Raw genomic sequence first — 58,690 nt, 5'->3', positions numbered from 1 at the left:
CCAAATTTTGAAGCCCAATGTGTCACGAGAAAACAATCTCAGAATCGCTTGGATAGGTTTAAGCATTCCGACGTTATTACCACATAAAGTGAAATATGTCAGATTTGAAAAATGGGCTGAGCCTTAAGGCCAAAACTAGACTGCGTCCTTAAGGGGTTAAGCATGTAAACCATGGTCTCTTGACCAGAAGGGGGCTATTAGAATTATTGAAGCCTTGTCTTCCCTAATTTTTCTGATCACCCTTGGGAGAAGACATGGGGGGGCATAACCCCTCTCTTGACTCAAACACTGGGAAAATGCATCTACTGCTGTCGGGTAGTCTGAGGGATCCAGAGAGAATCTCCTGACTTTCCTGTTTTCTCTGGATGCAAACAGGTCTATTGAGGGAACCCCCCATTTGTAAACAATCTTCTGAAATGTTTCTGCATTCAGAGACCATTCTGACTGGTGTAACCTTTTCCGGCTCAGGAAGTTTGCTACCTGGTTGCCCCTTCCCTTCAGGTGGACAGCTGAGAGGAGGGTCATCAGATGGCGCACTGCCAGAAAGAATACCTGGAAGATAAATCCATTAGTGGAAAGGATCTCGGTCCCCACCTCCCCCCCCCCCGGATTATTTATATAAGCCACGGTCGTTGTGTTGTCTGAATATATTTTTAAATTGCTGGTATAGAGTTTTTCATAGTCTGAAATACTGCTGCCAGTTCCCTGAAGTTGAAGGACCTTTGTGCGGTCTGGTGGTCCCACTGATCCTGGAGAAAAAAGGAGTCGTAATGAGGTCCCCAACCCCAGGGGCTTGTGTTATATTGAGAGTAGGTGTTGTTATCCATGGAATGCCCCTCTTGAGTTTCTCCCTGTTTAGTCACCATCTGAGGGATAGCCTGGCTGCGGATGAAATGTGGAGGAATTGATCTAAGGAGAGATTGCTCTTGTCCCACTGATCTAGAATGTCCCATTGTAGAGCCCTGGATCTGAAATGAGCCCACAATACTGCTGGAATGCATGACGTCATGAGGCCCAGAACAGACATAATTTTCCTGAAAGATGTTGTATGCGTTAAATTGATTTCTGAGACTCTGTCTATCAGGGGATTAATCTCCCCTTCTGGAAGGAAGGACATCTGCCTGGAGGAGTCTAGAAGAATTCCTAGAAAGACAAACCTGTTTGAGGGAATCAACTTTGATTTCTTCAGATTTATGTTCCACCCTAAGTTCGTTAGGATAGAACAATTTAGTTCTGTTGAATCAGGGTCTTAGTTGTTTCTGCCGCTATTAGGAAATCGTTCAAGTAGGGAATCAGGAGGATGTCCCTTGTCCTGATATATGCAATTTCCACTATTCATTTTGAAAACACCCTTGGGGCTTGTAAAATGCCAAACTGTACTGGAGGTGAAAAAAAAAAACTGTTGAGGATCACTGTTACTCTTAGATATTTCTGGTGAGGACTGCATATTGGTACATAATCATATGCATCCTCCAGATCTAGTGATGTCATCACACAGTCTTTGGAGAGGAGATTTATGGTTGATGAGATGCTCTCCATGGAAAAAATGTTGTAGGTGAAATAAGAATTCTGTTCTTTTAGATTTATTATGACCCTGTATTTCCCTTCTGAATTCTTCACCAGGAAGAGTGGGGAATAAAAGCCTTTGCCTGTTTCTGCACTTGGGACTTGAATTAGAAGTAACAGCATTTCTGACTCTAATGCCCTTTGTTTATCTGGGTCTTTGTAGGAAAGAATCTGTTTGGAGGAAGAGTTCTGAATTCTGCAACATACCCGGTTTTTATAATTCCTCGGATCCATTCATTTGTTGAAATTTTTTCCCAATTTTTAAAAAAAGGGACAGACGACCCCCCCACCATCTTCTGGCATCAATGTTGCTGGTCTCTGTTTTTCGGGTCGTTTTGAGGCTTGAAAAGGAAGCCCTTGTTCTTCCTAGGAAACTTTGAGGTCTTAAACTCCTGTCCCCTGGGGTTAGGTCTTTTTTTAACCCCTTCAGGACTGAGCGTGTTTTGGCCTTCATGACGAAGCCGATTTTTCAAATCTGACATGTGTCACTTTATGTGGTAATAACTTCGGAATGCTTTTACCTATCCAAGGGATTCTGAGAATGTTTTCTCATGACATATTGTATTTTAAGATAGTGAAAAAATTTGGTCGATAAATTCAATATTTATTTGTAAAAAAAACACTAAGATTTGGAGAAAATTAGCAAAAATTAGCATTTTTCGAAGTTTAAATGTATCTGCTTGTAAAACAGATAATACCATACAAAATAGTTACTAGTTTACATTTCCCATATATCTACTTTATGTTTGCATCGTTTTTTGAACATTCTTTTATTTTTCTAGGACGTTACAAGGCTTAGAACTTTAGCAGCAATTTCTCATATTTTTTTTCAGGGACCAGTTCAGAAGTGGCTTTGAGGGCCTTATATATTAGTAAGTCCACATAAATCACCCCATTTTGAAAACTGCATCCCTCAAAGTATTCAAAACAGCATTCAGAAAGTGTTTTAATCCTTTAGGGTATGTGCACACGTAGTGACCAAAAACGTCTGAAAATCCAGAGCTGTTTTCAAGAGAAAACAGACCCTGCTTTCCAGACGTTTTTTGACCAACTCGCATTTTTCGCGCCGTTTTCGCGGCGTTTTTTACATCCGTTTTTGGAGCTGTTTTCATTGGAGTCTATGAGAAAACAGCTCCAAAAACGTCCAAAGAAGTCCTGTACTTCTTTTGACGAGGCTGTATTTTTACGCGTCGTCGTTTGACAGCTGTCAAACGACGATGCGTAAATAACAGGTCGTCTGCACAGTACGTCGGCAAACCCATTCAAATGAATGGGCAGATGTTTGCCGACGTATTGTAGCCCTATTTTCAGACGTAAAACGAGGCATAATACGCCTCGTTTACGTCTGAAAATAGGTCGTGTGAACCCAGCCTTAGGTGTTTCACAGTTATTAAAGCAAAGTAGAGGTGAAATTTACAAATTTAATTTTTTTTGCCAAAATTCATTTGTAATAAAAAAAATTCTGTACCACAGAAGGTTTTACCAGAGAAATGCAACTCAATATTTATTGCCCAGATTCTGTAGTTTTTAGAAATATTCCACATGTGGCCCTAGTGCGGTAATGGACTGAAACACAGGCCTCAGAAGCAAAGGAGCACCTAGTGGATTTTGGGGCCTCCTTTTTTTAGAATATATTTTAGGCACCATGTCAGGTTTGAAGAGGTCTTGTGGTGCCAAATCAGTAAAGACCCCCCAAAAGTGACCCCATTTTGGAAACTACACCCCTCAAGGAATTTTTCTAGGGGTAAAGTTAGCATTTTGATCCCACAGTTGTTTTGCGGAATTCATTGGAATTAGTCTGTAAAGGAATAAATGAGAAAAAGCACCCCAACATTTGTAAAACAATTTCTCCCGATTACGTAAATACGCCATATATGGTAATAAACTGCTGTTTGGACCTACAACGGGGCTTAGAAGGGAAGGAGCACTACTTAGCTTTTGGAGCTCAAATTTAGCTGAAATAGTTTACGGGTGCCATGTAGAATTTGCAAAGCCCCTGAGAGACCAAAACAGTGGAATCCACACAAAAGTGACCATATTTGGCAAACTACACCACTTAAGGAATCGATCTAGGAGTATAGTGAGCATTTAGACCCCACAGGTCTTTTGCAGAATTTATTAGAATTAGGCTGTAAAAATGAATATCAACATTATTTCCACTAAAATGTTGAATTTTTTCAATTTCACAAAGGATAAAGGAGGAAAGAGCACCCCAAAATTTGTAAAGCAATTTCTCCCGAGTACGGCTATACCCCACATGTGGTCATAAATGATTTATCATTAGAAAGTAATTAACCCTTTCCTGACCGATCCATATTTGCTTTTTCTTTTTTCCCTCTCCGCTTACCAAGAGCCATAACTTTTTTATTTTTCCATCAATAGCGGTGTGAGGGCTCAGTTTTTATTGGTACCATTTTCTGGTACATACAACTTTTTGAGCACTATTTATTACATTTTTTGGTAGAGCCAAGGTGACCAAAAAAAAAGCGATTTTGCAGTTTTAAATTCTTTATTTTTCACGGCGTTCACCGAGCGAGTTAAATAATGCTATATTGTAATAGTTTGGACTTTTACGGACGCAGCGATACCAATTTTGTGTCTTTTTTTACATTACTTTAGAGAAAAAATGGGAAAAGATTTATTTTTTTACTTTAAATATTTATTTAATTTTTTTCACTAATAATAATCTACTTTTGTTTTTACACATTTTATTAGTCCCCCTAGTATGGCATAAAAAACACTCCATAAATCATATTTTTTGTACGATATGGTGATTTTTCGATGCATATTGCATTTTTTTACTGCACCAGAATCACACCATATCGCAATAAAAACACTAGTGGCTTTCGGATGCCTTTTTATGCCTCCATCGCAACGTCTGAATATACCCTAAGGCAAGTTTTACCGCAAATTGCTGTGGTTTTGCAATGTGGTTTTCACCCATGCAGTTTCTACAGGGTGAAACTGTAAAATAATTGTTTTACCTGTAAAAACCGAATGGGTGAAAACCGCATCGCAAATCACCGGCAACTCACGGTAAAACCGTATGCTGTCGTGCCTGCAATTCTTGATGAGGTTTTAACTGCTCGGCCAAAAACAACTTATGCAGTGCACCATTAGGCCCCATGCACACGACCGTTGAATTTGACCATAATTGTGGACCGTAATTACGGTCCGCAATTACATACCCATGAACTTGTATTGCCCACGGACACCTTCCTGTATATTTACGGGAAGGTGTCCGTGCCGGAGAAAGGCTCCGTAAAAGATAGGACTTGTCCTATCTTTTGCTTTTTACGGACAGTGCTCCCATACTTTATATGGAAGCTCGGCCCGCAAATGCGGGTGGCTGTCCGCGGCTGTAATCACAGACAGTGATTACGGGCACGGCCATGTGCATGAGGCCTTAACGTCCGTGTGGTTTTTGCTGATAAAACTGCCTTGTAAGGCCTCATTTAGACAGCCATAATTCCGAGACATTTTAAGCTTCGACTATCTGGACTTGTCCACACGTAACACAATTGCTGGGTATTGCAGACGGAAAATACGCAGCGGAACACAGTAGCAGCATAATGGGTGTAATTTAACAATTTCATCCATTTCCGTCCTGAAATTCACCTGCGGTGCGTTTTTTCTGGTTTGCAGCATGTGAATTTATTTTCCTGCTGTGGAAAGTGGAATGAATTCAGAGATGTCACCATCTCCCAGCATTGAAAAAACGCAGCAAAATCCGCACCATTTTCTGCAGTTAAAAACGCAGGAAACGGTGTGGTTTTTCCATAGCGGAACATCTGCTAGTTTAAGGCTGGGTTCACACGACTTATTTTCAGACGTAAACGAGGCGTATTATGCCTCGTTTTACGTCTGAAAATAGGGCTACAATACGTCGGCAAACATCTGCCCATTCATTTGAATGGGTTTGCCGACGTACTGTGCAGACGACCTGTTATTTACGCGTCGTCGTTTAACAGCTGTCAAACGACGACGCGTAAAAATACAGCCACGTCAAAAGAAGTGCAGGACACTTCTTTGGCCGTTTTTGGAGCTGTTTTCTCATAGACTCCAATGAAAACAGCTCCAAAAACGGACGTAAAAAACAGCGCGAAAACGGCGTGAAAACGCCGCGAAAAATGCGAGTTGGTAAAAAAACGTCTGAAAAGCAGGGTCTGTTTTCCCTTGAAAACAGCTCTGGATTTTCAGACGTTTTTGTTGACTACGTGTGAACATACCCTTAGCGGAAATGCTGCAGAAATTTTCTGAAGCAATTCTGTTATGTGTGGACAAGCCCTTAGGCCTCGTGCACACTTCAGACACCGTTTTCACGGCCGTTTTTGACGGATTCGTGTGCCCGTTTTAGCGGCCGTGTGCACTCCCGTGTTTCAGTTTCCGAGCGCCGAGTATGGTACTGTCCAGGGTGCTGAAAGAGTTAATGGGCTGCACTGATCGGAGGTAAGGGTATGTTCACACGCTAGCTGTCATTTACGGCTGAAATGACAGCCTATTTTCAGAAGAAAACAGCTGCGTCGTTTCAGCCGTAAATGCTCCTCCTCGTAATATACGAGGCGTCTGTGACGCTCGTATATCTTTAGCTGCTCTTCATTGAGTTCAATGAAGAACGGCTCAAATTACGTGGCAAAGAAGTGCCCTGCACTTCTTTGCCGAGGCAGTCAATTTACGCGTCGTCGTTTGACAGCTGTCAAACGACGACGCGTAAATTACAGGTCGTCTGCACAATACGTCGGCAAACCCCTTCAAATGAATGGGCAGATGTTTGCCGACGTATTGTAGCCCTATTTTCAGACGTAAAACGAGGCATAATACGCCTCATTTCAGTCTGAAAATAGGTCGTGTGAACCCAGCCTAACTCTTTCAGCACCCTGGAGGGTACCATGCTCGGCGCTCGGAAAATACAATTATAATGAAATAAAAAATATATATATATAAGTTTCCTCCTGTCCGGCCTCCAGCGATGACGTTTCATCCATGTCACCGCTGCAGCCAATCACAGGCTGTAGTGGCGGTCACGCACGTCAGGATGACGTCAGGAGGCCGGCCTTCAGGGATGACGCTTCATCCCACGTGCCACCTCTGCAGCCAATCACAGGCTGTAGCGGCCTCTACAGCCAATTACAGGCTGCCGCGTCAGAAAGGAAGGTCGGACTGAAGGAAGAAGAGGGACTCATCACCAAGACAACGACCGGGTACGTATGAACTGCTTTTTATTTTATTTTTAATCAGCAGCCTCTTTTCTCGATCAGTGATTGATAGAGACAAGTGGCTGCCAATTAGTGTAATATTTCTGTAATGTATTTCTGCCTGCCCGGCCGTTGCTAGGCAACGGCTCCGTCACTAGGCAACGGCTCCGTCACACACGGGCGGCACACGGATGCCTTCCGTGTGCCTTCAGTTTTTTTTGACGGCCCCATTGACTTGCATGGGCCTCACGGTCACGGAATCTCTGACCAAAGTAGGACATGCTCTACTTTGGATCAGAATGGAGCAACGGGACCGTCAAAAAAACTGAAGTGTGCATGGCCCCATTGAAATGAATGGGTCAGGGTGCTAGCCGTCAGAAAAACGGATAGCACCCTGAAGGAAAAAACTGAAGTGGACATGGGGCCTTAGGCCTCATGCACACTTCAGTTTTTTCCTTCAGGGTGCTATCCGTTTTTGTCACTGATAGCACCCTGAACCCATGATTGGCCGTGATTGGCTGCAGCGGCAGCCTGTGATTGGCTGCAGCGGCGACTTGGATTGAATGTCATCGCTGGAGGCCGGACAGGAGGAATGTAAGTATGAACTTATTTATTTTTAATTTTTTTTATTACATTAAGGCCTCAGGCACACGACCGTAGTTTTTCCCACCCGTAAATACTGGCGTAAATACGGGTCCGGTGTCACACGTATTCCACCCGTTTTGCACCAGTATTTACGAACCCGTGCCCGTAAATATGGGTCCGGTGTCACCCGTATTCCACCCGTATTTACAGGCACGTTTTTGGCGGCAAAATAGCGCTGCACTAATCGGCAGCCCCTTCTCTCTATCAGTGCAGGATAGAGAGAAGGGACAGCCCTTTCTGTAATAAAAGTTAAAGAAATTCTTACTTACCGGCCGTTGTCTTGGTGACGCGTCCCTCTCTTCACATCCAGCCCGACATCCCTGGATGACGCGGCAGTCCATGTGACCGCTGCAGCCTGTGATTGACCTGTGATTGGCTGCAGCGGTCACATGGCCTGAAACGTCATCCAGGACGTCGGGCCGGATGTCGAGAGGGACGCGTCACCAAGGCAACGGGCGGGAGACCGGACTGGAGGAAGCAGGAAGTTGTCGGTAAGTATGAAAGTCTTTTATTTTTTACAGGTTTATACTGATCGGTAGTCACTGTCCAGGGTGCTGAAAGAGTTACTGCCGATCAGTTAACTCTTTCAGCTCCCTGGACAGTGACTATTTACTGACGTCGCTTAGCAACGCTGCCGTAATGACGGGTGCACACATGTAGCCACCCGTCATTACGAGAGCTCCATAGACTTCTATGGACTGTCCGTGCCGTTATTACGGCCTGAAATAGGACATGTTCTATCTTTTTCAACGGCACGGGCACCTTCCCGTGAGAAAACGGGAAGGCACCCGTCGCCAATAGAAGTCTATGAGCCCGTTATTAGGGGTCGTAATCACGACCCGTAATAACGGGAGTTTTTACGGTCGTGTGCATGAGGCCTAAAATTGTATTTTCCGCACGCCGAGCATGGTACTGTCACCCTGGACAGTACCATGCTCGGCACACGGAAACACGGAGTGCACACGGAAACCACACGGCCGCTAAAACGGGTCAAAAGCGGCCGTGAAAACGGTGACGTAAGTGTGCACGAGGCCTTAGGGCCCCAAGTCCCAGCCAGACCACAGGTTCAATGGCTTGAAGTAACCGCATCATAGATCCCGATAATGCAGTTAATTCGGGTCCCGTCATAACCAGGGTTGACAACATGATTATATCCTTTTTCAACATATTTTACAGAAAAATTGAAAAACCGCATGGGTGAAAAATGAATGATAATGATAAGTAATAAATGTAACTATTAGAATAGTGATATGAACACAAGCAGCATGTACTGTGACCTCTAAAATTATGATTATTACAATCCCAAAAATGTGTACAAGATACTTTAAAAAAAAAAAAAATTCTGGACACTGGAAAAAAAATACCTGTTTTTACGGACGGTGCAGGAATTTACAGACGGTTGACAACCCGTAACACGGTCGTTAAAATGTTGCTGAATTACAGCAGTTTGAGACATTTTACAACTGCAACGATTTGCGGCAACACCACGTCTGCCGACGTGTTCCGCTAGGTGTAGTTCTGAGAAAATTCTGCTATCCATCTCCTTACTATACTGCTTGAATTAAAAGATATGTGAAAAAGAAAAAAAAAAAAAAAGAAAAAAAACTTTACATGGGGCATCCTTACTTTTTTAACATGACTGTGTAAAAGCGTATACACACACATAATATATACATTTACACACACTTTTTTTTGTCAAACGTAAGCCATACGTTTCGCACTGTCCGAAGTGTCCGTTGCTATGCGTGGTGTGACAGAAACATGGCGCTTTCTGAGGCAAAATAAGCAGTGTCCAATAACGATATAATATAAAATACGTCAGGGATAGACTACACAGACCAACCGTACATCAGCAGCAGAGAACTGAACTCGCTGGTAATGACGCTGCTGCGCACGCAGAGTACGCACAATAGTTTCCGCCCTCCCACTATACCCTACAGCCTATTCTGCCTTTAACAATCATGGCCGCCGACTTTCCCACACCACGTGACATTTGGTAAGCCTCCTTAGGGGTGGTCGCCGTCCAGTCGCTGTCACTCTGTACCCGCCTCTTGTCACGTGACGCGGTCGCCAGCGCTCCAACCCCTGTTCATCGGTTCGAGCCCGTCCCCTGCCTGGCAGTGTCGGTCTCAGCCATGATGGTGAGTAGCGGGGGAATGGCGGGGTATAGGTACCGCTAGTTGAGCTGTAGTTGTCGGTGGTGCTATAATGGAGTCGCGGTGGTCGGTAACTATGTCTTGTTGTTTCTCTACAGCAGGAAGGCCTGGATGACGGACCCGACTTCCTGTCAGAGGAGGACAGAGCGGTAAGTGCGCTTATACCCCAAATCTCACCCAAAGATTGTCCCCTCATTGGGAATTGACAAATGTCATTGGTCTTGGTTGGGCTCTGGTGCTCATCTCCACGCTGACTGTCCTGTTATTTTAGTGACTGCTGCAGGATGAGGATGTCCAGCGCACGTATTTTTCCACATTTTTGGTGACTTTTTCGCCAGAGTCCATTGACGCTAATGCAAGGACTGTGGGTAAAAATATTCAGAAACCAGCAAGAAAAGACCTGCTGCTTTTCTTTAATTTCCCGTGAGCGTCCAAAAGCTCTGCTGGAGAAGAAATACGCCTCTGTCTTCCACTGAAATCAATGGGGGGCGGGCGGTGATTTCGTCTGTTTTTTGCGTTGATTCTGTGGTGTCTGTGTCTAAATCTCTGCCAAAAAAATGACCCTTACAAAAGAACTCTTCTTGAAAACATCAAAATACACTTACAACCCCCAAAAACTATCTGAAAATCTGCTCCAAAAATACCTGGATTTAGAGTGGGTTATTTCTTGAAATCGGCCCTGTGTTTTTTTGACTCCAACGTATTCTGTGTGAACATGGCCTTAGTGGTGTGGTCGCTGCTATTATTTTACAAAGAACTGCTGAAAAACTAACAGAATCCGACTGGTTGTTATGGGGGACTAGTCCACTTTTCCTCGCACTGGTTTTGATGATCAGCTCGGCATCAGCCATGGGTTTTCCCCAGCTCAGATTGCGATGTTAAAGAGGCTCTGTCACCAGATTTTGCAGCCCCTATCTGCTAATGCAGCAGATCGGCGCTGCAATGTAGATTACAGTAACGTTTTTATTTTTAAAAAACGAGCATTTTTCGCCAAGTTATGACCATTTTCGTATTTATGCAAATGAGGCTTGCAAAAGTACAACTGGGCGTGTTGAAAAGTAAAAGTACAACTGGGCGTGTATTATGTGCGTACATCGGGGCGTGTTTACTACTTTTACTAGCTGGGCGTTGTGTATAGAAGTGTCATCCACTTCTCTTCACAACGCCCAGCTTCTGGCAGTGCAGCACTGTGACGTCACTCACAGGTCCTGCATCGTGTCGGCACCAGAGGCTACACTTGATTCTGCAGCAGCATCAGCATTTGCAGGTAAGTAGCTACATCGACTTACCTGCAAACGCCGATGCTGCTGCAGAATCATCTGTAGCCTCTGGTGCCGACACGATGCAGGACCTGTGAGTGACGTCACAGTGCTGCACTGCCAGAAGCTGGGCGTTGTGAAGAGAAGTGGATGATACTTCTCATCAGAACGCCCAGCTAGTAAAAGTAGTAAACACACCCCGATGTACGCACATAATACACGCCCAGTTGTACTTTTACTTTTCAACACGCCCAGTTGTACTTTTGCAAGCCTCATTTGCATAAATACGAAAATGGTCATAACTTGGCCAAAAATGCTCGTTTTTAAAAAATAAAAACGTTACTGTAATCTACATTGCAGCGCCTATCTGCTGCAATAGCAGATAGGGGTTGCAAAATCTGGTGACAGAGCCTCTTTAAGCACATATTTATTTTGACTGGTTCGTAGACTTTACAGGGGACTTCAGGCTTTTTGTATGTATATTTTTTTTTTTTTAGGCTGCATGCATGCATGCAACGGCTTGTATTTTGCGGTCTGTAAACTGATCCGCAAAACACAGACCACACACGGATGACCGGAATAGGGCATGCTCTGAATTTTGTTGCTCTGTCCCATGTCACACATGGATCTAAAAACCGCGGTCATGTGCATGAGGCCATATAAATGAAAAGTGCTATCAACGTGCTATGCGTAAAAAAAAAACAAAACACCAATAGCACATTGATAAGTGGTCGTGTGCGTGAGACTTTACTTACAGCATCAGGAAGTGGTCTTGACCTACGCTTTCACTTCGCTTCTTTACGTGCTTGGAATGCTTTTCTTGGTAGATTTTAGTGTTTGCAGTTAATTGGTTATCCTTTTAGGACATGTTTTGCTGCTTCCATTAAAAAGCAGAACAGTTGGAGAATGCGTTTTTTTTTCAGTAATTATCACGCTGAGCGGATACCAAATGCTAAATAAATTCAATAGGAAACCGTATCAAGTGTTCTTTGTGTAATTTAAAGGGGGTTTTTCTCATAAATGTGTAATTTGTTCTAAACTGTTTAAAAATGGATTGCTTTGTGCATATAGTGAAATGTTTACCAGCAGATGTAATATTTTGAACATCTTGGGATCCTTTTACACTGGCCAATTTTCGACGTAACAATGAGCACCGATCAACGAGACAGCTAGCTGATCGTGCTCGTTTTCTCCTTTCACAAGGAGCTATGTATGGGGGCGAGCGCTTGTTACTACGACCACACATCTCTATCATGTCGGCAGCCTGTCTCCCTGTTTACACAGACGTGCTGCTGACCAAGACAATAATTTCTGCTGCAGAAACTATACAATCAGCCGATCGAGCGTTTGCTTGTTAATCGGCTGATCGTTGCCCTGTTTACACAGGACAATTATTGGGAACAAGCAGTGAACGCTTGTTTGCGCGATAATTGGCCCTGTGTAAAACATTCTTTACTTATTGATTTCAATGGTAATGCTTCCGTTCCGTAAGGTTTAAATTTTTAGCGGAAACTATACAGTAGTCGACTGCGCTATTATTTCTGCTAAAGAAACTTAAACCATTTGCAATGGCAGCATTACCATCTAAATCGAAGCTAATGCAAACTGAAGCTATGGTTTGTTTGGCTTTCTCTTCCTCTGACGGAATGGATAAACGGAACCAGACGCTGATGTGAATGAGGTTAACGTCCAACCTTTGATGCCCCTGCCCATCTGAAGTACAAAGGGACTGTGTCCCTTTAACTTTTGTCCTGCACAGTGGTGCACTTGGTCATCTGCTGTGCAGGGAATTGCATCACGGCTTGATTAGAGTAGCTGTCCTGCAGTCCCTGCATGACACGTGGCCGGAGCATTACTGTGGAAGCAAGCTTCGTGAATGAGCTGCATTTAGTTAGCCCTGCAGCCCCTTCACTCTAAGTGTGTGGGGGGGGGGGGGGGGGAGTTCCTGGCAATCTGTCCCCATGAGTCAGTAAGTGATGGCTTATCCTTTAAAAAAAAAAAAAAAAAAAAATTAATTTTTTACTCCGTTTCATCAAAAATAAGGTAGCTTTGCGACTCATTTTGCATTTACAGCAAACCTGTGTCTCCATGGTAAGCAGCATCAAGCCCTGTTTAGTCAGATCTTGTAGTTATACTCTCCCATTATGGTCCAAAATTCTTACTAACCTACATTTAGTAGGTAAGCAAGAATTAGGGACGGATGGGTGGCAATATGTTAGCAGGACCAGACTAACCTGACTAGGTAACCACCAACTCCTAAGTGGAGTCTTCATAAGAGCAAGCTTCCATAGGAAAAAAATAGTGGAGGCAAGGAGCGGAGGAATGTAAGGAGACAATCAAACACATTCGGACTTATGAAATGGAAAATGACATAGAAAACTGGTCTGTTCACATCTCCGTTTGGGGCCTCTGTCGCAGATCTAGCCGAAAACGCCAGAAACCATAGTTCACAAAAGCCATGAACACTCAGACAGAAACCCCATAGGTCCCATTAAAATCAATGGGTTCTGTTGGCGGCCGGCTGGTGTCTGTCATACAATTGAACCTGTGCTTCTGTTTTCGTTGGTCTTCTTGAACAGTGAAAATCCCAACGCAGATGTGAACAAATGATCAAAAGATTAAAAAATTGATAAATAATATTGGGGATCATGAAGGAGATCGGTTGTTTGATAAATGTCATGAATGATCAATACAACTTATGTAAATGGGTATATAAGGTGGAAACTCATTGGGGTGGATAATTCTCACACAATTGGTAAATGGGGGAGACAACAACAAGAAAAATAAGAAATTACATCTATATGTTGGGATGTAGTGAGACTAGATGTAGATCCGTTCTATAGGATTATTGCCACAAATGTTAATTGGTGTTCAGGCCTTGAGACACTTTACATCTGGTATTCCACTTTTCCTGTTCTAGCGGTGGTTATTGATTCAAGCCTAATCAGGTCTGTGCTGTCTCTTCTCATATGGAAAGACTCCTCTTAAGGTCCTTTTACACGGGCCAATTATCGGGCAAACTATCGTTTTATAGAATGTTCATTCCTGATTGCCCTGTCTAAACAGGGCACCAATCAGCAGATCAACGAGCAAACACTTGTTCATCTTCTGATCGTATCGTTTTAAAAAAACAAAATATCTTAGTCTGCAGCACATTTCCCTGTGTAAACAGGGAGACTCTCTGCCGACATGATGATGATTATGTATGAGGACGAGTGGTCGGCGTAACAAGCACTCGTCCCCATGCATAGCGCCTTGTGACTGTAGCAAACTATCGCTGATCACTAGCTGTCTCGTTGATCGGAGCTCGTTACACTGGCCAAAATTGACCGGTGTAAGAGTACCTTTAGGAAGGAAGGAGGCCAAGGAGTTTGGGACTGCCAGATAAGTCTCCAGGCTGTAGCGGACTTGGTGCCAGGATGTTTTGGAGGGTATTTGATCTCTGAAAGGCGATGCTCTGTTTGTTTGGAACAGATTTTCTCAAAGGCTTTATAGAAAGTGTTGGATTCATCTTATGAAACCGAGCAAAAAAACAGACCAATTCTTTTGCAGTAGTGTTTAATGTTGGCTTAAGTTGGTGTCAAAATACCCCGTGAACAAATTTGCATATTGGGTCCCCATAGCAGAGCCCCTGTTTATCCACTTTCTTCTTTTAGAAAGTTCATTAAACTTTGGATGGAAAAACTAGTGTAGAGTTTAACCCCTTAATGACCGGGCCTGAAAAGACCTTAATGACCAGCTCAATTTTTCTGGTTTTGCCTCTGCTTTTCAGCAGCCATAACTTTTTTTAATTTTTTCATTGCCGTGGCTGTATGAGGCCTTGTTTTATGCGAGAGAAATAGTATTATTTTTTTTTCCCACAGTTTGGGGGTAAAAAAAAAATGTTTTTTGCGGCGTGAAAATAGGAAAAAGCGATTCTCGTAATAGTTTTTTTTTTTTCGTTTTATTTTTTATCCTGTTCACGTTTCACACTAAATAACCCATTAGACTAATTCTTCAGTTTATTACGGTCGTGTAGATACCTAATATGTGTCTGTTTTTTTGTTTTTATTTAGTGTAGGGGCAATAAAATGTATTTAATGCATTTTTGGGACTTTTTTTTTTATTTATTTGTTTTGTTACGTTTTTTGTTTTTTTTTAATCCCATCTAGGGATGTCACGATACCAGAATTTGGACTTCGATACCGATACTTCGTTTAGTATTGCGATTTCGATACCAATTTCGATACTTTTGGCAACAGTAATAATAAAAAAAAAATCTTCCGTTTTCTGATGTGAGGCGCGACGTGTGATGAATTTTGAACGCGCCTCGCATTAATAGTAATTAATCCCATACTGTTTCTCAGTCATAATGGGTTAATGTGTGAGGTACATGATGGGGTTAATTACTATTAATGTGAGGAACATGGAGGTTAAATTCATCGCACCTCGTGCCTCACATTAATAAGTGAATGAAAGCCGTGATTATTTAATTTTTTTACAGCGTACACATCATAAATGATGCAAAAAAATTGTTGTGCGCGCCATTACTGAATGTGTGTGTATTTTATGTATTGAGACTTATTTTAATGTTTATTGTAAAAAAGGTGAATGTGTATTTTTTTTTTTTTAATTTAACAATACTTTGTTTTTACTTTATTTTTAAACTTTAATGTACTGACATATATCAGATATGTGCCAGTACATTAGCCTGTGGACAGATAGCCCAGACATATATCAGATATGTGCCAGTACATCAGCCTGTGGACAGATGGCACACAGGCAGTTGTTAGGACATACCTGGGTATGTCCTAACAACATGAAATATGGTAAGATAGCCCTGGGGTCCGTCAATAGACCCTGAGCTGTCTGCCCATATATGGTATGGTCCTCGATCGCGTCACAGGAATTCCCTGTGACGCGATCCAGGGGCATCCCCCCTGCTCATTTTCTCCTGAATGCTGCAGTCAGCTGTGATCGCAGCATTCAGGGGAATAGCGGCAGAGATGAGAGGTTTCTCTGATCTCCGCCAGCGGGGCTGTGGCTGTGTAATACAGCCATTGCCCCGCTCCTGACAGGAAGTGCGTGTGCGGTCAGCATGAGGAGATGCGGCCGGCGCTGCACTAATGAGCGGCAGTTCAGGCACTGAGGACAGAACATGGGGGTGTTTTGCAGCGCGCCCGCCATGTTCTGTCTCCAGTGCCGCCGCTCATTAGTGCAGCGCCGGCCGCATCGCATCATCCTGACCCCGCAAACTTCTCATGACTCAGGAGCGGGGCTGTGGCTGAATTACACAGCCGCAGCCGCGCTCCCATACATTCATGTATTACTATACTGAGCTGTGCGGCTGCGCAGCTAAGTATCGAAATACAGGAAATAGCGGTATCGAACCGTTTAGGGATGCACAGTATCGAAACAGTATCGAAGATTCGATGCACCGTGCATCCCTAATCCCATCAAGGGATAACTTTATTTGTAACTTTATTTTTTACTTGTAATGTATTAGCATACTTCTGTACGCTAATATATTACACTGTGTCACTATGACACAGGCTGCTGATCGGGCAGCACATAGTGTACCCGAACAGCAGGCAAACGGAACAGACAGCCCTGGGGTCCTTTGTAGGTCCCCAGGGCTGACTGCAGAGGGATTCCCCATTGTTTGATCGCAATCAAAGAGGGGAATTCCCTTTGATCATGCCGCGGACCTCTGTAATCAAAGGGTTAAGCAGCTGGGGTCCGAATGTTTGCCGACCCCAGCTGTGTTCAGGAGGCTGCTCTAAGATCAGGAGCTGTTAGTTACAGCTCCTGCTTAGAGGATGAGTACTCACAGGAGCGCTCATCAGCCTGATCTACAGCCAAAAGACGTCTCTGTAGATTAAGCACCTGCACTGCCTGACGTCAAAAGACAGTGGGCGGTCGGGAAGGTGTTAAACCAGTCAAACCGCTCGGGAGCAGAGTTGACATATTTTTAATTGACCTCAATAGAAAACCACCCTAAAATAGGCAAATTGGCTTCCTACTTATGTTAAAATGTTTACGACTATAATTCTCTTGCATTTCTGAAATGTCAATGTTTAATGGGTGGAGAACATTCTTTAATTGTATCCTGCTAGGAGTTATTTAGTTCTCTGCTTAGTAATCTCTTGAAAGTGACCTACACTCTTGTGTGCTTTCTAATGTGATAATTTTCTGTTTTATTTCTCCTGTAAAGCCACGTGCAATTAATGTAGATCTGCAGCCTGATGCCACTTTGCAAGTTGATATATCTGATGCATTAAGTGAGAGAGACAAAGTGAAATTCACTGTGCATACAAAGGTAGGTGTTGTTCTTGAACTACTAAAAAAACAAAAAACTGCTGAAATTCCTTCTTGGAATGCATTTAGAAAATTTAGCAAAACATTGATTATATGACATATTTTTTTTCTGTTGACATTTACACTGAGTCCTCCACACTCTTGCCAGAAAGTAATTTCAGCAGATAAACAAACTGGAGGTGCAGATCCCCAAACCAGGTTGAGCGCTGCTTGGTAGAGCTAGACACCATTACGTTACACCATTTATGGACGTCTGGTAGATGTCCCTGCTAAAAGGGGTTGTACAAAATTACCAGAACACGGCTGCATGAAAACCACACCTATCTAGAAGTTATATTTGGTGCTGCAGATCTGCTATATTAAAGTGAATAGAGCTGAGCTGCAATAACACACACAACCTGTGCTGTTTTTATTTATTTTTTTCTGACTAATGCAACCATGTTTTTGTAATCTTGTACAACTCATTTAAACCCTTCCCGCCCAATCACGTAACTGTACGGGTTAAGGGGAAGTATGGAGCGAGCTCATGGGCTGAGCTCGCACCATACACAGCGGGTGATGGCTGCTACACGCAGCCGACACCTCACTGCAACGGGCAGAATCAAAGTTTACTTTGATTCAGTCCAACACCTTAAATGCTGCGGCCAATTGTGACTGCGGCATTTAAAGTGTTAGAATCGGGGGCACCCCCTCAAACACGCTGTCGCAACCCCTAGCGGTGCGATTGTCAGGTAACAACGGTTGCTATGGCAGCCTAGCGGCCAAAAAAAGGTCTTCAGGTCTGCCATCTTTGCACTACTTTGAAGCTTTGCCTCCGGCAGGGCTTCAAAGGACTGTCAGAATCACAATATAATGCAATACATTAATATTGCAGTATATCATGCAAGTGATCCAACGTTCGCTGCTTCAAGTATCCTAGGGGCACTTAAAAAAAAAAGACTTTTTTTCTGTTTTCTTTATATGTTCCAAAAAAATAAAGTATTAAAAGTTAAAGAAACCAAACATTTTCCCATATATATATATATATATATCTCTCTGTCACCTTAGCACTCCAAAAAAATGAAATCAAAAGATCAAAAAGTCGCATGTACTCCAAAATGGTATCAGGGATGCTGTAAAAATAAAACCCCAAAAAATGTGGCGTAATCGCTGTTTTTTTTGCCCTTTTCACCCCACAATTTTTTTTACAGCTTCCCAGTACTTTCATGCGTTTAGAATAGATGGTGCCATGAAAAACTACAACTTGTCCCGCACAAAACAAGCCTTTGTATGGCTATATAGACGGAAAAATAAAAAAATTATAGCTTTTGGAAGGTTGGGAAGAAAAAACAAAAGTGAAAATCTGAAAAATGGCTGAGGAGGGAAGCGGTTAAGGTCTCTTTCACATGGCAGTATTTGGATGTCAAAGCCAGGAGTGAAACCTAGAAAAAAAAATATAAAAGAAAGATTTGTACCTCTTCCATGTTTTGGACCCACTCCTGGTTTTGGCTTACAAATACTGATGCAAAATACTGCAATATGAAAGAGGCCTAAAGTGCATTGGTCTCATTACGGGTGCACTTTTAAGGGGTTGCATAGACAATCCCTTTCCATATGGCAAACTTTAACAAAGCAGAATGTTTTTGTAAAGAGCAAAACTTTTAAAGATTCACTGGAGCAATAAAACAAAATTTGACGTAAGTAGCTCCTGGAGAATAAGCACTGCATCTAGTCGTTCAGGATCATATATCCAACTTTTCAGGTTTCAGCAGTGCATCTAGCACCAGCATTAATGGATTTGGTAGGAGTGGATCCCACAGCTGTCTAAATGTCAAGAAAAGCAGAATGTGGCCAATGGGAGCCGAAATTGTGAGTGCCACTGGCAGGTCGGTTGCTTGGTGGAAGGTTCAGAGGTTTTGATTCAGAATGATCATACATTTATGCCGCCTCCTAATAATGCCATGAATATTAGTGTTAGGAAAACCCCTTTGGAAGGGGCTGCATCTCGGCTCACATATGTTGTTTTTAAGGTTCTCATGCACACATCAGTATTTGGAAGCCAAAACCAGTAGTGGAACATAAACGGAGAACCTATAATGGAAAGATTTGCACCTCTTCCATGTTTTTGACCCACTCCTGGTTTTGGCTTCCAAATACTAAAGCAAAATACTGACGTGTGCATGAGGCCTTAGTGCTTTGCTGGGCCGCACCCCACCTGAATGTCTGCTTTTTGTTTAGATGCTCGTATTTTATACTAGACTATCTAACTTGATTGCCTTAATTACACGATTTTATCCTTGTGTGCCGAACACTATCGTTCTATGAAAACCGCAGAAAAAAGCTTTTGAGTCATGTGCTTTTCAAATCTAAGAATAAGCATATAAGAAATGTGCTAAACAGACATTTCTTTGTTGTTGCGCTCCCCACATTATGTTACCGTTCACTGATGGGATAGTGTCAGACTGCGTAGGGATGTGCCGTTATCAGAAGGAATAAAAGATCCTAGTCGGTTTTGTGTTTGTTTTTTTAAGGAAATCGTGCCATGACTATGGGCTGTCTGGTTTTGATGCTCAACCCCATTCAAGTAAATGGGGCTGAGCTATAATACTAGACACAACCTTGGACAAACATGGTGCTGTATTTGGGGGGGAAAAAGGCAAACCCTTTTTGCCAGTCCTGCAAAACCCCTCTGATTCTAAAGTAAACATTGTTTTTGAAGCCCACATTCGTACAACTTAATCTTTAATGAAAAGACCTATCTGTTTAAAAGGTAACCTTCATTAAACCTTGGTTCAAGATAAAATAGTTACCTTTTAAAATTGACACTAACTTTTCTAACTACTAATGCTAATCTAACAGTATGCATGATATAGAACAACTTTGTAACTTACTGCTTAATTTTAGTTTTTCCATGCAAATTCTGTGAAGTTACTGCTGCTAGGTGTTTCCATTCCTGTGTTCTGCCCCCCCCCCCGTCAAGCAAAACGTATCCCTAGTTAGGGCATGTTCACACAGCCTATTTCCGGCCGTTTTTCGGAAGCCGAATGCCTCCAAATATCTGTCCATTGATTTCAATGGGAAAAACAGCCGCGAAAAATAAGTGCAGGACACTTCTTGGGAAATTTTTAGCTGTTTTTCATTGACTCTATAGAAAACCGCTCCAAAAAACGGCCGTAAAAAATGCAGCGAAAATCGCGAGTGGCATAAAAAATGTCTGAAAATCAGGAGCTGTTTTCTCAGGAGCTGTTTTGACTCCGCGTGTGAACATACCCTTAGAGTGGAGGAGATAGGAAGGAAGTGAGGGGGGCGGTGGTTGGTGTCTCTGCCAAAGCACACTCCAGTGACTTCACAGCCTGTCCATAGAAGTCTATGGGGATGGGAGGGAGGAGCGGGAGCAAAGCGAGCATGACCCTGCAGCCCATAGAAATCTATGGAGGTGTGAGTAGGAGCAGAGAACACACTCTACAGCTTTTAAATTATGTGTGTGTGTATATATCTCTCGCTCTGCTAAATCATGCAGAATACAAATCTTATAATGTTCAGAAATAGTGGTGTTCCTCATGTACACACGACCGCTTATTCTGAATGGTTCGTTACGCTTTAATGTATTTGCAATGTAAATCTTATTGTCGTTTTTCTTTTTTTTCTGTTTTATATTCAGAGTTCACTACCAAACTTCAAGCAGAATGAATTTTCAGTCGTCCGACAGCATGAGGAGTTCATATGGCTTCACGATTCCTTTGTGGAAAGTGAGGATTATGCTGGATATATTGTAAGTGTATAAAGTGTCACTGAATGTGGTACCAATCATTCTTGGTTTATAATATGTTAGTGTGGTATGTATTTTTTTTTCCTCTCTGAAGAATTATAACTTTTTATTTTGAGTAGCGCTTCATAGAAGATTATGGCTGTTTGTGTAGTTTCTCTTAAATCTCATTGTGTTTAAAATAATAAAAACAAAAAAGCAAAGCTGCCAAGGCCATCTGTGCTGCAGAAATATTGGTCATGGCACCATATAATTACAGTAGAGCGAGGCAAAAATAACATTCTAATTTGGAAAGGTTGATCTTCCAAGTGGTGAATCTGTTGTGATAGAAAATAAGTTGACACAGAGGAATAGATTTGTGTGGGTGTCTACTTCTAGTAATAAACACTTGACATGTGAGCTGTCATTCTTTGGCTCATTTTCTGAAAACACTTTCTGCAATATTTACTACCAAAACATTCCGATCCTATAGCCCTATAAGTCCACATTCATGCTTTAAGGTGTCCGTAAATGTCTAAAGTGGCGTTGTTGGGAAGGGTCTCTGGTCAGGGCAAGTGTCCTTGCTTGTGCTTTAGGCAGGGTTAACGACTATAGGGGGATGTACAGAAGTAGAGGAAATTCTGAAGATTTGTGGTGTGGTTTCTAAACCGCCACCCCCACACAGCGCAAAAATTCTGCATGACCATATAAGACTTTTTTAAATCTGCAGCATACTCATTTTTTAAGGGAAATCTTTTCTGATGTTCCACTGCTTGCAACAAAATTTGTGGTGGAATGTGCCAAAAAATAACTGTGCCCCAGCTCTCCTGACATGTCTGTTTTAGTAGATGCTTGTATTCCCATTCTAAAGAATATTTTCTTAAAATTCTACCATGTACCATTCCTTTTTTTTTTTTTTTTTTTTTTTAAATCTGATAATGTGTAATTGTCAACTGGGCACTACCATTCCCCTTGCCTATTTTCCTGTGGCATTGTAATGCAGTACCAGTATAGTAAACGAGATTTTAAGTACTCATCTAAACGTTGCAGGATTTTTCTGCACGTAAAGTGACCTGTGGTGTGTATTTCAGAATCTGCAGCATGTACCTGTCAAGTTTATATAAACGCACGAAAATCCGCAGCATAAAACTGCAGCGATTTCCAAGTCAAAATGTAAAAAGCACACTTATGCACCAAGGCCAGGTTCCCACGGGACAGATACGCTGCAAAAAAAACACGCAGGGTATCCAACCTGGAACCCGCAGTACATTCAATCTGAAAAAAACACCACATTGTGGTGCGGTTTTCGGATGGAATTTCTGCTGCGGTTAATAAAAAGCACTCATACTTGCGTAAGCCGTTACGGGGACACGTCCCTCCTGTGCAGTCTGGTCCGGCCTCCTTGGATGACACTGCAGCCCATGTGACCACTGCAGCCTGTGATTGGCTACAGTGGCAGCCACATGGGATGTAACGTCATCCCAGGAGACTGGCCCGCTGACGTCGTCCAGGCCAGCCTCCTGGGATGACTTTTATCATCCCATGTGACCGCCGCAACAGCGTGTGATTGGCTGCAGCGGTCACATTGGATGCATCATCATCCCAGGAGGCCGGATTGCAGGAAGAAGGGCATTCTGGGTATGATTTTATTTTTATTTTTTCCGTAATTGCGATTATTGCGGCGTAATCTCTGCGAACGTTCCGCAAAAGTTGCAAACACTTGGCTTTCTGTTGCAGGTTTTGCATCCCCATTGAATTCAATGGGGAAAACCCGCAACGGAAAATAAACAAAAACTTCGCATCCACATTGCCGATCGATTTTGTTAACCTTTACACTGCGTTTTTTTCCGCAGCGTGGAAATTAGATTTTCTAAATCTCATCCACTTTCTGCAGCAATTTCAGCGCACAATTTCGTTGTGGCATTTCCACAGCATTTACGCTACGTGGGAACCCGGCCTTAGTGGGGATATTCCCTGTGGAATTATCTACGTTTACCTGCGGTTTTAATGCGTATTTTCCGCATCAAATTACGCAACGTGTGCATTTAGCCTTAGGTTGCCTAAGGCGACGTTAGATTTAAAGGGATTGTCCAGTTTCAGCAAGTCAGTTAGATTTTCTATTAAGTTATATAATTTTCCAATATACTTTCTATATTCCTCGCCATTTTCAAGATCTTTGCTTGTTATTCAGTAGGAACATTCATTGTTTACTTCCAGTGGCTATAATTCTGTATGTGGTCATGTGATCGACCCACAGGTGCATGGCTCGTTACAGTAACAATGCCCCCTGCACCTGTGTCCATCACATGACCATGGAGAGAATTTATCCACTGGAAGTAAACCATGAATGTTCTTACGGCTTTTGGGATCTCTGCTTTGTTATTCAGCAAGGATAGCTTGAACCAGCGATTGTGATCTTCTATGAAGCACTGGGCTTCCAAGGAGTACAGAGATGTCAGACCTTGGGGGCAGTCATCAGGCTGCCATGCCAACCAACGGCACCCCCAGATCACACTGCGGGTGGCCGTTGGAATGTTACAGGGGGTTGCCCCCCTGTTTTTAGTAATTTAAATGCTGCGGTCGCTGTTTATGTTAGAAAAGTTTTATTTTACATTTATGCTGATGTGATGGAGACCAAATTGTAAATATGCTATCAAGTGTGAGGGTGGTGGGCAGTCTCCATTTTGTATTCTTTACATGTGTGTAATTTCGTGCAGCGGCCATCTTGTCTGGAGTTCCCATCTTGTTTGTTTTATAATGAATAAAATTAATTTGTTCCTTTAAGACTGTATTTCATGTTTTTTAGTTAGTTATCTTTGACCTTGGCTCTCATATGAAGCTTGCGGAGAAAGCACAAGGAGTGAGATGGGTGGGCGTCAAATATGCATGTGGGAATGCCTCCCCCCCATCTTACATGAATATTCTTGCCAAGAGAGATAAGGCCACCTGTAAACCTGATGTGTGAAGAATTATAATGTTGTATCTGCAATGTATTGCATGTCTGTAACTGGCTGAATAAGAAATAAGTTTATCCCATGTATAAAAACCACGATACGCAAGTTAGCAGCAGATATTTGCTGATGGATTTTTGATCTACCGGTCATATTGTCTCCTTATCGATGAGAATAAAAGACGCGCATTTTTATTCAGGTGACTTCTTGAATCTCCTTGATAAGAACATAAATTCTTCTAACAATTGACCACGCCATTTAACGGGTTAAACTAGCGGGCTCCCGTTCATTACGGGAGGGGCTCAGCATTTATACATTGGTGTTTCAATGGGGTGCTGTGTGCAGAAATACTTACCAATCTGTGCATCACGTCGTTTTTGGGTCCTGCGCCGCCCATGTAATCACATTCCCACCTGGTCTGGAATTGCTGTGCTTTTGAGAAAACCGGATCTCAGGCTTTCAGTGCATTCCTATGGAGCCTCATTCTGACTCCCATTAAAACCTCACTCATCTTGCCCCTCTATTGTTAAAGTAAACTCTGTACCGCACAATGAGGCCCACGTTTTATTGAACGTTTTGGTGCTTTTGCGATGCCGCTATATCACTTTTTCAAACGGAAAGCTGTCTATTTTGGCCCACTGAGCAGGAGTAGGGGAGGATGGAGCAATCCATCGAAATGCAATAGCCTTGTGAGCCCTAAATAGTGTTTCCCTAAGGAGTGATGTGATCTAGTGGTGAGACCACAGGCGATCCTAATCCAGACAGCCACATAGGTATAGTTTTTGTTCAAGGGGTAGAGGAGTCCCATGTATATAGCTGAGTGCTTACAATGAGGCAACAGAGGGACACGCCCAGATGAAGTGACCGAAGTCTGGTGCCTCCTCAGTACATCTGTGGCATGGGAGTTAGAGACCAAGCCAGCACAATGTAACTTCAGGTATGAGGTAATCCTGATGAATGATGTAAAGCTGCATCAATTTATTATTAGCGGCAGGTGGGAGGCTAAGCCTGGGTTTTTGTTGTGCTTTTAATAAAAAAAAATTTTGGTAGATAAATGCTCATGTCTCTATAGGGGAGTTTATCAACCAAAACAAAAACATGCAAGCACAACAAAAACCGTGTGAACCCAGCCTAACATTACGTTCTAGTCCTCCCCGGTGAGGGAAGGAATATACTGTTCCCATTTTGAACGTGATGGGATCCAAGGCATGAAATTGGAATAGTAGATGGTATTTCTGAGACTTACTGGAAGCCATAGAAAGGGTCTGAAAGCCGTAATCCGAGGAGGATTAGAAACTAGCTCTGGGGTTTCTGGAAATCACGCTTGGAAAGCATGCCTGAGTTGAAGGAACCTGTAAAACACTCAGTGGGGGATATTATATTGTTTCTGCAATGGTTAAAAAAAAAATATCCGCTTTCCCTCCGTCAAGTGTGAATTATTTTTTAATACCCAGGTTAAGCCAGAACACCCATCCCTGCATGAGCTCTTCCAACGAGATTTCCCACAAGCACCGAACTGTTAGGCTGGGTTCACACTGAGTTTTTTGCAGGAGGAAAATCTGCCTCAAAATTCCATTTGGAATTTTGAGGCAGATTTTGCTCTGCCTGCGGCCATTGAGCGCCGCAGGCAAAAAAACGCAGCGAAATGCGCTTTCCCTGCTTCCCATTGATGTCAATGGGAGGTCAGAGCTGAAAATGCCTGAAGATAGGGCATGTCCCTTCTTTCTCCTGCAAGACTGTTTTTCCGCTCGTGAAAAAAAAACCTCCGCCTCCCATTGAAATCAATGAGCCATTTTCGGCTGTTTTTTGGCGCGTTTTCCGACGCGGATTCTGCATCTAACTCCGTAATATAGATGGTGACCTTAAACAACAAACACAAAACACCCAAAAAAATAAATATTTAACGTTTAAACTTAATTTAAAAATGACTTTCTTACAAATTTTCCTCCAATCTTCACTAAATTTTAATTCTAGAAATGTTTTGTTATAAATGCAGATCCCACCCGCACCTCCAAGACCTGATTTTGATGCCTCCAGAGAGAAACTGCAAAAACTTGGACAAGGGGAAGGTTCAATGACCAGGGAAGAGTTTACTAAAATGAAACCGGAGCTTGAAGCGTAGGTATTTCATTAATTCCTTATTTAACCCCTTCCCGACATTTGCCGTACATGTACGTCATGGAAAGTACTGACTTCCCGCATCTTGCCGTACATGTACGCCAAATGTTTGGGACCGGCTCAGAAGCTGAGCCGGTCCCATCATCACCGGATCTCAGCTGTATCTTACAGCTGACATCCGACTGTAACGGCGGGGACCGAAATTAGCTTCGATCCCCGCCATTAACCCCTTAAGTGCAGCGCTCAAACGCGATCGCTGCACTTAAGGTGTTTGCAGCTCATCGGAACCCCAGTAATGAAATTGCCGGGGTTCCGGTGGCTGCAATGGCAACCGGAGGCCTAATACTGGCCTCCCGGTCTGCCTAGCACCGAAGCCGGTCAAGATCCGCCCAGCGGCGGAGCCTGATCGGCTTCCGTAGCTGTCGGCAAGATGGCGCCGGGTCAGGAGCTGATCCGGCGTCATCAGCGGTGGAAGTCAGCTGTACTGTACAGCTGACATCCACCTGTAACGGCAGGAACCGGAGCTAGCTCCGATCCCTGCCATTAACCCCTTCGATGCAGCAATCGAAAGCGATTGCTGCATCGTAGCGGTTACTAGCAGATCGCCAGCCCTGACAGGCAATCGGGACTGGCGACTGCTGTTATGGCAACAGGAGACACAATGGTCTCCTGCTCTGCCATTATGGAAGCCGATTTAGGCCCCGCCGGGAGGCGAAGCCTAATCGGCTTGCTGTCAGTGAATGACTGACAGATCTAATACATTGCACTACATTTGTAGTGCAATGTATTAGAAAAAAAAAAATCTGACCGTTGGAACTTCAAGTCCCCTAGTGGGACTTGAGAAAAAGTGTAAAAAAAGTATAAAAAAGTGTAAAAAAAAGTGCACAAAATAAAAGTTTGAAAACAGTAAAAGTTTCAAGTAATCAAATAAAACACAATCCCCCTTTTACTCTTATCAAGTCCTTTATTATTGAAAAATAATAATAAACCATATGTATTTGGTATCGCCACGACCGTAACGACCGGAGGTATCAAAATATTATATTATTTATTGCACGCGGTGAACAGCGTAAAAAAAACCGTAAAAAACGTTACCAGAGTTTCTGTTTTTTGGTCACTTTGCCCTACAAATATTAGAATAAAAAGTGATCAAAAAGTCGCACGTATCCAAAAATGGTACCTATAAAAACTATGGCTCGTCCCGCAAAAAACAAGCCCTCATACACCTCCGTCGACAAAAAAATTAAAAAGTTATGGTTCTCACAACTTGGCGACAGAAAAAATACATTCTTTTTACAAAAGTAATTTTATTGTGCAAAAAAGTTGTAAAACATGAAAAAGTTCTATAAATTAGGTATCGCCGGAATCGTACTGACCCGCAGAATAAAGTTAACATGTAATTTATAACGCATGGTGAACGCTGTATAAAAAAAAACCGAAAAAAGCTGTGCCAGAATTGCGTTTTTTTGTTTACCTGGCATCCCAAAAAATAGGATAAAAGGTGATCAAAAAGTCGCATGTACCCCAAAATGGTACCAATAATAACTACAGCTCATCCCGCAACAAACCAGCCCTCATACCGCTACGTCTATGAAAAATAAAATTAGTTATGGCTCCAATAAGTCAGGAAATAAAAAAATATGCAGTTGTGCCCGAGGGGAACATTTCTTCTGTTTGAAGAGGCGATTTTTCAAGGACCTAAAATTAGGGAACCAGGAAAGGGAGGGCCCAAACATATCCGCTGGAAGCGACGGTGCCCGTATTATACCAGGACAACACTTTCCCAGCAAAATTCCCCAAACTACAAAGGCGCGGAGTGTGGACCAAAAGGGGGATAAGAAATGACACCATTTATCAGTGCGACACCGGCCTGTGCAGAAAGGATTGCTTCACAGCGTAACACACATCTATGGATTATTTTATTGTTTTTTTTTTACCCCGTTATTATACCACCTGACTATGCCCCTTATATACTCCGCTCGGCTTACATATGCCCTACATTATAAACGGAAACACCAGTAAGACTCCAAACAAAACTACTACCAAGCAAAATCCACGCTCCAAAAGCCAAATGGCATTTCCTCCCATCTGAACCCTACAGCGTGCCCAAACAGCAGTTTCCTTCCACATATATGGCATCGTCATACCCGGGAGAACCCTTTTAGCAATTTTTGGGGTGTGTGTCTCCAGTGGCATATGCTGGGCACGACATATTTGCCACTGAATGGCATATCTAGGGAAAAATATAAATTTTTAATTTGCACCAACCACAGCGCATTCATTTATGGAAAAGATCTGTGGGGTGAAAATGCTCACTACACCCCTTAATAAATGCCTTGAGGGGTGCAGTTTCCATAGTGGGGTCACTTCCCAGGGGTTTATTTTTATTATTTCACATCTGAGCCTCTGCAGTTGTGAACCAATACTTTGTAAATCGCCAAATTAGGCCTCAATTTTACATGGTACGCTTTCACTCCTGAGCCTGGTCGACTGTCCAGGCAAGAGATTAGGGCCACATGTAGGGTGTTTCTAAAACCAGGAAACCCAGCATAATAATTAGAGAGCTGTCTCGTTATGGTGGCACAAGCTGGGCACCACATATTGTCCACATATCTGTGGAAAAAATCCCATTTTCACTCTGCAACATCGAGTTCACACTAATTTCTACAAAACACCTGCAGGGTTAACATGCTCACTACACCCCTAGGTAAAAGCATTGAGGGGTGTAGTTTCCAAAATGGGGTCACTTCTGGGGGGTTTCCACTGTTTTGGGCCCACAGGCGCCCAGAAACCAATCCAGAAACATCTGCACTCCAAATGGCGGTCCTTCCCTTCTGAGCCCTGCCGTGTGCCCAAACAGCAGTTTATGACCACATATGGGGTATTGCCGTACTCGGTAGAAATTGCTTTACAAATGTTGGGTTCTTTTTTTTCCTTTATTTGTTGCGAAAATGAAAAAATTTGCGCTAAAGCTACGTCTTATTGAAGAAAAAGGATTGTTTTTATTTTCACTGCCCAATTCTAATAAATTCTATGAAACATCTGTGGGGTCAAAATGCTCACTACGCCCCTAGATGAATTCCTCAAGAGGTGTAGTTTCCTAAATGGTGTCACTTTTTGGGCGTTTTCATTGTTTTTTCCCCTCAGGGGCTTTGCAAATGTGACATGGCCGCCGCAAACCATTCCTGCTCAATGTGATCTCCAAAAGCCAAATAGCGCTCTTTCCCTTCTCAGCCCTGCCGTGTCTCCAAACAACCGTTTATTACCACATGTGGGGCATTGTTTTACTCGGGAGAGATTGGTTTACAAATTTTACGGTGCCTTTTCTCCTTCAGTCCTTGTGGAAATGAGAAAAAATTAGCTAAACCTACATTTTCTTTGAAAAAATTTAGATTGTCATTTTCAGGGCCTATTTCCAATAATTTATGCAAAAAACCTGTTGTGTCAAAACGCTCACTATACCCCTAGATAATTTCCTCAATGGGCGTAGTTTCCGAAATGGGGTCACTTGTGGGGGGTTTCCACTGTTTTGTCCCCTCAGGGGCTTTGTAAATGTGACATGGCCTCCACAAACCATTCCTGCTAAACTTGAGCTCCAAAAGCCAAATAGCGCTCTTTCCCTTCTCAGCCTCGCCGTGTCTCCAAACAACCGGTTATTACCACATGTGGGGTATTGTTTTACTCGGGAGAGATTGGTTTACAAATTTTACGGTGCTTTTTCTCCTTTAGTCTTTGTGAAAATGAGAAAAAAAATCGCTAAACCTACATTTTCTTTGAAGAAATGTTGATTTTAATTTTCACGGCCTACTTCTAATAATTTCTGTAAAAAAGCTGTGCGGTCAAAATGCTCACTGTACCCCTAGATAATTTCCTTGAGGTGTGTAGTTTCCCAGATGGGGTCACTTTTGGGGGATTTTGACTGTTTTGGCACCGCAAGAGCCCTTCAAACCTGACATGGTGCCTAAAATTTATTCTAACAAAAATAAGGCCCCAAAATCCACCAGGTGCTCCTTTGCTTCTGAGGCCGGTGCTTCAGTCCAGTAGCACGCTACGGCCACATGTGGGATATTTCCTAAAACTGCAGAAACTGGGCAACAAATATTGAGTTGCATTTCTCTGGTAAAACCTTCTGTGTTATAAAAAAAATTGTACTAAAAATTTATTTCTGCAAAAAAATATGAAATTTGTAAAATTCACCTCTACATTGCTTTAATTCCTGTGACATGTGTAAAGGGTTAAGACATTTTCTAAATGCTGTTTTGAATACTTTGAGGGGTGAAGTTTTTAAAATGGGGTGACTTTTTGGGGGTTTCTAATATATAAGGCCCTCAAAGCCACTTCACAACTGAACTGGCCCCTGTAAAAATGGCCTTTTGAAATTTTCTTGAAAATGTGAGAAATTGCTGCTAAAGTTCTAAGCCTTGTGAGGTCATAGAAAAATAAAAGGATGTTCAAAAAACGATGCCAATCTAAAGTAGACATATGGGTGATGTTAATTAGAAACAATTTTGTGTGGTATAACTGCCTGTCTTACAAGCAGATACATTTAAATTGAGAAAAATGCTAATTTTTGCAATTTTTCGCTAAATTTTGGTGTTTTTCACAATTAAATGCTGAACATATCGAGCAAATTTTGCCAGTAACATAAAGTCCAATGTGTCACGAGAAAACAATCTCAGAATCGCTTGGATAGGTGAAAGCATTCCGGAGTTATTACCACATAAAGTGACAGATGTCAGATTTGAAAAATGAGGCTCGGTCAGGAAGGTCAAAAGTGGCTAAAGAGGGAAGGGGTTAAACCAGTGATTTATATTCATTAAGAATAAGTGTTCAGAAGTTCTTTAATCGGTTAAGGACTAGGCTGTTTTACAGCTAAATGACCAGAGCAAATTTCACAATTTTGCTATGCGCTTCTTTAGGTGACTATAACTCTGCAGGTGAATAAAGTTCATCTTTGAATTTTACACTCTTTTTAACCCCTTCCCGCTCCTTGACGTACTATTAAGTCATGGCAGCTGTATCTTTCGCGCTCCATGCCGTAATAGTACGTCTCGGGAGTAACGGCCGTTTCGGCCGTCCTCCCGACACATACAGGAGCTGTGACGCTGCTGTCTTGTTCAGCAGCTGTCACAGCTCCTACAGCGGGGACCGATCGCTGTGTCCCCGCTGATTAACCCCTTAAAAGCCGCGTTCTATAGAGATCGCGGCTTTTTAGGGGTTAAGCTGCCATCGCCGGCCTGCTACGCGACAGCGGCCGGCCATGGTGACTATGGCAACCGGACACCAAACAATGGCGTCCGGCTATGCCATAGACGGAAGCCTAGTGGGTCCTGACAACGTCAGGACCCACTATGCTTGCTGTCAGTGAGTAGCTGACAGTTCTAATACACTGCACTACGCATGTAGTGCAGTGTATTAGAATAGCGATCAGGGCCTCATGTCCCCTAGTGGGACAAAATAATAAAGTTAAAAAAAAGTTAAAAAAAGATGTGTAAAAATAAGAAAATAAAAGATTTAAAAGTATTAAAAGTAAAAATCCCCCTTTTTACCTTATCAGTCATTTATTATTAATAAAAATATATAAACAAACAAATAAACTATACATAATTGGTATCGCCGCGTCCGTAACGGCCTGAACTACAAAATTATACCGTTATTTATCCCGCACGGTGAACGCCGTAAAATAAAATAATAATAAACCGAACCACAATCACAATTCTTTGGTCACTTCACCTCCCAAAAAATGGAATAAAAAGAGATCAAAAAGTTGCATGTACCTAAAAATGGTACTGATGGAAACTACAGTTCGTTACGCAAAAAATAAGTCCTCGCACGGCTTTATTGATTGAAAAATAAAAACGTTATGGCTCTTAGAATAAGGCAACACAAAAAGTGAATGATTGTTTACAAAACGTATTTTATTGTGCAAACGCCATAAGACATAAAAAAAACTATAAACATATGGTATTGCCGTAATCGTATCGCCCCGCAGAATAAAGTGAATGTCATTTATAGCGCACGGTGAACGCCGTAAAAAAAAAAGAAAAAAAAACAATAGTAGAATTGCTGTTTTTTAGTCACCACGCCACCTAAAAATAGAATAAAAACTGATCAAAAAGCAGCATGCACCCCAAGAAAACTACAATGGATTCCTCAAGGGGTCTAGTTTCCAAATTGGGGTCACTTTTGGGGGGTTCCCAATGTTTTGGCACCACAAGACCTCTTCAAACCGGACATGGTGCCTAATAAAAAAGAGGCTTCAAAATCCACTAGGTGCTCCTTTGCTTCGGAGGCCGGCGCTTCAGTCCATTACCGCACTAGGGCCACATGGGGGATGTTTCTCAAAACTGCAGAATCTGGGCAATAAGTATTAAGTTGCGTTTCTCTGATAAATCCTTTTGTGTTATAAAAAAAATGGTATAAAGAGGATTTTCTGACAAAAAAAAATATTTAAATTTCACCTCTACTTTGCTCTAAATTTTTGTGAAACACCTAAAGGGTTCATAAACTTTATAAATGCTGTTGTGAATACTTTGAGGGGTCTAGTTTCTAAAATGGGGTATTTGATAGGGGTTTCTAATATATGGGCCCCTCAAAGCAACTTCAGAACTGAACTGGAACCTAAAAAAATAAATAAATGAGGCAATACTTCGCTTCTTACATTATACTGATAATGAGCCGTGCCCACCCCGAGGTGACCCCAGTTTTGACCGTTTGTATAAACGGAGACCCCTATTAGACCATTTCAGTGCCCGGTTTTCCCAAGCATACACCCCGAGAAGTGTATTTCTATTGATGAGTCCCTGGTACATTTTAAAGGGAGGGTTCAATTCCGCAAGTACCTGCCGGGTAAGAGGGCAAGGTATGGCGTGAAGATGTATAAGCTGCGAGAGTGCATCAGGGTATACCTACAGATTTAGGATATATGAAGGAAAGGCCACCCCCAAAGCAGACTGCATCCTGGACTACAATAGGTACATGGGAGGGATGGACTTGTAAGATCAAGCCCTGAAGCCCTACAGCGCCATGCGGTGTGGTATAAGAAGCTGGCCGGGCACATCATACAGATGGCATTGTACAATGCGTACATGCTACATCGATGTGCAGGCCAGAGGGGAACTTTCCTGGAATTTCAAGAGGTGATTATCAAGAACCTAATCTTTAGGGACCAAGAAGGGGGGGCACCCAGTACTTCTGGAAGTGAGGCCACACGCATCGTACCAGGGCAACACTTTCCAGGAGAAGTTCCCCAAACTGGCAAGAAGGGAAAAAGTCAAAAGAGGTGCAAAGTCTGCTATAAGAGGGCGATAATGGATAACACAATATATCAATGTGACACGTGTCCCGAATAACCAGAGCTCTGTATGAAAGTGTTTTAAAATTTATCATACATCCCTTGGTTTATAATTTACCCCAATTTTACTTACCCTGATGCACTCCGCACAGCTTATCCCCCCTCGTCTTTCCCCTCTGGGCCCTGCTGTGTGTCCAGGCAGCTGATAACAGCCACATGTAGGGTATTGCCATACCCGGGAGAACCCACATTACAGTTTATGGGGTGTAGGTCTCCGGTCAAAATGCTCACTACACCTCTAGATGAATGCCTTAAGGGTGTAGTTTTTAAAACGGGGTCACTTCTTGCGGGTTTCAACTGTACTGGTACCTCAGGGGCTTCTGCATACATGACTTCGCACTAGAAAATCCCCAGTAGGCCAAATGGTGGTCCTTTCCTTCTGAGCCCTCCCATGGGCCCAAACGGCAGTTTATCACAACAAATGGGGTATTGCGGCACTCAGAACAAATTGCGCAACAGAATGGGGTATTTTGTTTCTTGTGAAAATAAGAAATTTTCAGCCAAAACTACATATTATTTGAAAAAAATAATTTTGTTTTCATTCCCAGCCCAATTCAAATAAGTTCTGTGAAAAAACTATGGGGTCAAAATGGTCACAACACCCATAAATGAATTCCTTGAGGGGTGTAGTTTCCAAAATGGGGTCATTTGTGGCTGGTTTCTATTGCTTTGATACCTCTGGGGCTCTGCAAATGCGACATGGCACCCGAAAACCAATCCAGCAAAATCTGGACTCCAAAGAACACACAGCGCTCCTTTCCTTCTGAGCCCTCCCATGGGCCCAAACGGCAGTTTATCACCACAAATGGGGTATTGCCGCACTCAGGACAAATTGGGCAACAAAATGGAGTATTTTATTTCTTGTGAAAATAAGAATTTTTGAGCTAAAATGACATATTATTGGAAAAAATATATTTTTTTTTTAATTCCCAGCCCAATTCAAATAAGTTCTGTGAAGAAACTATGGAGTCTAAATGGTCACATTACCCATAAATGAATTCCTTGAGGGGTGTAGTGGGGTCACTTCTGGTGGGTTTCCATTGCTTTGATACCTCTGGGGCTCTGCAAATGCGACATGGCACCCGAAAACCAATCCAACAAAATCTGGACTCCAACAAACATATAGCGCTCCTTTCCTTCTGAGCCCTCCCATGGGCCCAAACGGCAGTTTATCACCACAAATGGGGTATTGCCACACTAAGGACAAATTGGGCAACAAAATGGGGTATTTTGTTCCCTGTGAAAATAAGAAATTTTGATCACAAATGACATTTTATTGGAAAAAATGACATTTTTTTCATTTCAGAGCCCAATTCAAATACGTGCTGTGAAAAAACTGTGCGGTCAAAATGGTAACAACAACCATAAATGAATTCCTTGAGGGGTGTAGTTTCCAAAATGGGGTCACTATTGGGGGATTCCTACTGTTTTGACACCTCAACACCTCTTCAAACCTGGCATGCTGCCTAAAATATATTCTAATAAAAAAGAGGACTCAAAATGCACTAGGTGCTTCTTTGCTTCTAGGGCTTGTGTTTTAGTCCACGAGCGCAGTAGGGCCACATGTGGGACATTTCTAAAAACTGAAGAATCTGGACAATACATATTTAGTTGTGTCTCTCTGGTAAAACCTTCTATGTTACAGAAAAAAAAATGAATAAAATTGAAATTCAGCTAGAAAAATGAAATTTGCAAATTTCACCTCCACTTTGCTTTAATTCCTGTGAAATGCCTGAAGGGTTAAAAAACTTTCTAACTGCTGTTTTGAATACTTTGAGGGGTCTAGTTTTTAAAATGGGGTGTTTTATCAGGGTTTCTAATACATAGGCCCCTCAAAGCCACTTCAGAACTCAAGAGGTACCTTAAAAAAAAGGCTTTTGAAATTTTCTTAAAAATATGAGAAATTGCTGTTTATGTTCTAAGCCTTGTAACGTCCAAGAAAAATAAAAGAATGTTCAAAAAACGATGCCAATCTAAAGTAGACATGTGGGAAATGTGAACTAGTAACTATTTTGGGTGGTATAACCGTCTGTTTTACAAGCAGATGCATTTCAATTCTGAAAAATGCTATTTTTTCTAAATTTTCTCTACATTTTGCAATTTTTCACCAATAAACACTGAATATATCGACCAAATTTTACCACGAACATGAAGCCCAATGTGTCACGAGAAAACAATCTCAGAATCGCTTGGGTAGGTTTAAGCATTCCGACGTTATTACCACATAAAGTGAAATATGTCAGATTTGAAAAATGGGCTCTGAGCCTTAAGGCCAAAACTAGGCTGCGTCCTTAAGGGGTTAAAGGACAGATAGGGCTTTGTTTTAGTGGCATTTGTCAGTATATATAATTTTTATTTTTTTCTCTAAAGCGAGCAAAATTGGAAAAAAATGCAAGAATTTAGCAATTGCGTCAGTTTATGCTAGCATTTTTCACACACGGTATGGACCACGGACAAAATTAATCTCCTTTCACATTCTTCCACTTCTCCCGTGCATGGGGCTACCAAATATGTGTGCCTTATTTATCACATAGAGAAGTAGGAGGGCGGACGATAGAAGAAGCTTATTTCACAAATCGCTTTTTTTCAAAGCTGGTTTTACAAAACTCAACAGAGTTTCTATAACACTTCCAAAATATCTGCTCTTGAAGCAGAAATCCCAAAATATTAATCTAGGGGTATAATGGGAATTAATTTTTTTGGGTTTTCTAAAATAAGAAATTGCAGGTTTATGCAAATGGAGCTATCCAGCAGATGAACTTTAGAGAATATGCAAACATGACATCCACCCCCCACCCATTCCCTCCCTCACCCTTGGAGTAAAATCAGGGGAAAAATAAAAACGTAATGTAGGGCAAATATATTTTCAACGAATTAACTAAAATCTAATAATTCAGAACAGTGTGGTATTTTTTAAAACATGGCTCAATGCACAGTCCTGGTTGCGAGGGACATGAGGGACAGAAATATCGGGAATCTTTGCGGTGCCCGTCTTTTCTGCAGACGCGGCACTTTTTCTTGGGGTTGCTTCTGGTTGCTGTTGGGGGAATCCGACTGATGAAGTGTCTTTTAGTCAGTCGCGTGACCTCCTCAGACTGGGGGCATTCTCGGGTGACCTGAACATCAAAAATGAGGCCTTCAATTATTTTTTCCTGGAAATCCAGGTATGTGTCTCTGCCTCTGTTTTTTTTTTTGTAGAGCACAAATGAATTGTGGATGGCCACCTGTAACAAATAAATGGCCACTTTTTTGTACCAGGTTTTAGTTTTGCGTTTTACTAAATAGGGCTGTAAAAACCTGGTCGCTTAAATCCACCCCCCCCCATGTACTTGTTATATTCGGACACGCTCACTGGTTTGTGCTTGTCCGATGTTGCCCCTCTTTCCCTCACTGCCACTGTTCCTGCGGTATGAATCATGCTTAGCACATATACATCTTTGCGATCCCTGAACTTGACCGCCAGCAATTCTTCAGATGCATAAGCACAGGAGTCCCCCTTTACCATGCGCTTCCCCACTAATTGCTGTGGAAAACCAATTCTGTTTTTGCGCATGGTACCACATGCCCCAGTCCTTGCAGCATGCAAATGCCTAAACAGGGGCACACTCGAATAAAAATTATCACAGTACAGGTGGTACCCCTTTGTGAAGCAGAGGCTGCATTATCTCCCACATGATCTTACTGCTGGTGGAAAGATCAGGGGGGCATCCAGGAACATTTATTGTGCGGTCCCGCCCTTCATAAATCCTGAAGGCGGTGGTATATCCTGACCCGCTTTCACACAATTTGTAGAGCTTAACGCCATATCTTGCCCTTTTGGAAGGTAGATATTGGCGAAAGCTAAGTCTGCCATGAAAGTTGAGGAGGGATTCGTCCACACTTACATTCTGCTCAGGGGTGTAGAGTTGCAGAAATAAATTATTCAGGGAATTTATTAGCGGTCTTATTTTGAACAACCGATCCCGGTTTGCATCGGTACTTGGGGGGGCCTGTGCGTTGTCATTGAAGTGGAGGAACCTCATTATTGTCTCATAACGAGACCTGGGCATTACTGCAGAATATACTGGGGTAGCTTGGGCGGGTCTTGTTGACCAGTAAGACCTAATGGAGGGCTTTTTGACAATACCCATATTTAGGGTGAGCCCCAAAAAAATTTTTAATTCCTGCAAATTGGTGGGCGTCCAATCTCTGGCATGGGTGGATGAAGGTTTCTGCCTTATATATTGAGTGGCATATAAATTTGTTTCGTGGACAATCATATTTAGGATCTCGTCTGTTATAAATAAATGGAAGTAATCCATTTGGACAAAATTTGTATTGTCCACGGTTATGCCAGGAGTGGCAGTAAATCCGTGGATTCTAGGCCCAAAAGATGGGGCAGGTGCCCATACAAGAGCCTGGACTGAAGGGACCAGGCTGTCCCGTGCTACAGCGCTACTTGGCCCTGCGCTTTCATGCTCTGCAGTTTCAACTGCATCAGGTGAAGATGAACCTGAAGTGACGCTGTCATCGTCACTACCTAAAACAGGTTCCATCTCGGACGCCATCTCTGATGCGTTCTCCGACTCAGACCACAGTATGGCGTATGCCTCCTCGGCGCTAAACAACTTCATCGCCATAACTTAACTAACACTAACTAAACAAATTTTTATTTTTTTTATAAAACACAAACTGCTATATATATATCTACACTACCGCTAACAAAAAAATAAACCGCTATTGCTATATATATTATATATATGTGGATATATATATATATATATATATATATATAATTATATACTCCCTACCTGCCTATTCTAATAGAATAAAAGAAAGAAAGGTAGATAGAAAAAAAGATGGATGGATAGATTGTATAGATAGATAGAAATCTATCTATACAGAGAATGTTTTAGAGTGTAACTATTTTTTTGTGTAACTGTATTCTTCTGGCAGCAATTCTCCCGAGTCTCTTCTTCTCCTCAAACTGAAACAATGTTTGAGGAGAAGAAAAGAGGCAGGAGATTTACTGCCAGAAAAGTCAAAATAAAACAAATGTGGTTGCTGTGATAGGTTTTCACAGCGACCACATGTTCAGGTACCATCAGATTGGTCCCTGATACTCTGCCCAGTGCCCAGAGCTGTTGGTAACAGCGTGGGCACAGGGCTGTGTGCACGCGATCGCGTGCACACTGTTTTCTATGCAGAAATGCATGTGATTGCTGTGATTGGTTGTCACAGCGATCACATGTTCAGGGGCCAAAAGATTGACCCCAGACATTCTGCCCAGTGCCCATGGCTGTTAGCAACAGCCAGGGCATAGAGCTGTGTGCACCCGATCGCGCGTGCACAGTCTCTGAAGTGCCGCCATTGATAGTCTATACGGCGGACTTCAGAGACCCTGACCGCTGGCCGTATAAATACGGCCAGCGGTCGGGAACCTGTTAACAATGCCCTCTAGAGAAGTTTCTTCATCTAGGGGGCAAGTGTGGAAGACATTCTTTCAACTACTCCATCACACCTTAGATCAGGGGTTTCCCAGAACACAGCAGCAAGACCTGTCACTAAGAGTAAAGATATCAAACAGATTTTGGCCTGTTTTTAACATGTTGCCAACACTTGATGTCTATCCTAGTCTTGAGCGGCTGGTCGTTGCCACATCATGACTAGTATAGACGTCATGCTGATTGCGCGGGCACAACAAATGTGTCTGCGGGAACAGGGCAACAGCTGTAATATACAGCTGCAGCCCTGCTCTAGTGGTCTAGATTAGAGAGATCCCTGATCCTCATTGTTAACCCCTTGAATGCCACGATCAAATCTAATCGCAGCATTGAAAGGGAAAATGAGGTGGCTGTGTTGACTCTGGACTTGATATAACACATTGGACCAACACTTGCTCAGTGGTCCAAAGTCCTGTTTTCAGATTAAAGTAAATTCTGCATTTCATTTGGAAATCAAGGTCCTAGAGTCTGGAGGAAGAGTGGAGACGTGTCAATCCAAGTTGCTTGTGGTTCAGTGTGAAGTTTCCACAGTCAGTGATGGTTTGGGGAGCCATGTCATCTGTTGGTGTTGGTCCAATGTGTTATATTAAGTCCAGACTCAACGCAGCTGTCTACTAGGACACTTAAGAGCACTTCATGCTTCCCTCTGCTGACAAGCTTTATGGAGATGCTGATTTCATTTTCCAGCAGGACTTGGCACCTGCCCACACTGCCAAAAGTACCAATACCTGGTTTAATAATCACAGTATCACTGCGCCTGATTGGCCAGCAAACTCGCCTGACCTAAACCCCATAGAGAATCTATGGAGCATTGTCAAGAGGAAGATGTAGACTCCAGACCCAACAATGCTGACGAGCTGAAGGCCGCTATCAAAGCAACCTGGGCTTCCATAACACCTCAGCAGTGCCACAGGCTGATCGCCACCATGCCACGCCGCATTGATGCAGAAAATTCATGCAAAAGGAGACCCGAACAAGTATTGAGGGCATATACTGGACATACTTTTCAGTAGGCCAACATTTAGGTATTTGAAAATTAGAATATTATTTAAGCCCAAATATAATGATGTTTTCTCTTGGCTCAAATACCCACAAAATCTCACTCAGACCGGAGCAGGCAAAACTAAATTGGGTATGATCCAACAAATACCTTAAATGACATATATAAAGTACAGTTAAGTTTACCGCTCAAACGGTGCTGGTAACAGTCCAATATCATTCAGTATGGACACTCTCTCCCAGTAAAATGCAGTGGACAATCCACAATCCAATGAGGGTGTGGATGGTAATTCTTATCCTTGTAGTTCCACCAAGCTCCTTATCGTCTTTCTCCACATTCAAAGAACTCCTGGTAGGAAAAGGATCTTCTGTCTCTAAGGGTATGTGCACACACACTAATTACGTCCGTAATTGACAGATGTATTTCGGCCGCAAGTACCGGACCGAACACAGTGCAGGGAGCCGGGCTCCTAGCATCATACTTATGTACGATGCTAGGAGTCCCTGCCTCTCCGTGGAACTACTGTCCCGTACTGAAAACATGATTACAGTACGGGACAGTTGTCCTGCAGAGAGGCAGGGACTCCTAGCATCGTACATAACTATGATGCTAGGAGCCCGGCTCCCTGCACCGAGTTCGGTCCGGGACTTCCGGCCGAAATATGTCCGTCCATTACGGACGTTAATGTGGTCGTGTGAACCCAGCCTTATAGATGGAAAAAGGAAGACACATAGTGCAACACCCTCTGAAAAATAGATTGCTCCGCGCCAAGTTTAATCCATACTCACAAAAGTAACAAGAAATAAAAGCATCAAGGGAAGTAAAAATCTTTAAAATTTCTAGGCGGCACGCCAAACACTGTCGCCCGACCCTGGGTTTCGCCCTTCCGGCTTCCTCTGGGGCATGTGTGACGTCTAACAGGTTTATAGCCACATAACATATAAATTTACATACATAAAAAAATGGTTAAAAAACATATACACCCACAATGATCTCTGCAATATATAGAGATAATCTGATCTTACCATCATAATCGTATACATATATATACACTTTTAAATATTATTCTTTTTATATAAATGCCTAATCTCTTTAAAAAGTAAAAAAATATAATATATTCTGCTGAACCAGCCTATTTGCTACCTTTATAGTTGGTTAGATTCCACATATCATCCCATATCCATTAGGGTATGTGCACACACACTAATTACGTCCGTAATTGACGGACGTATTTCGGCCGCAAGTACCGGACCGAACACAGTGCAGTGAGCCGGGCTCCTAGCATCATAGTTATGTACGACGCTAGGAGTCTCTGCCTCGCTGCAGGACAACTGTCCCATACTGTAATCATGTTTTCAGTACGAGACAGTTGTCCTGCAGCGAGACAGGGACTCCTAGCAGCGTACATAACATGATGCTAGGAGCCCGGCTCCCTGCACTGTGTTCGGTCCGGTACTTGCGGCCGGAATACGTCCGTCAATTACGGACGTAATTAGTGTGTGTGCACATACCCTTATATTGATTTTTAACATGGAACTACCAATATGGACCAGAATATCTATCAGATGATATCTCACCAATATTAATAAGTACTTGTAAGAAACAAAAAAAAAACACTTAAATTCGAAGTCTGAATTGAGTCCTAAGGGCTGAAGCGTTTTTAATTGATAGATCCAAAAACTTTCTTGCGTGCTCATTTTTTTAATATAATCCTCCCCCCTCCAATGATTATCAATTGTCTCAATAGCAAAGAATTTAGTGTCCTTGGGATCTTTATGATGGAATTTACAGTAGTGTGCTGACACACTATGGTCCATCTTGCCTTTTCTGATGTTATTACAGTGTTCTGCTATTCGAGTTTTCAATTTGCGGGCAGTACGTCCTACATATAACTGCCCACAGGTACACTGCAATAAGTATATAACCCCTTTAGTGTTACACGTTGTAAAATGTTTGATCTCCTATTTTCGGCATCCATAAAAAAGGTTACATTCCCCTTTCTTTTATTATACCCCACTTCTTTACAAGCTTTACACTTGTTACAGGAAAAAAATCCCTTTGTGGCAATAATTGGTTTTGTAAGAGCTTTTATAAAACTATGAGTAATTTTATCCTTTATATTTGGTGCCCTACGATTTTTGTTTCTTACAAGTACTTATTAATATTGGTGAGATATCATCTGATAGATATTCTGGTCCATATTGGTAGTTCCATGTTATGAAAACAATTATGCAAAAAAATTCCCTATGTATAGTATTAGTAAGAGACTTGTTCACACATAGCATTTTGACCAAGGGATCTTGTCTCAGCAGAACTCAATTGTTCTGATTAGCTGCAGCTCACTGAAGCTCTGGAGGTTTTAGAGATTGGTCACAGATCAGACTAAGTGGAAAAATAGAGAAAAAATATATAAAACAACTGATAAAATATAAATAGATCAGACTAAGTGGAAAATTAGAGACAGAAAATATAAAACAACTGATAAAATCTAATTAAAAATCAATATTATGGATTTGGGATGATATGTGGAATCTAACCAACTATAAAGGTGGCAAATAGGCTGGTTCAGCAGAATATATTATATTTTTTTACTTTTTAAAGAGATTAGGCATTTATATAAAAATAATATTATTTAAAAGTGTATGTATGTATGTGTATGTATATATATATATATATATATATATATATAATGTGTGTATACGATTATGATGGTAAGATCAGATTCTCTATATATTGCAGAGATCATTGTGGGTGTATATGTTTTTTAACCATTTTTTATGTATGTAAATTTAAAAGTTATGCGGCTATATAAACCTGTTAATTAGACACGTCCCACATGCCCCAGAGGAAGCCGGAAGGGCGAAACCCAGGGTCGGGTGAGAGTGTTTGGCGTGCCGCCTAGAAATTTTAAAGATTTTTACTTCCCTTTGATGCTTTTATTTCTTGTTACTTCTGTGAGTATGGATTAAACTTGGCGTGGAGCAATCTTTTTCCAGAGGGTGTTGCACTATGTGTCTTCCTTTTTCCATCTATTAGAGACCTAAGATCCTTTTCCTACCAGGAGTTCTTTGAATGTGGAGAGAGACGATAAGGAGCTTGGTGGAACTACAAGGATAAGAATTTCCATCCACGCCCTCATTGGATTGTGGATTGTCCACTGCATTTTTCTGGGAGAGTGTCCATACTGAATGATATTGGACTGTTACCAGCACCGTTTGAGCGGTAAACTTAACTGTACTTTATTTATATATATATATATATATATATATATTATTTAAAGGGAACCTGTCACCAGCATTTTTGGTATCAAGCCAGCAATACCTTTTGAAAGTGGGTGAAAAATCATTGTTAACAAACCTATAAATATGTTAAAAGTCGGCTCTGTACCTTTTAGTATTCCGGTTTTCAGTTGTCCAGCGCCGTATGCAAATGAGCACAAAAAGAGTCAAATCTTCACTCGAGAAGAGTCAGATTTTCATTCCTCCGGCGTTTGAGTTGGCTCTGCCTCGTTGTTGATTGACGGCTTCTCTCACTCCACTGCACATGAAATCCCGCGCTTGCGCATTGAGCCAGTAAAGTAGATGTTCTCACATTATTGGACTGCGCATGCTCGGCGTTCAGTGTGACGTCATCATATGCCGTCTGTTTCTCTTCTAATCCAGCCCCCGTCTCCTGACAGCAGAGTGAACGAAGCAGTGCAGAGGTTAGCTTTTCTGTATTGCTCTCCACCACACTTCTCATCTCCAGCTGCTTCTCCCCTCGCTTTGTGTCTGCAGCAGTGGCGTAACTGTAGTGGTCGAAGAGGAGGTAAGTGTCTTGCTGATGGGTTGGGGTCCGACACCCCCGGCATTCAGCTGTTTTGAAGGGGTTGTAGCCGCTCATGCGAGCACTACTTCCCCTTCATTCCGGTCACATTCTCACACTGAATTGCCGACACGGACGTTTCAGCGATTCACAGTGTGAGCAAGGGAGGGAAATGAAGGGGAAGTAGTGCTCCTACGAGCTGCTGCAACCCCTTCAAAACAGCTGAATGCCGGGGGTCCCGGGAGTGGGACCTCGAACCATTAGCTATTGATGGCCTATCCTTGAGGATAGGCCATCAATGTTTAGTGTCTGTACAACCCCCTTTTAGGCCTACCGTGTGTTAGGCTTAGATACAGGGCCCAAGCTTATAATGCATAAGAATACTGTCTGCTGGACCCTGTATCTAAGCCTACCTTAGGCTTAGATACAGGGTCCAACAAACAGTATCACACATGCACATGGGCCCTGTATCTAAGGCCCTGTTCACATCACTGCTGCCCTTCTGTTGAGGGGTTCTGTCTGGTTAACCCCTCAACGTAAAGGCAAATGGCAACCTTAGCTTCCGTTTGCATCATCATTGATCTCAATGGTGATGGAAACTTTGCTAATGGTTCCCGTTTGTCACCGTTGTGAACGGGTTCCGTTGTTTTGGCAGAATCAATAGCGCAGTCGACAACGGAACCCTGCCATAACGGTGACAAACGGAAATCTTTAGCAACGTTTACGTCACCATTGAGATCAATGGTGAGGTAAACTGAAGCGGAGGTTTCAGTTTGCCTTTTGTTGAGGGGTTAACCCGACGGAACCCATCAACGGAAGGGTAGCGGTGATGTGGACAGGCCCTTACTAAAGTGTTTTTTTTTTGTGTTTTTTTTTTACAGGTTGGACTACGTCGGATTCGAGGACTACTTCGATGACGGCTTCTATATTTTCAATAAAATGGTTAATGAGGGTTGTGTGGGGGTGTTTTATTTCAATAAATCTATTTGTTCTGTCTTTTTTTTTTTTTTTTTTTTTTTTTAACTTTATCGTTACCAACTTACTAATTGCCACTGACAGGTTGACAGCATCCATTACTAAGGCGGGGCTTAGTGTTAGCCGGTGAAAAGGCTAACACTAACCCCCATTATTAGCCTGGTACCCACCGCCACCAGGGGTGCCAGGAAGAGCCGGGTACGATCCAGTACCAGACCATCTGTAGTGATGGTCGGGCACGGGGGTGACTGCAGGCTGGTATTATTAGGCTGGGAAAGGCCAAAAACAGTGGCCCTTCCCACCCTGGTAATGCTAGCCTGCTGTTGCTCTGTTGTATCTGGCTGTTTATGAAAAATGGGGGGGGGGGACCCCACGTAATTTTTTTTTTTTTTTTTTTTTTTTTTTTAAACATTTCACAGCATGATGTGGGGTTTCCCCATTTTTATAACCAGCCAGATACAACACAGCAACAGCAGCCTAGCATTACCAGGGTGTGAAGGGTCAGTTTTTGTCCTTTCCCAGCCTAATAATACCAGATTGCGGCTGGTGCCCCTCTGTCACTACAGATGGTCGGGTACTAGATCGTACCCGGCTCTTCCTGGGGGCGCTGGGTACCAGGTTAATAGAGGGGATTAGTGTTAACCTCTTCATGTCTAACATTCATTCTCCCCCTTAGTAATGGGCATTGTGATTCAGCCAGCGACAATTACTAGGGCGTTAGTTATAAAGTTTAACCCTTTCACGCCGCAGCCCTTTTTCAGATTTTCATTTTCGTTTTTCCCTCCCCACCTTCCAAAGGCCATAACGCCTTTATTTTTCCGTCGATCTAGTACTATGAGGGCTTGATTTTTGCGGGACAAGTTGTAGTTTTTCGTAGCACCATTTATAATGTACTAGAAACGGGGAAAAAATTATTTGTGGGGTAGAAAATGAAAAAAGCAGCGATTCCGCCTTAGTTTTTTGCGCGCCATTTTTTCGGAATTCACTGTACGATTAAAACATGTTAATTTTATTCTATGGGTCAATACGATTACGCCGATAATATTTGTAGTTTTTTCTATGTTTTACTACTTTTACAAGTAAAAACCTAAGTGTAAGGCCTCATTTACATGAGCGTAATATACGCGCGTGCTTTTCACGCGTGTCGTACGCACCTATATTACTCTATGGGGCAGTGCAGACGATGCGTGAATTTTGTGCAGCGCGAGTGCGTTGCGTAAAACTCACGACATGTTCTATAATCGTGCGTTTTTCGCGCATCACGCACCCATTGAAGTCAATGGGTGCGTGAAAACAACGCATGCCACACGGACTCTACTGCGTTGCATGCGCAAAAATCACGCAAGAGCTGTTATGTCAATGCAAAAGAGTCTATAAAGCTGGACAAAGCAAACCCAAACCAGGAAGTGCCTGCGTTTCCACTGCGAGGGGGCAAGCCTTGTGAGTGCCTGGAGACTGTGTCAAGGTAGCGTCCTGTTTGTGAAATCATCTTCTGCCATGCCGCGCGGGATGGACGTAGAGCGCCTCATCCTCTTTGTCCAGGAACATCCTGCAATCTGGGACACGCGCTCAGACGCGTACCACAACAGGACTGCCAAGGAGGACGCCTGGGAGGTGGTCGCCCAGAAACTTTTTGAGCAGGAGTGGGAGAGTGGCTGAACCCGGGACCGCAGTCGGTTGGGTGAGTACCACGCATTTTATGTCAATGCCTGTCATCCCTATAGAAGACCTTGGGCCCTGTATGTGTATTCTGCGCATTAGCACGAGGAACTTTGGTGGAGCAGGCGCATCACCGTGTCCCACGTCATCGGCACTGTAGGGCCCTTCATTTAGAAGTGAGTGGTGATAGTTCTGATGGCGTGTTATGTGTTTTTTAAATCCAACAGTCCAAGATATCAAAACACGGTGGCGGAGCTGCCGTGACCAATTTCGCAGAGAAATGGCTGAAAGGGAACGCAGCGGGGATGGCGCATCTCGCAAGCGACCCTATATCTATACCAAGCATCTGATCTTGAAGGACATCATGGAGATGCGCACGTAAGAGTTTATGCCTTTGCATGTGTCTAATGTGTGTTTGCCCATGTCCTGTTAGCCAACGTGTTGCTGTGGCCATTGTTGAATATTGTGTTCTTATGTTTTTTTTTCTCCTTCTAGAACCACCGACAATTTGGAGGACACCGCAGAGGAGACTGACGTCGGCGAGTCTCTGCAAGAACCTCCTGCTCCCAATGTCCTGCCGCCCAGCCCAGAGCTGACACCCCAGGAGCCCGCACCTGGCCAGTCTGCAGGGGCCGTCGCCTCTCCAGCAGAGGAGCGCCCCGTGCCGTGCCCGCACTCGCCGTGCCTGTGCTCCACAGCCCTCCACAGCTGCCCAGGTAGATACTCGTGTGCTGGAGTATCTAAGGCGAGCCGCTGAAGAGGACTGGAATGACTCGTTTGGCCAAAGCATAGTTCCCCTCCTACGGCTGGTGCCCATGGACCGTATGGGCCGTCTGCAGGCGTCCATCGTAACATTGATCGACTCTTCCAGACCGCCCTACAATCCTAACGTCTGCTTCATGGCCATAGAACAATGGCGCAGTTCAGCCATGCCGGCCACCACGCCCCAGGTGCCTGGCCCATTCCACCCTGTCCCCCAGATGCCATGCCCGCATCCGTACATGCGCCCTATGGCTCCCCACTTCCCTGAGCCAACATACCACCCCCAACATCAGCACCACTATGCTGGCGAGGAACAACCTACCCAGCTCCAGGTCCAGCATAGTGGTGCTGAAATGCAGGCGTATTCCTCCCCGGGCCACCAGTACCAACACCTATGAGTGTGTTGGTGGCATGAGTTTTGGACGCCACAGTTGTGTGTGGTGCAGGCCTGCCAACGTTTCGTTCTTTATAGTTTGTTGGATGTGTATTTAAGATACACCATGTTGGTGTTTTTCTTTTGATGCCAAATGTTTGTGTTGTGGACTAACACAGCAGTAAAAAAAGTATTGGTTAAATGGTTGGATTTCGTGTTGTTATTCATTGATACCACACAACACAAGGTTTGGCACACATTTCCTTTGCCTAGAATCTCACACACTTCTGGCCTTTTGGTCCAATGCATACACACGTGATATGAGGTTTTAGTTTATCTATCTGGGTTTGACATGGATTGCAAGCGGTGCGAACGTTCATGGGCCCCTAAGCAAACTAAGTACACTTGCAATTGGACTTTCATAACTTTAGGCCGCACAACATTATATCTCCGGACAGAAAGTTGGCAACTGACAAAAGTCCTGCTCAAACCCCGACAGATGTAAGCTCGCAACCCGCGTCAAGGGTCCTCATGTTTTGCGAGTCCCTGACCCAACACGAACCCCAAAAAAAAGGAAATAACTGGTGACGTGTGGAGTGAAGCCGCCAAACAGACAACCCTTCAAAGGTCATCACCCCCCCACGGTGCAGCTCCTGATGGGCACTCAAAATATGCCGCCAAAGTATCCCGCACTCGAAGGCTGGAAGAGAGAGATCGGCCAAGAGGAATCACCGGGCCAGTGTGACTGGTGCCTGCATGTGTTAGGATATATTCTGCATCAAAGGTAGCATCATTAATGCGGCAGAAGTTATGCAGAACGACACACGCTTGTATAACACTTGTGACATTCTGCATGGACAATTGCATTGTTGTCAAAAAGACACGCCACCTGTTCGACATAATGCCAAAGGCACATTCCACACATCGCCGAGCTCGGCCAAGGCGGAGATTGAACATGCGCCGACGGTCATCCAAGCCCCTTCTGGCAAAAGGACGCATGACTTGCCTTGTGAGTGCAAACCCCTCATCCGCCACGATGACATACGGGATTGGGGGTCCGCTGGAGCCCGGGAGGATGGAAGGTTCCGGCACCGCCAGTCGATTATTCACGAGTCTCTTCCCCATTCTTGATGAACGGAATATGCGTGCATCTGCCGAGCTTCCATACGAGCCAATGTCAACAATAGTGAAGCAATAATTAGTGTCCGCCAAGGCTAACAATACCATCGAAAAATACTGCTTGTAGTTATAGTATTGCGAGCCACTGCGTGGGGGCTTTCTCACACGAATGTGTTTGCCGTCTAGGGCATCAATGCAATTTGGAAATTCACTTGCTCTAAGAAATCCCTCTGAAATACTTAGCCACTGTTCTGTCGTGGGCTGAGGCATGACCGTGCTCTTTAACCTCTGCCACAACACGACACAGGTGGATGTGACAATGAACGAAATGGTGGTCACTCAAATTCAAAATGTAACGAATGATGACTATTGCCTGTGGCCAGAAATCTAGAAAACAATGAGAAAGAAAAAGAAAGCCACAACACATGTTAGGGGGGGGGGGGGGGGGCTGGTGAAGCAGACAGGGTCATTTACTAAGTAATAGCAGCTGCACACATACCTCAAGGTCACAAGCAGCCGTTCCTCGGCCGAAATGCAGCGTCTCATGTTGGTATTCTTGTAGGTGAGACCAGAGCGAGTTTTCTCAAGCAGAAGGTCAAATGTGGCCACAGACATGCGGCAGAAGGCTCGAAATTTTTCTGGATGCTGTCGTAAGTCCTCATACAGTGTATGGAAATGGCCTTTTATCGTACGTTGGGCCACAAGTGGATGGACCCAAATGCGACATCTTACAGGCGTCTGGTGCTGAAGCATGGGTCGGCGCTCCCCAAACCGACGTGAGATCATCCAGAAAAGAAGCACACGTGCCAGCGACTGAGAAGGCATAAGTGTTGTGTGTCATGGCGATTCCAACGTCAAGGGAGAAACACACACTGTGGTTTCTGCAGAGGCGGAAATAAGGTTCAAAACAGGCTTCTCCCAGCAAGCAGGGGTTGGGCCAGCTGGCCTATTTGTAGGCTGGCGTCGCATTAATCCCCTCTGCGTTTTTTACGCGCGATGCAAACTCTAGTCGTGCGCGCGTTTTAAACGCAACAACGCTGCGTATACGCAGTGCATACGCAATACCAACGCGCGCAAGACGCAGCGTTTTTTGCGCGCGCAAAACGCACACGCTCGTGTAAATCAGGCCTAAAAAAGAAAATGTATTTTGTTTCGCAAAATTCCGAGAGCCGTAACTTTTTTTGCGGGATAAGCTGTAGTTTTTAATAATACCATTTTGGTGTAAATGTGACTGTTTGATCACTTTTTATTTCATTTTTTTGTGGGAGATGAGGTGACCAAAAAATAGAGATTCTGGCGTTTACAATTTTTTTTTTTTTTTTTTTTTTTTTTTTTTATACGGCATTCACCGTGCGGGTTAAATAATGATATATTGTGATAGTTCAGACTTTTACGGACGCGGCGATACCAATTATGTTTATTTAATTTTTTACTATGCTCTCGGGGGAAAATGGGAAAAGGGGGGTTTTTGAACTTTTAATTTTTTTTATTTTTTTTTTTACACAAAAAACAAACAAACTCATTTTTACATTTTTTATTAGTACCCCTAGGGGACTTCAACCTGCGATCGTTAGATCGCTTGCACGATATACTGCAATACAAATGTATTGCAGTATATCGTGATTCTGACAGTCACCTATGAAGCCCTGCCGGAGGCAGTCATAGGCGTACCAAGATGGGGGACTTCGTCAGACCCCCAGACAGCCGTGTGAACCAACGGCTCCCCCCGATCTCGCCGCGGGGGTGCCCTTGAGATGTTACAGGGGGTAGCCCCCCTGTTTTTAGTAATTTAAATGCCGCGATCTCTATTGAACGCGCCATTTAACGGGTTAAACAAGCGGGATCGCGCTAAAGCGCGATCCCGCTCGTAACCCGGAAGTGTCGGCTGTAACACACAGCCGACACACTCGCTCTAAGGAGCAGACTCAGCCCGTGAGCCCGCTCCATATTCCCCCACCCGGCGTGCGCCGTATATATACGGCGGATGTCGGGAAGGGGTTAAACAAATACAAGGACATAGATTAAAAATTTTATTGAAATAATAATTCCACACAACTTCTATTACAAAAAATGCATGTTCTATTAACTGCTCTTGTTTATGTATTTTTCCCTTTTTTTTTTTTTTTTTTTTTAGCCTCAAAACGGATTACATAAAATGTCATAAAACGAGCATCAACTGGTAAGATGTCTCAACTTTCTTGAGTTTGTTATAATGTAATAGCCTAATTTTTATCCTTAGGCTACATTAATAGGACTGTGAAAAAAGGCTGATTACACAACAATGATTTATTCACACTGCCGGTTTTTTAAAATGGCCCGTGAAGATTGATCGTCCAAAAATAGGACATGTCCTATTTTTGCACGTTTTCACTGCCAGACGGCCCCGATAGAAGTCAAAATGTATTCGTTTTTAAAGGCTGTCTATACATGTAACAACCGTTAAAAATGGATCTGTGACATGGGGATTCAAGAGGCAAGACAACTATTGGTTCCCTTGCTGGCTATGGGCGGCGCAATGACCCTCACTGATGCAGCGCCGTCCTCCGTGTGAGGTCTGTAGTCTCACAGGTTCTGCGACGGCGACTAGGTGACGTCATTGTGCCTCCTTCGCAGATCCCGTGAAGACAAGAGGCCACATGTGAAGTACACGGTGCTTCATCGGTGAGTGTGTAGGGCATTCTGGCAGAATTATATGTCGGGTATTGTTGTGCAGACTACAAGGGTAGTGTAGCACTAGTACAGGAATCATTGTCAACTGTAGCAAGTTTTTCGGAACTGTCCTGAATACACAGAGACAGTCCCGTAAGATTACTACAGGTAGGGGGGGGGGGTCTGTATGGCATCATATACAGGGGGTCAGCTTAAAAATGTACTATGTGGCAGTGAGTTTACTTCAGAATATCTTTTGTTCATGATGTTAAATCCTATATCATGGCCAAAAATGTATTCATTTTCTTATGCTAAATAATTTGTTTTTTATTTATTATCCTCTAAAGTGGCCCTTTCTCTAGAAGAAATACATTCCGAAGAGCACATTGGACACACCAATCCCACAAATTTTAGTTCTCAGCCCCGGATTGTTTACTTCTGAAATCTTCAATACAGATGATGAGGTCAGCAGTTAAAATTTAGAAGGTTGATTTCAGGTGCATAACACAGATTGACCACAGCTCTTTTTTTTTTTTTTTTATTCTTCATCCATAGATGCGTTTTTTACTTGCAAATCTTCGTAAAAAATACTCTGGACAGTCAAGACACGCACCATGTTTTCCCAATAATCCACTGCGTAATGTCAATGGCAATTTTATAGAATTTGACAATCTAATGGTAGAAGGGAGGATTGGAAGAGTAGACTGGTGCAAATGTCTTCAATGTGTTATGATGCCAACCAACCTTGAATCAATCTGCTGTCAAGAAGTTGAAAACGCTGTTGAATATATGAGTAACTTACAGTGTATCTCTGAGCATGAATTTTTTTCTTTTTTTTTGTACCCGTGAGAACACCGTAAATATTACTTTAAGAACTATAGGGGATGTAAGGCGTCCACCACCAAGAAAGGACCTAAATCGGTAAGTTGGAACAAAGTCAAAAGTATACAGCCATACTGTGTTTGTATTATGGTCGCACGATGCATCGAAACTTCGAGACTGTTCCGATAACGCGCACCCTCCAAATATTAGATAATGTTCTTTCATGGATTTCTATACTAAGCTGTGCGGACGCATATCTAAGTATAGTAATACATTAATGTTGTTAGGGTGGGGGTGCGGCTGTGTAATACAGCCATTGCCCCGCTACTGAGAAGTGCTGTACTAATGAGCGCAAGCACTGAAGACAGAACATGGTGTGTGCACTACAAAACACCACCATGTTCTGTCTTCTGTGCTGGAGACGCCGCTCATTAGTGCACCTGATGCTGACCGCACACGCACTTATTGTCAGGAGCTGGCCAATGGTTGTATTATACAACCACAGCCCCGTTCTAACCTCTAATCTACAACGCTATTCCCCTGAATGCTGCGAAAAAAACGTAATCTCGGCATTCAAGGTGAAAATGAGAAGGGGGATGCCTTTTGGATCACGTCGGGAGGAATTCCTGGGATGTGATCAAGGGACATACCAGAGAAGGGCAGACAGTACAGGCTCCATTAAAGAACCCCAGGGCTGTATGACCATATTTCCTGTTATGGCAGACTGAGCCAAAAAAAGTAATTTTTGTTTATTTTTTTTTATAACCCCTTCCCGAGATTTGACGTATCCATACGCCAAAGTCGGGTAGGGCAAGTACGTAGCGGGCTCACGGAGTGAACCCGCTCCATACGATGCGGGTGTCAGCTGTTTGTTACAGCCGACACTTCGTTAAATGCTGCGGCCAATAGCGACCGCAGCATTGAAATCGTTACAAAGAGGGGGGTCAACCCCTGTAAAAGCTCATCGCGCCCCCCGCAACACAATCGTGGGGGGCGATGGTTGTCGGCGTTGTTGGCGATGCCTGTCAGAATCACGATATACTGCAATACATTAGTATTGCAGTATATCGTGCAAGCGATCTAACGATCGCTGGTTGAAGTCCCCTAGGGGGACTAATACAAAAACTAAAAAAGTTAAAGAGGCTCTGTCACCACATTATAAGTGCCCTATCTCCTATATAAGGAGATGGGCGCTGTAATGTAGGTGACAGTAATGCTTTTCATTTAAAAAAACGATCTTTTTTCACAAAGTTAGAAGCGATTTAAGTTTATGCTAATGAGCTTTCTTAATGCCCAAGTGGGCGTACTTTTACTTTCGACCAAGTGGGCGTTGTACAGAGGAGTGCATGACGCTGACCAATCAGCATCATGCACTCCTCTCCATTCATTTACACTGCACTAGCGATATAGATATATCACTATGTGAAGCCTCATACACAAGCCCTAACATTACTAGTGTCCTGATAATGAGTACACATGAAATCCAGCCTGGACGTCATGTGTACTCAGAATCCTGACACTTCTGACTCTTTTTTTGTGAGATTCCGGCAAGTGACACCAAATCTCGTTTAGCTCCGAGATCTCGCAAGATTTCGTATCCGTTGCTGGAATCTCGCAAAAAAGAGTCAGAAGTGTCAGGATTCTGAGTACACATGACGTCCAGGCTGGATTTCATGTGTATTCATTATCAGGACACTGTAGTAATGTTAGGGCTTGTGTATGAGGCTGCACATAGCGATATATCTATATCGCTAGTGCAGTGTAAATGAATGGAGAGGAGTGCATGATGCTGATTGGTCAGCGTCATGCACTCCTCTGTACAACGCCCACTTGGTCGAAAGTAAAAGTACGCCCACTTGGGCATTAAGACAGCTCATTAGCATAAACTTAAATCGCTCCTAACTTTGTGAAAAAATATCTTTTTTTAAATAAAAAGCACTGCTGTCACCTACATCACAGCGCCGATCTCCTTATATAGGAGATAGGGCACTTATAATGTGGTGACAGAGTCTCTTTAAATAAATAAAAAAAATTTGGGTGTGAAACAAATTAATAGTAAAAGTTCATAAAACCCCCCTTTTCCCATTTTCCCCCTAGAGCATAGTAAAGAAAAAAGACATTATTGCTTTCGTAAGGTGGGGAGGTGAAAACGTAAATGAAAATCTGAAAAAGGGCTGCTCTTGTATTAAAAAGTTATTTTAAATATGAATGCATATATTTTTATGATATGCCTGCATTCTGCTTGTGTTCATTTACCTGTAGGCACCTTAGAAAGACTGCGTGGATTCACTGCTATTTAGGTATAGGAAATAGACGACCCATTCCGTCCTGCGTCGTACGCAAAGTCTGCGCTGCTTTTCCCGATTTGGATGGAGAATACATGGGATACCTTCCTTGTAGTGATACTCCAACTGAATTCATGGCCTTTGAGTGGTGATCTAATTAATTTTTCAATTCGTTCTGTTCTTCAAGCATTATGTTGCACTTTATACACTTTCATTTTTTTTTTGTTTAGGGCTAATGCAATTGTTTAATTTTAAACCTTTGTAAAAGTGAAAATGTCAACAGCATTTCAACTATTGAACTTTCTTTGTGTTCCGACCATCAACACTCCTGCCGTTTAACCCCTTCCACTTTGGCCACTTTTGACCTTCCTGAGGAGCCTCATTTTTAAAATCTGACATGTTCCACTTTAGGTGGTAATAAGTTCAGAATGGTATTTTATCAGCCATTTCTCAGATTTTCATTCCGTGGGAATTAAAATCCACATATTTTTTTTAAAGAAAATTTAGGTTTTGCAGTTCTTTTTCTCATTTCCACAAGGACTAAAGGAGAAAAAGCACCACAAAATTAGTAAAGCCATTTTTCCAGAGTAAAAAAAAATACCCCACGTGTGGTCATGAACAGGTGTTTGGACACACGGCAGGGCTTGGAAGGCAACCGCTAAGATGCAGCGATCGATTACAATCGCTTCATCGAAGGGGTTCATGGCATGGATCCACCGTTACAGGTGGATGTCAGCTGTAACATACAGCTGACATCCACCGCTGATGACGCCGGCTCAGCCCAGTCGACTGAACAATTTATTCTGTAGAAAAAAAAGGAAAGTTGACAGATGGAAACCATTATCAATGTTTCTGTCACCATTGATATCAATGGCGATGCAAACGGAAGCTAATGTTTCCCACTGGCTTTCCGTTGCGGGGTTCCACGATGGAAACCTCCGACGGAACCCCTCAACGGAAAGCCAACGCTGATGTGAACAGGCCCTTAGTCTAATGTACCGTGTACTCTTTTGTTTAATCTTTATACACCATATTAGACTTTAAAAAACCAAACCAATGTACCACACTAAACTCGTATTTTTCTTACACAATTTCTGAAAACAAACATTACATCTAATAATTTGATTGGTAATAGTAAGAATAGACTTTACACAGTTCATGTTATTTTAATATTTTTATTTTGAAAATAAATTTGTTAAGGTCAACTTTTGTAATAAACTTATTATAAAATAAACTTTGTTAAATGTTTTTTGAAATTTTATTCAGCAAAAATTAATTAAGCATCCTATCATATTATGACTGTTTCAAAACACTATCTGTTATTTGGTCGTAAACTTATTTATCAATAACTGTGCCATAAAACAGAAGCTTTGCACAATAGATTTGTATGGTTTTTTTTAACATAATTTTTGTATTGGAATACTACATTTTTTGTGAATTTTGTTTTTCAATAAAGAGTTTAAAATGTACCATGAAAACCAAATGGGATAAAATGTATACACATGCTAATTGGTGGGAGGGGCAGAAAACTTGTTTGTAAAATTAATTTAAACAACCACATCCATTTGCTGCTTTTTATAAATCTGTTCATGTCTGATGGATTTCTAATCCTCAACAGTTTTCTAAAATCGGCATGTCTGTTTATATGGGCATACTGGTCAACTTACCTAATAATTTCATTCATGGGCTAATTAATGTTTTTGTAGTTTTTTTCTTATTTTTTTAGTGTATTGTATCCACTATAATCTTAATTTTCAATGCGATAAAAGCAAATTGTTAAAAACAATGTTGTAATAAAATTTTTAGTTTTAAAATCAGGAATGTTGTCTGGTTAGTATTTTTATCTGTATGTAGTGTTCACACTGTAGGAAAAAGAAACAACATATATTAAAAACATAACCCCGATCTATATTCAAATTCAATACTGAGTTCTTAAAATAATGAATTCTCAATACTTATGCTCTATTCACATCAGCGTTGTGCCATTTAGTTCTGCTACATCAAATCAGCATAACAAGGGAATAATGGAACCAAGGGTTCCATAGCACTTGGGACACCGCCGTTTGCCTATGGAACACATTGACTTTGTGTTTCATCGGCTTTACGTGGTTGTATCTGTGATTTTACAGGACACAATAGCTTTGCTATTGTCTCAGGTAAACAATGCGTAATGGACCTACGTCGCAGATATGAACAGAGCCTAACATACATAATGTTGTGCAAAACAAGAGTATAATATCATAATCCCAATACTGCAACAAAACTAAGGTTTTTCTTTCACAAGATTTATTGCCTCACAATGAACACATGTAAACGTATGCAATCACGTAATATGATACTTTGAAAACCAAAAAATACATGAGTAGCATCTGGGCAGCAGAACTAAAAAAAAGTAACAGAATAAAGTTACTCACTTTTTCATTTTTCTCTTTATAGTCCGAAAAGAACTTCTGTAATACAAAATATAAAAATGTTATCTCAAATATAAAAATAGAACAATAACTGTGTTAATTTGCATAATTAAAGAGGATATGTCACTAGGTTACTAATGGCCAATGTACTCTCTAATCTAAGAGGCAATGTCATAACTATAGTGTATCTTTCAAACCAAAGGAAACATCAAACGCAAAGCAACTGATATTAAAAAATTATGATTGTCAAGAGAATAGCTGTCGACATTTGAAGGAACTATCGAGCATCTATCTGGCAGGAGGTACGGAAGCGTGCTATTTTTTGTTTTATTTCTTCTTTATTTGGCCTTTCTAAATTCGCTAAATTAGGTGGTAGGCTTGGTGCTCTAGAACTCCACGCTGATGTTACTTCTCCATTGGCAATCTTTAGTACATTAACGGCCAGTTCTTCCAAATATTCAACGCTTATTTTCTCATATACTTTTTTTAACTATCCATCTTGATTTTCCTTTTGGGACAATTAATCTGGTTCTCTTTGTGCCCTTTTTTTCAGTGGTTTTTTTTTTTTCACGGTGGCCTGCTCTCTTCCCACTTTTTTATTATGAGTAAGGGCAGCTAATTTTGTTCTTGCCTCCATTTGCATCAATACCGAAGTGTATCCTTTTGGTTCTATATTTCAGGACCAGACTATGAAAATTCTCAAGACTTCCTGTATGACAGTTGTTCACTAAATGTGGCAGTTCGGCAATTAGTTGTGGGTTGTTCACAATTTTTTTTCAATTGTGAGATATGGGGCAGTCTCCCCCATATTGAGTATTGAGCCACAATACTTTACCTTCTTGTTCTACAGCATCCAGGGATCCATGGCTACATTGGGTATAAAGTTTTCCATCCCATTCGTGTTCGCCTGCAATGTGGTGAAGCAGAGACAGCCATCTTTCTTTAAGATTTTCCTCGTTATCACAGGTTTGTATAGACCACCAGAAATGAAGGCTGATTTTATCAAACCAGGGAGTAATTTCTTTACAAAACCTCTGGTGGCTGGCTTGGGTTCATTTTTTTTTTTATGGACTTGGCATAATGCCAAACATCGAACTGATGTCGGATATGTGGATAGTCTAGCCTCATAGTTTTTCTTATGCTGACATGTCTATCGGAAGCAAATATTAGAACTTTTAAACTGGAGTTAATTTATTCTTTCAAGACAAATTTTAAATCCGAACTTCTCCATTGCGACGGATGAAGAACACCGATTTCTGAACAACTTCAAAATCAAGGATCTTGTCTGATTACATATACCATACTGGATAGCGTAAGTATTTTGCATTATGACCTGGGCTGTCACATTGGCCATCACCTGACACACATATTGGAGTGGTCTTCAATTCGTCAAAGTTTTTATTTTTCTCCTCTTGCCACGCAATGTCAATGGCTGGAAAAAGAAACTTACTCTGGGGCCGTTAGTAAGTCTTTTCTGAAATACTTACCATGCCAAGTATGTTAAATAGTTCGTTGACCTTCTGAAAGTTCAACCCACTAAACAAAATCGATGCAGACAGTAGTAGGTTTCCCGAGGACATTCTTCCGATTTTTGGTTGGGACTCAAAAATTGTAAACTGATGGCCTTGGTAACATTTTCCATAAATTTTACATGCGGACGCATCAAATTTTTTTTTAAAGCTCTTTACAAGGTAGTTACATTTTGGTGTATACTGACATTTAACTTTCATGATTAGATTGTCTAAACATGATTCAAATACCAGAAGCTTTCTGTCAATAACTTGTTGTCTAAGAGTTAGAGGTGTCATTCTAGTTGGTGAAAGAGGATGGTGTGGGTAAATTAGTGAAGCAGAATCTAATAAATCGGAATCTGTCATACTGGTATCTTGGGGGAGATGGTCTTCATCTTTATGGCCATCATTTTTATCCAGATATGCATCACTTTCTGTGTCTGCTTTCTTCTAGTATCCCAAAAGCTTCTTCAATAGGAGAAAGTGGTATGATGTCTTGAAAGTTGATGTCGTCTTCTTGAAAGTCGCAAGTCTCTTTTGTATCAATCTGTATAAGTGCCTTTTTTATTTTT

The 58,690-nt window shown here is 42.4% G+C and overlaps 1 protein-coding gene across 4 annotated transcripts; it reads left to right on the top strand.

The window, feature by feature from the left end:
- Positions 1 to 9,317: 9,317 nt before the first annotated feature.
- Positions 9,318 to 55,375, top strand: LOC142741420 (sorting nexin-6-like). Of its 4 annotated transcripts, XR_012881130.1 has the most exons (9): positions 9,340 to 9,547; positions 9,661 to 9,711; positions 17,015 to 17,119; positions 20,759 to 20,869; positions 25,790 to 25,911; positions 50,575 to 50,619; positions 51,437 to 51,553; positions 51,645 to 52,010; positions 54,174 to 55,372. XR_012881130.1 is itself a non-coding variant. In XM_075850809.1 (7 exons), exons 1-7 carry the CDS (start codon positions 9,542 to 9,544, stop codon positions 51,501 to 51,503), a joined length of 507 nt encoding a protein of 168 aa, XP_075706924.1. In that variant the 5' UTR covers positions 9,340 to 9,541; the 3' UTR covers positions 51,504 to 52,730. The 4 variants fall into 4 exon arrangements, 1 of the variants encoding a protein (XP_075706924.1); XR_012881129.1 differs by having other exon boundaries at positions 51,437 to 52,010; XR_012881133.1 differs by lacking the exon at positions 17,015 to 17,119 and having other exon boundaries at positions 9,318 to 9,547; positions 51,437 to 52,010; positions 54,174 to 55,375.
- Positions 55,376 to 58,690: the final 3,315 nt, after the last annotated feature.

The sequence above is a fragment of the Rhinoderma darwinii genome, chromosome 1, assembly GCF_050947455.1.
Source record: "Rhinoderma darwinii isolate aRhiDar2 chromosome 1, aRhiDar2.hap1, whole genome shotgun sequence".
Taxonomy (NCBI): domain Eukaryota; kingdom Metazoa; phylum Chordata; class Amphibia; order Anura; family Rhinodermatidae; genus Rhinoderma; species Rhinoderma darwinii.
The sequence above is the reverse complement of the archived record's forward strand: the minus strand, read 5'-3'. Positions and strand labels throughout refer to the sequence as shown.

Excerpts from the sequence above, each read along its gene's own strand:
- LOC142741420 (XM_075850809.1), top strand. Across the intron at positions 20,870-25,789 it reads AGGATTATGCTGGATATATT|ATCCCACCCGCACCTCCAAG; the intron begins GTAAGTGTATAA and ends TTATAAATGCAG. Across the intron at positions 25,912-50,574 it reads ATGAAACCGGAGCTTGAAGC|CCTCAAAACGGATTACATAA; the intron begins GTAGGTATTTCA and ends TTTTTTTTTTAG.